The sequence below is a fragment of the Hordeum vulgare genome, chromosome 3H, assembly GCF_904849725.1.
Source record: "Hordeum vulgare subsp. vulgare chromosome 3H, MorexV3_pseudomolecules_assembly, whole genome shotgun sequence".
NCBI lineage: Eukaryota > Viridiplantae > Streptophyta > Magnoliopsida > Poales > Poaceae > Hordeum > Hordeum vulgare.
The window spans coordinates 426,352,436-426,424,524 of record NC_058520.1 but is presented as its reverse complement, the minus strand read 5'-3'; the positions used below and the strand labels follow the sequence as shown (position 1 = coordinate 426,424,524).

Sequence of the window (72,089 nt, the reverse complement as noted above, 5' to 3'; positions counted from 1 at the left end):
CGCTGTAAATTGGGGTAAAAGTACCTGCAAAAAGACATCAACAGACAGAAACTGGCACTGGGTGACTGAGTTAGTAGGTTAGTCCAAATATGTGTAAAAGGTATAAAAGTGTAGAAAAACATATAACAATGTCACCCAAAATATCATGGAACAAACATAAATTATAGATACGTTTGGGATGTATCAATGTAGTCAAACATCTTCGCTATCCAAATCGCAGTCCGTCCCACGATCTCATCATGATCCGTCCTGCAATCCCATCCCAATCTAGTGCTGAATGAACGGCACCTCTGCGTTCAGCACACGTACAGCTCCATGACAATCTCCGCCTTCTTGATCCAGCAAGAGGGGACGGAAAGGTAGTTGAGTTCTCCGACAACCTAACATTGTGGCGGCGATGGTGGTGGAGCTGATCCGGCAAGGCTACATCGTGCGCTACCAAACCTAATCTAGAGGAAGAACGAACTAGAGGGAGGGAATGAGCCTGCGCCTTAGATTGAGGTGTGGTTGCTCTCTCTCCCCTCCACTATATATAGGAGGGAGGGGGAAGGGGTGGCGCCCTAGGGTTTCCCCTAGGGTTGGTCAGCTGCGCCCAAGAGTAGGAGGAGTCCTCCTCCAAGTGGGTTTGGTGGAGGCGCTAGGACGACTCCTCCTCCTAGTCAAACTCCTACCCTTCTCCACTATTTCAGCTCCATAGGCCATGAGGCTGGATGCCCAACCCACTAGCGGCTGGTGCGCCACCTCTTAGGCCTATGTGCCCCTCGGGGTGGTTGGCCCCTCCCGGTGAACCCCCGGAACCCATTCGTCACTCCCGGTACAGTATCGGAAATGCGCGAAACTTTTCCGAAGCCCAAATACCATTTTCCTATATATATCAATCTTCGTCTCCAGACCATTTTGGAACTCCCCGTGACGTTCGGGATCTCATCCAGGACTCCGAACAACCTTCGGTCACTAACATACATAACTCAACAATATCGAAATGTCACCGGACCTTAAGTGTGCAGACCCTGTGGGTTCGAGAACCATCCAGGCATGACCAAGCAACTCTCTGGTCAGTAACCAATAGCGGGACATGGATGCCCATATTGGCTCCTACATATTCTACGAAGATCTTTATCGGTCAAACCTCTATGTCAAGGATTCAGTTAATCCCATACACTATTATCTTTGTCCATCGGTATGTTACTTGCTCGAGATTCGATCATCGGTATCTCTATACCTAGTTCATTCTCGTTATCGGCAAGTCTCTTGATACGTCTCCAACGTATCTATAATTTTTGATGGTTCCATGCTATTATCTTGTCAACTTTGGATGTTTTATATGCATGAATATGCTATTTTATATCTTTTTTGGGACTAACCTATTAACTCAGTTCCAAGTGCCAGTTTCTGTTTTTTCCGTGTTTTTGACCCTTTTTCAGACGGAGTCCAAATGGAATGAAACTTTACGATGATTTTTTTGGACCAAAACAGACCCCCGAAGCTTTTGAAGAAGGCCAGAAGAGCCATGAGGGAGTCACAAGCCCATGGGGCGCGGCCTACCCCCAGGTCGCACCGTGCAGGCTTGTGACCCCCTCGTGGGCCCAACTGATGCAATTCCACCTCCATAAATTCCTATAAATCCAGAAACCTCCAAAAAAACTAGATCGGGAGTTCCGCCGCCGCAAGCCTCTGTAGCCACCAAAAACCAATCTGGAGCCCGTTCTGGCACCCTGCCGGAGGGGGAATCCATCTCCGGTGGCCATCTTCATCATCCCGGCGATCTCCATGACGAGGAGGGAGTAGTTCTCCCTCGGGGCTGAGGGTATGTACCAGTAGCTATGTGTTTGATCTCTCTCTCTCGTGTTCTTGAGATGTCTTGATCTCGATGTACCGTGGGCTTTGCTACTATAGTTGGATCTTATGATGTTCTTACCCCTCTCCCTTCTTGTAAAGAATTGACTTTCCCCTTTGAAGTTATCTTATCGGATTGAGTCTTTGAGAACACTTGATGTATGTCTTGCACGTTTCTATCTATTGTGATCAACTTGCGGGTCTGTGAAAATTGGGAACCTATGCATATGGGTTGGCACACGTGGATTCATGTGAGTACTCGATGTATGTTTTGGTGATCAACTTGCGGGTTCGTGACATTGGGAACCTATGCATAGGGGTTGGCACACGTTTTGACTCTCCGGTAGAAACTTTGGGGCACTCTTTGAAGTTCTATGTGTTGGTTGAATAGATGATTCTGAGACTGTGTGATGCATATCGTATAATCATGGCCACGGATACTTGAGGTGACAATGGAGTATCTAGGTGACATTAGGGTCTTGGTTGATATGTATGTTAAGGTGTTATTCTACTACGAACTCTTGAATAGATTGATCAGAAAGAATAACTTTGTGGTGGTTTCTACCCGACAATAATCTCTTCATTTGTTCTCCGCTATTAGTGACTTTGGAGTGACTCTTTGTTGCATGTTGAGGGCTAGTTATATGATCCAATTATGTTATCATTGTTGAGAGAACTTCACTAGTGAAAGTATGAACCCTAGGCCTTGTTTCCACGCATTGCAATACCGTTCGTGCTCACTTTTGTTACTAGTTACCTTGCTATTTTTGTAATTTCAGATTACAAAAACCTATATCTACCATCCATATTGCACTTGTTTCACCATATCTTTGCCGAGCTAGTGCACCTATACAACTTACCATTGTATTGGGTGTGTTGGGGACACAAGAGACTCTTTGTTATTTGGTTGCAGGCTTGCTTGAGAGAGACCATCTTCATCCTACGCCTCCCGCGGATTGATAAACCTTAGGTCACCCACTTGAGGGAAAATTGCTACCGTCCTACAAACCTCTGCACTTGGAGGCCCAACAATGTCTAGAAGGAGAAGGTTGCGTAGTAGACATCAAGCATTTTTCTGGCGCAGTTGCCGGGGAGGCTAGGTAAGCGGCACTCACCTCCCGTCAACGAAGCATTTTTCTGGCGCCGTTGCCGGGGAGGTTAGCGCTTGAAGGTATATCTTTAGATCTTGCAATCGAATCTTTTTGTTTCTTGTTCTTTCGCTTGAAAACTACAAAAAAATGGAATTGAGGATGCCTCATATGCTCCATCTTTTCAATGTCTTTCGTGAAACTGATGGGAAGGAAAATTGTGCTCAAGTGCTGAAAGAAGAATTACATAGAATTCTTGGCATGGAATACGTGAATGACGAGCATGATTGCAATGTTCTTAGCATGAATTCTTTGAATACCCATGATGCTAATGATATGCAAAGCCACAAGCTTGGGGATGCTATATTTGATGAAGATGATCTTTTTAGTTCTTCCACTTTGAATGATCAAAATCATTTTGATGAAAGCATGCCCCCTATCTATGATGATTATTGTGAGAATACTTATGCTTTAAAGAAGAGGGATGATAAAACTTGTCATACTCTCGAGAACCCCTTTGTTAAACCTTGCTTTTTCATTGTGGACACAATTTGTAGTGCTCTAGTCTTTTACGATACTCCCACTACTATTCTTGAGAATAGATTTCCTTATGTGGAGAGTAGTAAAATTCCTATGCTTGTAGATCATGAAAAGAAAGCCTTAGGTGATGTTTATATTGTTGAATTCATTCATGTTGCTACTGAAAATTACTATGAGAGAGTATCATATGCTTCTACTTATTGCAATAGTATCAAGCTTCCTCTCCATGTGTTGAAATTTTTGAAGCTATGCTTGTTTTGCCTTCCTATGCTAGTTGATTCTTGCTCCAATAAATTGTTTGATCACAAAATACCTATGCATAGGAAGTGGGTTAGACTTAAAAATGCTAGCCATATGCTCCATGATGCTCTCGTTGTGCTTCAATCCTTACCTTTTATGTGAGCATCATTGAAATCAATGCCTAGCTAAGGGCGTTAAACAATAGTGCTTGTTGGGAGGCAACCCAATGAATTTATGTTTGCTTTTTTCTTTCTGTTTTGCTTTTTTCCACACCATCATAATTCTGTTATGATTGTGTTTTTTGTGTTTCTTTTTGCGTTTGTGCCAAGTAAAGCCTTTATGATAGCTTGGGTGATAGTTGTTTGATCATGCTGGAAAAAGATAGAAACTTTCTGCTCACGACATGATTTTTCATTTTTATTCAGAAAGAGATTTTGAGTTGATTCCTTTTGCTTCTGATTGATATGCTTTTTTCCCAGGTCTTAGTAACTTTTCAGATTTTTTGAGGTACCAGAAGTATACGAAGTATACAGATTTCTACAAACTGGTCTATTTTTGACAGATTCTGTTTTTGTTGAGTTGGTTCCTTGTTTTGATGAAACTATGGTTAGTATCTGGGGGTACTAGCCATGGAAAAGTGAGAATACAGTAGCCCAACATCAATATAGGTAGAATTCAAGTTTGCTACAGTACCAAGAGACGTGCTAGTTTGTTTTCTTGTGCTAATGTTATCACGAGTTTCTGTTTAAGTTTTGTGTTGTGAAGTTTTCAAGTTTTGGGTGATGTTCTCATGGACGATGGAATAAGGAGTGGCAAGAGCCTAAGCTTGGGTATTCCCAAGGCATCTCAAGCCATATTCAAGGATACCAAAAATCCTAAGCTTGGGGATGCCCCGGGAAGGCATCCCCTCTTTCGTCTTCAATCCATCGGTAACATTACTAGGAGCTATATTTTTATTCACCACATGATATGTGTTTTGCTTGGAGAGTCTTGTATCTTAGGAGTCTTTTATTTTTGTTTGGTCACAATAATCCATGCTGCACACCTTTTTGAGAGAGAGAGACATGCAATCATCGTGATTTTGCTAGAATGCTCATTGTGCTTCACTTATATCTTTTGAGCTAGATACGTTTGCTCTTGTGCTTCACTTATATCTTTAGAGCACGGCGGTGCGTGATTTGGTAGTTGGCTTATGCTATGAAAGTGGTCCCAAATGTGATAGGTACCCAAAGAGGATACAAAAACCTCCATCTTCATGTGCATTGAATAGAAAGAGAAGTTTCGATTCCTCTCAATTAGTTTTGAGACGTGGATTCGGTAATATTAAGAGTTATGTTAGTAGGGTGTTGTGAATCTAGAAATACTTGTGTTGAAGTTGGTGATTCCCGTAGCATGCACGTATGGTGAACCGCTATGTTAGGAAGTCGGAGCATAATTGATCTATTGATTGTCATCCTTTGTGTTGAGGTCGGGATCGCGCGATGGTTAACACCTACCAACCCTTCCCCTCGGAGTATGCGTTTAGCACTTTGTTTCGATTACTAATAAAAACTTTCGCAACAAGTATGTGAGTTCTTTATGACTAATGTTGAGTCCATGGATTATACACACTTTCACCCTTCCACCATTGCTAGCTTCTCTAGTACCGTGCAACTCTCGCCGGTGCACAAAACCACCATATGCCTCCCTCAAAACAGCCACCATACCTACCTATTATGGCATTTTCATAGCCAGTCCGAGATATATTGCCATGCAACCGTCACCGTTCCGTCTCATGACTTGTGCCATCATTTTCATATTGCTTTGCATGATCGTAAGATAGCTAGCATGATGTTTTCATGGCTTGTCCGTTTTTTGATGTCATTGCTACGCTAGATCATTGCGCGGGGCATTTCCTATAGAGTCATCATCGTTCTAATCTTTGAGATGTGAGTAAATAAAAGTGTGATGATCATCATTATTAGAGCATTGTCCCATGTGAGGGGAAAAAAGGAGACCAAAGAGCCCAAAAATAAAACAAAAAGGAGAAAAAAAAAAAGAGGCCTAAGAGCCCAAAAAAGAGAAAAGAGAGAAACACAGAGAAGGGACAATGCTACTATCTTTTTCCACACTTGTGCTTCATGATAGCACCATGTTCTTCATGATTGAGAGCTTCTTGCTTTGTCACTACCATATGCTAGTGGGAATCTTCATTATATAACTTGGCTTGTATATTCCAATGATGGGCTTCCTCAAAATTGCTCTAGGTCTTCGTGAGCAAGCAAGTTGGATGCACACCCACTAGTTTTCCTTTTGAGCTTTCACATACTTATAGCTCTAGTGCATCCTTTGTATGGCAATCCCTGCTCATTCACATTGATATCTATTAATGGGCATCTCCATAGCCTATTGATACGCTGAGTCAATGTGACCATCTCCTCCTTTTTGTCTCACAACCACCACCACACTCTATTCCACCTATAGTGCTATATCCATGGCTCGCGCTCATGTATTGCGTGATAGTTATAAAAAGTTTGAGAAAGTAAGAGTGCAAAAACAATTGCTTGGCCAATTCCGGGTTTGTGCATGATTTAAATTAGTTGTGTGGGGATGATGGAGCATAGCCAGACTATATGATTTTGTAGGGATAACTTTCTTTGGCCTTGTTATTTTGAAAGTTCATGATTACTTTGCTAGTTTGCTTGAAGTATTATTGTTTTCATTTTAATAGCAAACTATTTTTTTGAATCTTACGGATCTGAACATTCGTGTCACGTGAAAGAAGTTGCAAAGGACAACTATGCTAGGTAGCATTCCACATCAAAAATTCATTATTTATCACTTCCCTCCTCGAGGACGAGCAGGAGTTAAGCTTGGGGATGCTTGATACGTCTCCAACGTATCTGTAATTTTTGATGGTTCCATGTTATTATCTTGTCAACTTTGGATTTTTTATATGCATGAATATGCTATTTTATATCTTTTTTGGGACTAACCTAGTAACTCAGCACCAAGTGCCAGTTTCTGTTTTTTCCGTGTTTTTGACCCTTTTTCAGACGGAGTACAAATGGAATGAAACTTTACGATAATTTTTTTGGACCAAAAGAGACCCCCGAAGCTTTGGAAGAAGGCCAGAAGAGCCACGAGGGAGTCACAAGCCCATGGGGCGCGACCTACCCCTAGGTTGCACCGTGCAGGCTTGTGACCCCCTCGTGGGCCCAACTGATGCAATTCCACCGCCATAAATTCCTATAAATTGAGAAACCTCCAAAAAGAAACCAAGATCGGGAGTTCCACCGCCGCAAGCCTCTGTGGACACCAAAAACCAATATGGAGCCCGTTCTGGCACCCTGCCGGAGGGGGAATCCATCTCCGGTGGCCATCTTCATCATCCCGACGATCTCCATGACGAGGAGGGAGTAGTTCTCCCTCGGGGCTGAGGGTATGTACCAGTAGCTATGTGTTTGATCTCTCTCTCTCTCGTGTTCTTGAGATGTCTTGATCTCGATGTACCGTGGTCTTTGCTACTATAGTTGGATCTTATGATGTTCTTCCCCCTCTCCCTGCTTCTAACGAATTCAGTTTCCCCTTTGAAGTTATCTTATCGGATTGAGTCTTTGAGAACACTTGATGTATGTCTTGCATGTGTCTATCTGCTGTGATCAACTTGCGCGTTTCTGAAAATTGGGAACCTATGCATATGGGTTGGCACACGTGGATTCATGTCAGTACTCGATGTATGTTTTGGTGATCTACTTGCGGGTTCGTGACATTGGGAACCTATGCATAGGGGTTGGCACAAGTTTTGACTCTCCGATAGAAACTTTGGGGCACTCTTTGAAGTTCTATGTGTTGGTTGAATAGATGATTCTGAGATTGTGTGATGCATATCGTATAATCATGCCCACAGATACTTGAGGTGACAATGGAGTATCTAGGTGACATTAGGGTCTTGGTTGATATGTATCTTAAGGTGTTATTCTAGTACGAACTCTTGAATAGATCGATCAGAAAGAATAACTTTGTGGTGGTTTCGTACCCGACAATAATATCTTCGTTTGTTCTCCGCTATTAGTGACTTTGGAGTGACTCTTTGTTGCATGTTGAGGGCTAGTTATATGATCAATTATGTTATCACTGTTGAGAGAACTGCACTAGTGAAAGTATGAACCCTAGGCCTTGTTTCCATGCATTGCAATACCGTTCATGCTCACTTTTGTTACTAGTTACCTTGCTGTTTTTGTAATTTCAGATTACAAAAACCTATATCTACCATCCATATTGCACTTGTTTCACCATCTCTTCACCGAACTAGTGCACCTATACAACTTAGCATTGTATTGGGTGTGTTGGGGACACAAGAGACTCTTTATTATTTGGTTGCAGGGTTGCTTGAGAGAGACCATCTTCATCCTACGCCTCCTGCAGATTGATAAACCTTAGGTCACCCACTTGAGGGAAAATTGCTACTGTCCTACAAACCTCTGCACTTGGAGGCCCAACAACGTCTACAAGGAGAAGGTTGCGTAGTAGACATCATCTCTTTACTCGTTCCGTAATACAAAATCCCATGACTAACTCCTTAGTCACATTGCTTGCAAGGCTTTTTGTGATGTTGTATTACCGAGTGGGCCCTAGATATACCTCTCCGTCATACGGAGTGACAAATCCCATTCTCGATTCACGTCAACCCAACAGACACCCTCGAAGATACCTGTAGAGCACCTTTATAGTCATCCAGTTAAGTTGTGACGTTTGATACACACAAGGCATTCCTCCGGTGTCAAGGAGTTGCATGATCTCATGGTCATAGGAACAGATACTTGACATGCACAAAATAGTAGCAATAAACTACCACAATCAATGATACGTTCATAGTTTGGGTCTCTTCCATGACATCATTCTCCTAATGATGTGATCATGTTATCAAACGACATCTCATGTCTATGGTTAGGAAACCTTGACCATCTTTGATCAAAGAGCTAGTCCTTAGAGCTCACTAGGGACACTGTGATGTCTATGTACCCACACATGTGTTTGAGTTTCCAATCAATACAAGTCTAACATGGATAATAAACGATTATCACGAACAAAGAAATATAATAATAGCTAATTTATTATTGTCTCAAGGGCATATTTCCAATAGTCTCCCACTTGCACTAGAGTCAATAATCTAGTTCACATCATTATGTGATTCACACCCAATAAGTTCTGGGGTTTAATCATGTTTACTTGTGAGAGAGGTTTTAGTCAACGAGTTTGAACCTTTTAGATCCATGTGTGCTTTACAAATCTCTATGTCATCCTGTAGATGCTGCTACCATGCACCATTTGGAACTATTCCAAATGACTGCTCCACTATACGAATTTGGTTTACTGAGAGTCATCCGGATTAGTGTCAAAGCTTGCATCGTCATAACCCTTTATGACGAAGTCTTTTATCACCTCCATAATCGAGAAAAATTTCCTTAGTCCACTAGTTACTAAGGATAACTTTGACCGCTATTCAGTGATTCATTCCTAGAACTCTTTGTACCCCTAGACAGACTCATGGCAAGGCACACATCAGGTGCGGTACACCGCATGGAATACTATAGAGCCTATGGCTAAGGCATAGGGGACGACCCTCGTCCTTTCTCTTTCTTCTGTCGTGGTCGGGCTTTGAGTCTTACTCAAATTCACACCTTACAATACAGTCAAGAACTCCTTCTTTGACTGGTCCATTTTGAACTCCTTCAGAATTTTTGTCAAGGCATGTCTTTATTGAAAGTTTTATCAAGCATCTTGATCTATCTAAATAGATCTTGATGCTCAATGTTCAAGTAGCTTACTCCATGTTTTCCTCTGAAAAACACCTTTCAAACAACCCTTTATGCTTTCCAGAAATTCTACATCATTTCCGATTAATAACATGTCAACTACATATACTTATTAGAAATTCTGTAGTGCTCCCACTCACTTTCTTGGAAATACAAGTTTCTCATAAACTCTGTATAAACCCAAAAGCTTTGATCATCTCATCAAAGCGCATATTCCAACTCCGAGATGCTTGCTCCAGCCCATAGAAGGATCGTTGGAGCTTGCATATTTGTTAGTATCCTTAGGATCGAAAAAACCTTCTGGTTGTATCACATACAGCCTTTCCTCAAGGAAACCGTTGAGGAAACAATGTTTTGATATTCATCTGCAAGATTTCATAATAAAAAATGCAGCAACTCCTAACATAATTCCAACAGACTTTTAGCATCGCTACGAGTGAGAAAGTCTCATCATAGTCAACTCTTTGAATTTGTCGGAAACCTCTTTGCGACAAGTCGAGCTTTCTACATGGTGACATTCACCATCATCGTCTGTCTTCCTTTTAAAGATCCATTTGTACTTAATAGCCTTACAACCATCAAGTAGTTCTTCCAAAGTCCATACTTTGTTTTCATGCATGGATCCTATCTTGGATTTCATGGCCTCCAGCCATTTGTCGGAATCCGGGCCCACCATCGCTTCTCCGTAGATCTTTATTGTTTACAGTTCATTATTGTCCAACAACATGACCTCCAAGACAGGATTACCGTACCACTTTGGGGCAGTATGTGTTCTTGTAGACCTATGAGGTTTGGTAGTAACTTGATCCAAAGCTTCATGATCACCATCATTATCTTCTACTTCAACTTGTGTAGGCGCCGCACGAACTACTTCCTGCACCCTGCTACACTCTGTTTAAAGTGACCATTCAACAACGTCATCAAGTTCCACAATCCTCCCACTCAAATCTTTCGAGAGAAACTCTTTCCCGAGAAAGGACTCGTTTTCGAAAACAAACACTTTGCTTTTGGATCTGAGATAGGAGGTATACTCAACTTTTTGGGTATCCTTTGAAGATGCATTTATCCGATTTGGGTTCGAGCTTATCAGATTGAAGCCTTTTGACATAAGCATCATAGCCCCAAACTTATAAGAAACGACAGCTTAGGTTTCTTGCCAAACCATAGTTCATACGGTGTCATCTCAACAGAATTTAAATGGTGCCCTATTTAAAGTGAATGTGGTTGTCTCTAATGCATAACCCCAAAACAACAATGGTAATTCGATAAGAGACATCATAATATGCACCATATCTAATAGGGCGCGGCTACGATATTCGTACACACCATCACACTATGGTGTTCCAGGTGGCATGAGTTGTGAAACAATTTCCACATTGTCTTAAATGTGTACCAAACTCGCAACTCAGATATTCATCTCTACGATCACATCGTAGACATTTCATCCTTTTGTCACCACGATCTTCAACTTCACTTTGAAATTGCTTGAACTTTTCAATAATTCAGACTCGTGTTTCATCAAGTAAATACACCAGTATCTACTCGAATCATCTGCGAAGTAAGAACATAATGATATCTATTGCGTGCCTCACCACTCATTGGACTGCATATATCAAATTTTATTATTTCCAATAAGTTACTTTCTCGTTCCATCTCACTGGAAAATGAGACCTTCGGTTATCTTGTCCATGTGTCATGATTTACATGTCTTAAATGATTCAAAATCAAGTGAGTCCAAAAGATCCATCTGCATGGAGTTTCTTCATGCGTTTACACTAATAGGCATGGTTCACATGTCTCAAACGATTCAAAAACGAGGGAGTCCAAAGATCCATCCGCATGGAACTTCTTCATGTGTTTTATACTAGTATGACTCAAGCGGTAGTGCCACAAGTAAGTGGTACTATCATCACTACTTTGTATCTTTTGGCATTAATATTATGAACATGTGTATCACTACGATCGAGATTTAATAAACCATTCATATTAGGTGCATGACCATTGAAGATTTTATTCAAGTAAACAAAGTAACCATTATTCTCTTTAAATGAATAACCGTATTGCAATAAACATGATCCAATCATGTTCATTCTCAACGCAAACACCAATCAATATTTAGGTTGAACACTAATCCCGAAGGTAGAGAGAGCGTGCGATAGTGATCACATCAAACTTGGAAAGACTTCCAACACACATCGTCACCTCACCTTTAGCTAGTCTCTGTTTATTTCGTAGCTTTTATTTTGAGTTACTAACATTTAGAAATTGAACCGGTATCTAATACCCATGTGCTACTAGGAGTACTAGTAAAGAACACATCAATAACATGTATATCCAATATACTTTTGTTGACGTTGCCAGCCTTCTTATCTACCAAGTGTCTAGGGCAGTTCTGCCTTAGTGATCATTCCCCTAAAAATAGAAGCACTTAGTCTCGGGTTTGGGTTCAACCTTGGGGTTCTTCAATGAGTGACAACTGACTTGTCATTCTCGAAGTTCCCTTTATTCCCTTTGCCCTTCTTGAAACTAGTGGTTTTACTAACCATCAACACTTGACGCTCCTGCTTGATTTCTACCTTCGCGGTATCAAACATCGCGAATAGCTCAAGGATCATCATCTATATCCCTAATATGTTATAGTTCATCACGAAGCACGGTAGCTTGGTGACAGTGACTTTGGAGAACTATGTCAACCACTATCTTATCTGGAAGATCAAGTCCCACTCGATTCAAGCGATTGTAGCACCCAGACAATCTGAGCACATGCTCAACGATTGAGCTTTTCTCCCTTACTTTGCAGGCAAAGAATCTTGTTGGAGGTCTCATACCTCTCAACATGGGCACGAGCCTGAAATCCTAATTTCAGCTCTTGGAACATCTCATATGTTCCGTGATGTTCAAAATGTCTTGGGCGCCTCAATTCTAAGCCATAAAGCATGACGCACTGAATTATGACGTAGTCATCAAAAACGTGTATGTCACATGTTTGCAACATCCAAAGACGATGCTCACGGGGTAGCACATAGAGCGGTGCATTAAGGACATAAGCCTTCTGCGCAGCAATGAGGACAATCCTCAGTTTACGGACCCAGTCCGCATAATTGCTACTATCATCTTTCAACTTAGTTTTCTCTAGGAACATATAAAAATACATAGGAGCTATAACGCAAGTTAATCAACTACTACATAATTTGCAAAGACATTTTGACTATGTTCATGATAATGAGTTCAATTAATCATATTACTTAAGAACTCCCACTCAAATTGACATCCTCTGGTCATTCGAGACGTACATGATCCGAATCCACCAACCCAAGTCCAATCATCATGTGAGATGAGTTGGCTTCAATGGTTAATATCTCTATGTTGATCATATCTACTATATGACTCATGTTCGACCTTTCGGTCTCTTGTGTTCCGAGGCCATGTTTGTACATGCTAGGCTTGTCAAGTTTAACCCGAGTGTTCTGCATTTACAAAACTGTCTTACACCCGTTGTATGTGAATGTAGAGTCTATCACACCCGATCATCACGTGGTGTCTCAAAACTATGAACTTTCGCAATGGTGCTCACTCGTGGAGAACACAATTTTATCTTGAAATTTTAGTGAGGGGTCACCTTATAATTCTACCGTCGTCCTAAGCAAAACAAGGTGCATAAAAAGGATTAACATCACATGCAAATCATAAGTGACATGGTATGGTTATGATCTTGTGCTTTTGATCTCCATCTCCAAAGCACCAACATGATCTCCATCGTCATCGGCACAACACTATGATCTCCATCATTGTGCTACCATCGAGGTTGTCACGCCAACTATGTTGTTACTACTAAAGCTACTGAACTAGCGATAAAGTAAAGCATCACCAAATGCCAAAATAAATTAAAGACAACCCTATGGCTCCTGCCGTTGCCATAGCATCGACATGCAAGTCGATATTTAACTATTACAACATGATCATCCCATACATCAAATATATAAAATCGTGTTTTTGGCCATATCATATCACATCATACCCTGCAAAAACAAGTTACACTAGTAGAAAAAGGGCCTTTGGCCTGGACCCTTTAGTCCCGGTCTGCCTCTGGGCCGGGACTAAAGGCCCAGCCACGTCGCCCCAAATCGCACGAGGTTTTGGTCCCGGCCCGTAAGGAGCCTTTAATCCCGGTTTGTGTCTCGAACCGGGACTAAAGGGTTTGGAGGATTTAGTCCCGGTTCGTGTCTTGGACCTTTAGTCCCGGTTTGTGTCTCGAACCGGGACTAAAGGGTTTGGAGGAGTTAGTCCCAGTTGGTGTCTTGAACCGGGACTAAAGGGTAGACCTTTAGTCCCGGTTCGTGACACGAACCGGGACTAAAGGTGTTCAGATTTTTTTTTCTGTTTTTAAATTCTTGTTTGTAGTTTCTGTTTTAAATTGCTTATATCTTTTAGGATATTTGATGTTTTTGATTGATTCTTTTTTGCATTAGATTCAAAATTTTGTCTATTTTCTGTTTTTGCCATTAGTTTTCAAATTTGAATGGTTTAAATTTGAATTTGTTTAAATTTGCTTCAAACCCAGTTTTTGAATAACTTGAGTTTACAAATAGTTTTTAATTTAATTCTTTTTGCTCCCACTCATGTGTTAGATTGTTGTCACAGTAAGATTTATTTGGTTATTTTTAGAATAATTTAAATTAGGATTTTAATTATAGAAATATTGTTTTGCTTATATAGTTATTTTAGTCATTTAATTGTTGTTTTTTATTATTTTTAGTTAGTTCTTTCTGTAGATTTTAACATGTTGTAGTATGGTGCATATTTAATGCACAAAAAAAATCTACAGTTCAATTAATTTTAAAAAATGCCTTTATAGCAGATGGGTTTTCGTGTGAAACCTTGATACTTTGAGTTTTGTAGAAAATAAACAAAAATGATAAAATCTTCAAAAAATAAACAAAAATGATAAAATCTTCAAAAAATAAAATCCTTTGAGATGTTGTTAGGTTTTAGTGTCTAGTCGGTATAGAAATTTTGAGATATGAATTTTGACCGTTTTTGTGAAAAAAGGAATGAAAATAAACGTCCATAACTTTTGCATACGACGTCCAAAAAATTAATATATAAAAAAAACTAGAAAAAATTGGTACTCGATTTCACCCGGGCTTGCCCGGTGAAGTTTTCTCACATGCTCAAAATTCCAAATGGAAAAAAAGTTATTTCAAAAAGAAGTTTTTTCCAGAAAAAAGAAAAATAATTTTATTTAAAAATATTAGGTTTTTTCATTGAAATTCACTATTATTGTTACTTATTAAGTTTATTTTAATAATTGTTTGTAATTCAAAAAATTAAATCATGTGACATGACATCAAGACCCAAGTTGTTTAGGATTGATAGCTTACTATTGTCAGGAAAACAACAAGTGCACACTTGGCAACTAGGGGCGATAGAACCAGAAAGTTAAGCGTGCTCGGGCTGAAGTAGTGAAAGGATGGGTGATCGGCCGGGAAGTTAGACGATTTGAAATGAGTGATCCACACTAGAGCAGTGAGGATGGGTGATTAGAGATTAAATTGTCAATTAATTCAAAGATTAGAAAATTGGAATAAAACATTAAAAATATTCAAAAATAAAATTTGAAAAAAATTAAAAAAAAATCTACCTTTTCGGGTCAAACAAACAAAAAAACAGACGGATCCATTAGTCCCGGTTCGTAAGTAGAACCGGGACTAAAGGTACTCCCTCCGAGGCGGCCACGTGCACCTTTGGTCCCGGCTTGGAACGGGGCCGGGACTAAAGGTTAGGACTAAAGCCCCTTACGGGCCGGGACTAAAGGCCCTGTCCCCACTAGTGTTAGACGTCCTCTAATTTGTTGTTGCATGTTTTACGTGGTTGCTATGGTTATCTAGCAAGAACGATTCTTACATGGTTGCTAGGGTTGGTCGGCCGCGTCCAAGAGGAGGAGGAGGAGTCCTCCAAGTGGGTTTGGTGGAGACGCTGTGAGGACTCCTCCTAGTCAAAATCCTCCCCTTCTCCATTATTTTGGATGCATAGGCCCATGAGGCTGGCCGCCCAGCCCACTAGGGGCTGGTGCGCCACCTCTTAGGCCTATGTGCCCCCCGGGGTGGTTGGCCCCTCCCGATGACCCCCCCCCCCCCCCCCCCCGTACACTACCGGAAATGCGTGAAACTTTTCCGAAGCACAAATACCCTTTTCCTATATATATCAATCTCCGTCTCCAGACCATTCGGGAACTCCTCGTGACGTCCGGGATCTCATCCAGGACTCCAAACAACCTTCGGTCACCAACATACATAACTCAACTATACCGAAGCGTCACCGAACATTAAGTGTGCAGACCCAGCGGGTTCGAGAACTATGCAGACATGACTGAGACACTCTCCGGTCAATAACCAATAGCGGAACCTGAATGCCCATATTGGTCCTACATATTCTACGAAGATCTTTATCGGTCGAACCTCTATGTCAAAGATTCAGTTAATCCGAGATACGTCTCCAACGTATCTATAATTTTTGATGGTTCCATGTTATTATCTTGTCAACTTTGGATGTTTTGTATGCATGATTATGCTATTTTATATCTTTTTTGGGACTAACCTATTCACTCAGTGCCAAGTGCCAGTTCCTGTTTTTTCCGTGTTTTTGACCCTTTTAAGAGAAGAATATTAAACGGAGTCCAAACGGAATAAAACCTTCAGAATGATTTTTTCCGTAACAGAAGATACGCAGGGAATTTGAGAACCAAGCAAAGGACCCCAGGGGAGGTCACAAGCCCCCTAGCCGCGGCCTGGGGGCTCCTACCGGGCTTGTGGGCCCCACGTGGCTCCTTTGCCCTACTTCTTCCACCTATAAATTCCCTAAAAATCCAAAACTACCACAGAGAGCCATGAAAATACTTTTCTGTCGCCGCAAGCTTCTCTCTTTGCACGATCCCATTTGGGGCACGTTCTGGTGCCCTACCGGAGGGGGGATTCAGACACGGAGGGCTTCTTCATCAACACCATTCCCTCTCCGATGATGCGTGAGTAGTTCACCACAGACCTTCGGGTCCATAGCTAGTAGCTAGATGGCTTCTTCTCTCTCTTGGATCTCCAATACAAAGTTCTCCATGATCTTCATGGAGATCTATCCGATGTAATCTTCTTTTGCGGTGTGTTTGTCGAGATCCGATGAATTGTGGATTTATGATCAGATTATCTATGAATATTATTTGAGTCTCCTCTGATCTCTAAATGCATGATTTCGTATCCTTGTAATTCTCTTCGAGTTGTGGGTTTCGTTTGGACAACTTGATCTATAATTCTTGCAATGGGAGAAGTGCTTAGTTTTGGGTTCATGCCGTGCGGTGTCCTCCCCAGTGACAGAAGGGGTAGCGAGGCACGCATCATGTTATTACCATCAAGGGTAAAAAGATGGGGTTTATATCTATTGCATGAATTTATCCCTCTACGTCATGTCATTTTGCTTAAGGTGTTACTCTGTTTGTTATGAACTCAATACATTAGATGCATGCTGGATAGTCGTCGATGTGTGGAGTAATAGTAGTATATGCAGACTGTATCGGTCTACTTGTCTCGGACGTGATGCCTATATGTATGATCATTGCCTTAGATATCATCATGACTTTGCGCGGTTCTATCAATTGCTCGACAGTAATTCGTTCACCCACCGTAATACTTGCTATCATGAGAGAAGCCTCTAGTGAACACTATGGCCCCCGGGTCTACTTCACATCATATTTTCAGCTCTACACATTTACTTTGTTGCACTTTTCACCTTCAGATGTCACCTTGCAATTAATCGTGAAGGGATTGACAACCCCTTTATAGCGTTGGGTGCAAGTTTGTTTGTTTTTGCGCAGGTACATTGGTGACTTGTCTTGATACTCCTACTGGATTGATACCTTGGTTCTCAAACTGAGGGAAATACTTACTGCTACTGTGATGCCTCACCCTTTCCTCTTCAAGGGAAAAATCAACGCAAGCTCAAGAGGTAGCAATCTCGTACACTATTATCTTTGTCCATCGGTATGTTACTTACCCGAGATTCGATCGTCTGCATCTTTATACCTAGTTCAATCTCGTTACCGGCAAGTCTCTCTACTCGTTTTGTAATACAAAATCCCGTGACTAACTCCTTAGTCACATTGCTTGCAAGGCTTGTTGTGATTTTGTATTACCGAGTGGGCCATAGAGATACCTCTCCGCCATACGGAGTGGCAAATCGCATTCTTGATTCACGCCAACCCAACACACACCCTCGGAGATACCTGTAGAGCACCTTTATAGTCACCCTAGTTTTGTTGTGACATTTGATACACACAAGGCATTCTTCCGATGTCCGGGAGTTGCATGATCTCATGGTCATAAGAACAAATACTTGACATGCAGAAAACAGTAGCAATAACTGACACGATCTTGTGTCGTGTCCATCACATCATTCTCATAATGATGTGATCCCGTTATCAAACGACATCTCATGTCTATGGTTAGGAAACCTTGAGCATCTTTGATCAACGAGCTAGTCCTTAGAGGCTCACTAGGGACAGTGTGTTGTCTATGTACCCACACATGTATTTGAGTTTCCAATCAATACAATTATAGCATGGATAATAAACGATTATCATGAACAAGTAATTATAATAATAGCTAATTTAATATTGCCTCTAGGGCATATTTCCAATATAAATTGCTCTTAGCCTCTCTCAAATCTTGTTTTGACATCGTTTCCTTTTGCGTCTTGTCGTGAGTCTCCTGAGAGATACGTAACTCCGATTGCAATGTTCTTCATATGCATTTGCATTGTTTTCATGTGTAGCATACATTTTTACCATGTCCATGCATGTCCAAATAATTAATCCTTAGGTTCTGTCCAGAATGTAAATAACCAAATAACTTGCATGAAAAGGTGACTAGTGTAGGGCTATGTGTTCATTAGTTGTTGTTATTTCTTTTGGGTAGTATTGGGTGACGGGAACGAATACGAAGAACCCGTCGAGAATGTTTGCAAAGAGAAAGAGTACTATCCTACCGAAGAAGCACAAGGCAAGATGATCATCGCCTTTGATATCGTTTCTAATTTTGTTATGCCTAGTTGTCTCATTTCTATCGTTATGTCTCGCTGCCAACCACTTGTATGTCAAGCCTCCCAAAGTGACATGATAAGCCTCGAACCCCCTCCACATCCTAACAAAACGTTGTTTGGCTACATTACCGCTTTCTCGACCCTTCTTATAGCGTTGCTAGTTGCAGGTGCAGGTTGATCCATGTGATAATATGGATATCTTGGGGTATAACCATATTGTTTCTATTTAATTTAATGCACCTATATACTTGGTAAAAGCCAGAAGGCTTTCCCTTTTGCTCGGTGTTTTGTTCCGCCTTTGCCGCCCTAGTTTCCGTTTACTGGTGTTATGTTCCATATTGAGTGCTCGTAACATGCTTGGGTTGTTATGGGGACCCCCTTGACAATTCATTTTGGGATAAAACTATTCTGGCAACATTGGTATTATATTTGCTTATCAACCTAATAAAAATGCATAGGGCTTAGCTACCCCATGGATAATTAATCAGCAACCCGGGCCAGTGCTCCTCATGAGTGTTGGTCCAAGGCAACCTCAGGGATTTCCAGCAGGCCACGGTACATAGTGTTCATCACGTATTGCCTTGAGAACAAGATATGCGGATCCTATCGAGATTTGGCCTACCGGACGATCTTGTTGGATTTGTTTTACCTTTAACGAATGTCTTGTGCAACGGGATTCCATGGATAATTCGAGTTATCTCGAGGTTGGGGTTTTCCACCACATCTTGTGGTTAGTTTGTGATGGATCAGTTGGAGCATCCGTGCAAGGTTATATCTTTCGAAAAGTCGTGCCCATGGTTATGTGGCAACTTGGAAATTGTTTAACACCCGGTTATAGCAAACTTGAAGTAAACTCAATTAAAATACACCAACCGTGTGCGTAATCGTGATCATCTCTTTTCGAGGGAGTTCGGGAAAAGAGCACGGTGGGGTTATGTATGAACTTTAAGGAGGTGTTGATGATCACTTCTTGATCATATTCTAGTTCTATGCGTACATTCTCATCTTATTCTTATACTCGTAAGTTAGCTACCCAATTATATGCTTTGGATGCTTGTAACGCCCAAGATGCGATCCTATCCTTAATTTGGCGTGAGGGCCTCGTCAGGGATAGAAGCGCATCTCGTCGTTTCGCAAGAATGGATATCGTTACAAGTACATGTACTGAAAAGATGAGATATATGGAATTGGCTTACACTCGCTACAAGCTACATCAGAGTATCATCAGTACATTATATAAACATCACGACGAAGAGCAGGGTCCGATTACATACGAAAACAAACGAGAAAAGAACGACGTCCATCCTTGCTATCCCAGGCTGTCGGCCTGGAACCCATCCTAGATCGATGAAGAAGAAGAACTCCAAATGAACAATCAACGCCCTCGCGTCAAGTAACCTTTTACCTATACCTGCAACTGGTGTTGTAGTAATCTGTGAGCCACAGGGGACTCAGCAATCTCATTTCCAAAGGTATCAAGACTAGCAAAGCTTAATAGGTGAGGTATGGTTAAGTGGTGAGGCTGCAACAAGCGACTAAGCATTTATTTAGTGGCTAACTTACGAGTACAAGAATAAAGAGAGGGAAGATCTACGCATAGCGGACGTGAATTATTAATGATCAAATGAATGATTCTGAACACCTACTTACGTCAGACATAACCCCACCGTGTCCTCGATCGGAGAAGGAACTCACGAAAGAGACAGTCACGGTTACGCACTCAGTTGGCATATTTTAGTTAAGTTAACTTCAAGTTATCTACAACCAGTGTTAAACAAAGTTTCCACATTGCCACATAACCGTGGGCACGGCTTTCCGAAAGATTTAACCCTGCACGGGTGCTCCAACTAGTCCATCACAAATTATCACAAGCCGCATAGAAATCCTCGATCACGAAACTAGCGACCTCGCCGAACTCCTTAGTGGAAAAACTCAACTCTGAGATTACCCAAAGCATCACCGGAATCCCGATGCACAAGACATTCATCAAAGGCAAAACTAACCCAGCAAGGCCGCCCAGCCTGTCGACGATCCCGATAGGATCCGCGTATCTCATTCTCAGGACACGACGAATGAGTGATGGTTATCACGCCAAACGTCGAGTTGCGCTGGGTAGCATTAATAAGTTGTTCTGTTTTGGACCAGCACCATCAGCACTGGACCTCCCTGTATTATGTAGAATTACTCCTCGGGTTCATGACACCCTATGCTTTTCAGTATTAACAGAATTATTATGTTGGGCAAATATAGGTTGGACCTTGCCAGACCAGCTTTAATCTAAAACGAATTATCAAGGGGGTCTCCATAACAACCCCGATCATGTTAGGAGCGCTCAATTATGGAACATAACACTGGTAGCCAAAACTAAGGGGGAAAGGTGGAACAAAACACCAGGCTAGAAAGGCCGAGCCTTCCACCTTTTACCAAGTATATAGGTGCATTAAATTAAATAGCATTAATAGGGTGATATAACAAGGAACCCATGTCATCACATGGAAGCAACTGCACCTCCAACTAGCAACGCTAACACATGGTTAAGCAAGCGGTAACATAGCCAATCAGTGGTTTGCTAGGTTGTGAACAGGTTGAAGGTTTCATGGCAATGTTGGGAGGCTGTTATTTAATAGGTGGTAGGCAGCAAGACATAACAATAGAAACGGTAAAACTAGCATGGCAATAATAGAAATGGTATCTGGGGAAATGGTCATCTTGTCTGAGTTCCCGCTTGGAAGAAGAATGACTTCGTGAAGCAGACGAACCGATGTAATCGAACAGATCCTCACTTTCTGACACGCTTGCGGAACTCTATCGAGACGAAGCAAACCGGAAACAAGCATCAACACAAATATTCACCACGGCACATGCATGACAAGATGCAATCCACATATGATGCATGATCAGTTGTATATATGCAAGACATGGCATGGCAATTCACATCAACTAAACACTACACATTAAGTGAAGTTCAATATGCAACGAGTTGCATATTGACGAAACTCCACATACGGATTATTTAGTTCTATCCCGATTAGGTATACAACAATATTAAATGTGGTTAAACATGGCAAGAGGTGAAGCGTAACTAAACTACCTATCTAGGCATTTTAAATGAGGTCGGAAATGACATATAGCATCTCCGAGATGACCTCATACGTTAATTTATAAATCTGTCCAGATCTGAACTAACACTTTTAAATATTAGTTAAACAGCAAAATTAATAGTTTCACGTGATTCTACGCGTCGTTTCAATCAATTTACACATAGAGAACATCTCCAACGGAGCTACGGTTCAAAAGATACAAACACCGCAAGATATGATGGCATGAATGCAATATGTGTGCAACGACAGTCACAAGTATCCCAAAACATACAAACAGCAACATAATATGAAACTACACGAGATTCTAAGCAAGTTTCATATAGAACACGATCAAAACGGAGCAACGGTTCAACAACTACGAGTTAAACAAGAAATAGACATAATCTGCCAAAATCAGCCACATAGCATTTTCTACGCCCTCGAACAACTAGCTACACAAATCCAAAATGCTCAAACAAGGCATGAGGCAATAGAGGTCAAGATGCACTACAACATACAACTAATAACACCTAGCATGGAAGCATGGATCACTAGGAAAAGAACTCACAAAATAGCATCTCACACACAGTTTCAGACTTAGTGAAAATATCAGTTTATCACAGTGCAGTTTTCAATCTGAAGGCATTCAGCAGCAAAACTATATGCTACAGGACTCCAAATGGCATGAAAACTCACAGCATGCTAGAGAATCTTAAGGTCTACAACTAACTCCATTGCACCAACCTCAAAAGAGCTACAGATCACCAAATAAACTCATCGAAAGACAGCAAAAAAATAAAACAGATTTCAGACTTAGAAATATTTCAGCATCTCTAAATCAGCATTATTTTCTAGCAAGTTGAGGACAAGCAAACAACACCTAAACATGGATTTCTATTGCAACAAAAATTACCAGGGGCTAGCATGCATATCCAAGGACAATTCTCTAGTTGACAACTCATTCATATCATGCACGGATTAAATCCCACAAAATAAACAAAATGACAACATGGCAAAATATCACGCACACTAACTTGCTCAAAAGCTAAAACTAAATGTACAGCTAAATTCTATGGATTTTTCTACCCCGAAAACACATATAACACGTTGGGTTGCAAACTTAAAATATCACCACACGTATATGCGAAATTATGTCCTAAACATGATATAGCAAACTAGCGACAAAATCCTACATGCAAAAATACAAACAACTACTCTAAAATACAAGGCAAAGGGTCCCTAAAATCATGAGCATTTAATCTACGGGACTTGAACAATCCGGACACGCACGAATATAACTACGGAATAAATCCCTATTAGGACAGCACGCAAAACTATACATATGGCAAGTCAAATCACTTCAAACATACATGCAAGTTGTAAATTATGAATCTACGCAAAAAACTACACAAGTTTCATATTTAAATCATCTCGGTCTGACGCTCGGTTTAAAATCTACGGGTGTTTTAAAATACGGCATATTTCTGAAATATTAATAAATTTGGAAAAATCCTAAAATATGCTAACGGGCCTAATCTGTTCTACCGGGCCGAAACTGGGCATTGGCGCAATATAGTAAAACACCCGCGGGCGTTAGATAGGGCAGCAGGGGGAGGCTCACCTTGGCAGCGCTTGCGCCGGCTTGGTCTGGAGAGGGAGCTCGGGGCGGTCGGTAGCTGGGCCAGGGAGAAGGCTGGGCCGGGGCGCGCGTCTGGGCCACGCGGCGGTTGGCGCGGTCAACGCACGTGTCGTCCTCCTCCCGTGCCTGAGGGCACGAGGGCCTGGCGGCGCCGGCGGCGCAAGGCGGCGAGGTCGCAGATCCGGCGGGGCTCGTTCCCGGCGGCGGGGATCCGGTCCTCGGGGGCTCGTTCCCGGCGGCGGAGGAGGTAGGGCCGGCTGGCGCTCAGAGATCGGGCAGAGGCGGCGAGCTCCTGGCGGCGACTCATTCCCTGCGCAGAGAGAGAGAGAAACGATGAGGGAGAGGGAAAGAGAAGGGGAGGGAGAAGGAGGTCCGGCAGAGCTGCTGCCTGGAGGTCGCCGGCGGCGGGATCCGGCGGGGTCGAGGGAGGCTGTGCGTAGCAGCGCAGGCGACGCGGCCTGGAGCGGGAGGTGCGGCTGCAGGGAGCGGGGATCGTGGGCGGCGGCGCGCTTGGGCCCGGGCGGGTTGGCGATGGGCTCGGGCGGGCCCTGCGTGGGAGGAGAGAGGAGGCAGGTGATACGTCTCCATCGTATCTACTTTTCCGAACTCTTCTACCCTTGTTTTGGACTCTAATTTGCATGATCTGAATGGAACTAACCCGGACTAACGCTGTTTTCAGCAGAATTGCCATGGTGTTGTTTTTGTGCAGAAATGAAAGTTCTCGGAATGTCCTGAAAATTTACGGAGATTTTTTCTGGAATAAAAGAAAAATACCTGCGCAAAGATCCACGTGAGGGGTGTGCCAGTGGGCCACAAGCCCAAACGGCGCGACCACCCCCCTAGGCCGCGCCATGTAGGCTTGTGGGGCCCACGTGGCACCACCGCCCCCAACCTCAGTCCTATATCTTCCGTTTCTCCTGGAAAAAAATAAGAGAGAAGGTTTCATCGCGTTTTGCGATACGGAGGCGCCGCCACATCCTGTTCTTCATTTGGAGGGCAGATCTAGAGTCCGTTTCGGGCTCCGGAGAGGGGAAATCGTCGCCATCGTCATCATCAACCTTTCTCCATCGACAATTCCATGATGCTCTTCATCGTTCGTGAGTAATCTCACCGTAGGCTTGCTGGACGGTGATGAGTTGGATGAGATCTATCATGTAATCGAGTTAGTTCTTGACGGGAATTGATCCCTAGTATCCACTATGTTCTAGATTGATGTTGCTACTACTTGGCTATGCTTAATGCTTGTCACTAGGGCCCGAGTGCCATGATTTCAGATCTGAACCTATTATGTTGTGCCAATATATGTGTGTTTTAGATCCTATCTTGCAAGTTGTAGTCACCTACTATGTGTTATGACCCGGCAACCCCAGAGTGACAATAGCCGGAACCACTCCCGGAGATGACCATAGTATGAGGAGTTCATGTATTCACCGCGTGTTAATGCATTGGTCTGGTTCTTTATTAAAAGGAGAACCTTAATATCCCGTAGTTTCCATTAGGACCCCGCTGCCACGGGAGGGATGGACAATAGATGGCATGCAAGTTCTTTTCCCAAAGCACGTATGACTACATACGGAATACATGCCTACATTAGATCGATGAACGGGAGCTAGCCACATATCTCTCGGTGTTATAGCTGTTACATGATGAATCACATCCGTCACACTCATCCATCACCGATCCACTGCCTACGAGTCTTTTACTACTGGTCCTCGCTATGTTACTTTGCCTAGGCTTGTCCCTTGCTACAAGAGGGATTGGGCCACTTTGCTGCTGCTATCGCTACTGTTGTTACTTGTTACTTTGTTGTTGCTACTACTGTTCCTTGATACTCCGCTGTTACTTGTTGCAAGACTTTGTTGGCGTTAACATCCCGTCAACAAGGCTCTTCCTGGCGCCGTTGCCACGGAAGTATAGCAATAGTCTCAAGAATTGTCTCCCGTCAACGTGCCTTTTCTGGCGCTATTGCTGGGGATTGTCAAAGCTTTTACTGGCTGTCGTGGGTATAAGTCTGACAGTAGATGTATGGGGTACGAAAGGATGGGCAGATCCTTAGCTACGGCGAGGTTGTATGAGTTCAGGCCCCTCTACGGTGGAGGTAAAAGCCCTATGTCTCAGTGCTCTTGGGAGCTTGATGTCGAGTGGAATATGGATTACAGTGAATTGCTAACCCGTGCACCAGTGGGGAAGGGCGACTTATATAGAGTGCGTTGCCCTTCACAACGGTTCGGTGCACACGGGTGGAGTAGTGGTGATTAAATGTCTACGTTACAGGTAACGTATGCCTTAAATGTTAATAAAGGTACATGAAAGCGTATGACCGTTGCCCTCCAGGGGGGTTACGATGTACAGAGTGGAATCCAATTGGTAAGTTTGATACGCTCCGAATGCTCATTTCCGACTGGATGATGGAGGAATCGTCACCGACTGGATGAAGGGAAGTCCTTAATTCAGTCGGAACTGACTAAGGGCCTTGTCCCTTATGAAGGGTAGTCCTTGGGTAGGACCTATAGGGCAGGCCTATGACCCTACCCTAGGACTATAACCCCATCATTAGTCCCCGAATGGATCGGGGTTGGAACGACGAAGCGACGCTTGGAGTACGGATCCGACTGGTATGGATGCGACTTTGGCGTTGTTTGCCTCGATCCATTTTATCCTCTTGACCAGTGATCCGAGTGGATATATCTGTGAAACGAACCGTCAGAAACCGAGTGCTTCCGTGGAATCTTTTGACGTGACCGATCAACTGACAGCGGCGGATTTTCTAGGATCCTCAAATTTCAGTTGCCGCGCGCTCAGCGGGGATGACTACATCGTCATCGAGTAGTATCTGCCGCCTCGGTTTCTGCGCCTTCATCTCCTCCACTAATATCGCAGCAACTGGTGGGGGGATAAGATTTTGGGGCCACGTGTTGGTGACCCGGACGGAACCTTATTTAAACCTCCTCAGCGAGGGTTTCTCGTTGCACTCGCCTGATAACTCGCACTCGCCCCGCCTCTCCCGTGGCTTCCTACGCACCCCAAGCTCCCTCCTTCTCCTCCTCCTCCGCGGATCTGCAGCCTCCACCATGACGAAGGGGCAGACAAGCAAGCTCGAGGCGCGGAAGAAGAAGAAGACGGCGGCTCCCGCTCAACGGCAACAGCGGGCACTGCCGGCGGGGTGGATCCAGGGGGATTTCCACCCCTCCACGGTGACGAAGAGCGACATGCTGGAGCTGGTGGAGCAAGGCCTGATCGAGAACGAGTCGTGGAGGCTGTCGGCGGAGGGCGAGACAAAGCCGGCGCCTCGGGGGGATGAGCGCGTCTTGCTGCTCAGCCACGTGTACCGAGGCTTCTCTCTGCCTCCTCATCCCTTCTTCACACGTATAATGACCCACTTCGGGGCACAGCTCCACCATTTTCCTCCCAACGCAATAGCTCATCTCTCTGCCTTCGTCGTGCTTTGCGAGTGTTTTATCGGTTGCCCTCCTCATTGGGGGCTCTTTAAGCACATCTTGTCCGCTAGATCCCAAACCATCAAAAGACTTAGCAAGTCGGACGACAAAACTCATCTCCTCCAGCTCTGCGGAGGCTTAGGCTTCCAGAAGAAAAGCAAAAGTAGCTATCCCGCTCTTCAGTTGTCTGAATCCGTTAGGAACTGGCAGTCGACTTGGTTCTACTGCCAGGACGTCGCTTGTCCGAATGCCGCAACTGGACTGCCACCTTTTAGCCTAGACCGACCGGCTCCGCCTAGGCAACTTGCGCTTACGAAGATGGAAAAAATCCAGATTCAGCCCCTGGTCGACGCGCTGGTAGACGTTGTCCGCAAGGGAGTCACCGGCATAGATTTGCTGGAGGTTTTTCTGGGTCGGCATATTCAGCCTTTGCAAGCTCGACATCACGCCATGTGGCACTACACGGGGCCTGAGGACTCCACTCGGACTCACCCCGAGTGCGTGACCGGGGAGGTTGTGACGGTGTGGGTCCGCGACATCACACGCGCCTGCGATAACCCCAGAGGAGCCCGGCGAGTGAAGCCCTTCCGCGCGGACAACCCTCCTTCGAATGAGGTGAGAATACCTTGCCGAGTGCTTACAATTCCCTTAGATTTGCCACTTTTTCTTGCATCACTGTTTGACGTCTGATGTTGTCGACTGTATCTTGTGCAGGCGTGGACCAACTGGTATTCCCCCGTCTCGAACGGGAATCCGGCTGAGGAAGAGGAAGGCAGCCAGGAAGGCAGCGTGGAGAGCGCCGAGTATGTCTCAGACAGCGGGGAGACGGAGGAGGAGTCCGAAGAAGAGGAGGGGGAGGATGAGGAGCAGAGCTCGCCACCCCCACCACCAGAGCCTCGAACTAAGCGTCGTCACGAACCCGTGACTTCGTCGGCTCCTCCAGCGGCCCCGAGTGCCCCGTCAGCTCTCGTGACTCCGTCGGCTCCTCCAGCGGCCCCGAGTGCCCCTTCAGCTCCTCCCGTGGTTCCGAGCGCCTTGCCAGCTACTCCCATGGCTCCGAGTGCTCGGAGCACAAAGAGGACCAGGGACGATGCTGCTGAACCTGCGGGCCAACCTTCCAAGGTGGCCAAACCGAGTGGATCCAAACCTCGGAAGGCTTTGCCGCGGATGAGGATCGCCGTTCCCGTTGCTTCAACGTGAGTGTATTGTTCTCCTATCTTCTTCTAGTATTTGATTGAACTCATGCTTATTGGTCGAGTGAATTTTACTCGGCAGAGCTGCCACCTCCGCCACTTCTCTGCTACGCCAGGAAGACGATCCCATGGATACGGACAACGTTGCCACATCCCAGCAAGGTACATCGTGGCGACTCTGAGAGCTTACATTATTGTTTCACGAATTCTGTCTTTGATCTTGCTCTTGTTCCTGTGGTCTCACGTCGTTCGGTCGGGCTTCCTTCAGAGGTGATTCATGTGGAGGAGGACGACCAGAAGAGGTCCGAGCAAGCTGCAGTGCCTGTCCTTCAGGCTGTTCCATCTGCTACTACTCCCGCCATGGACGCGCCGCCAGCCGAGACGATGTCGTCGACTGAAACGGCACTCATCGCTGCTGAACCGACTGGAGCAGGACTTGGGATGCCCAAGGAGTCTCTTGTGGTGCCAGGTCCGTCGACCGTCCAGTACAACGCCCAACGCCTCCCGGAAGATCAGGTGGGAGCTGCCAAGGGGTCCATGGTGCAGGCGGAGTTGATGGCGGGTGATGCGAAGAGAGCGTACGACTCCATCGCGTCTGTGTACAAGCGAAGCTTGGAACTCCAGGACGATATCCGAGTAAGTGGGCTAGTAAGTATTTACTTTCCTCTTGTAACCCAGTGGGTGTTTAAGCAATATACTCGGATGCAGTATGATTATTTTGCAGTGGGTTCACTCTTAGTGAACCCAGTGGGTGTAGTCCCCAAGACTTCTGTCGAGTGCTTGCACCGGTAGTTGTCTTTATATACATTTTCTTTAACTTGATCAGATCAAAACTAATTTGTTCGAATGTTACTGGTGGGGGCACTCCGAGTGCACCTACTGGAAGTAGTCCCCGAGAGTAATTTTACTCAGGTCGGGTAGTAGTAGCCTCATAGGCTTGTTTTTGTTATTTAACTCAATAGGGCGGACCTGTTTGAGCTTCATGGCAGTTGGGTCACTCTTAGTGAACCCACTGGGTGTAATCCCCGAGGCCGCTGTCGACTGCTTGCGTCGGCAGGGGTCTGAAGAACTTCGAGCTTTTATTGTTTTCCTTGTTGAATTTGTCTGATCTTCTCTTCGCGCTGATTTGCAGAAGACTTGCGAGATGGGATCAGCGTACAACGCTCTGAAGGCTGAAAAGATTCAGCTTGCTGCGGAACTGGAGGCAGCTGTTCATGACTTGGCTGGTGTGAAGGGCGCTCTGGCTGAACGAGAGAAGTCCTTGGAGGAGTCCCGTGAGGCAAACAAGGCATTGGTGGCCGAAATGGAGAAAATGGGGAAACAAAGAACCGAGCTGATGGGGCAGATGAAGGTGATGAAGAGGCGGTGCATATCCCAGGAGAAGTACGTCAGTGACTGGGCAAGGAAGATGATTGCGCTTCTCGGTGGTAAGTTCTGTTTTTCCGAGTGCTTGTTGACTGTGTATTTCATTCTGCGCTTACTTTCTGCTCGTCTTGTCTTTGCAGATTTTTGTATGGACCCTGAGGCTGAAGCAACTGACGTTGAGCGGTCGGTTATTCCGAACGTTCCACTCGGCGAGGACGCCAATCGAGATATGCTCCGAGCGCACATTCGCCTGGGCAAAGTGGGACCTTTCATCGGTCGACTGAGAGAGGTCGTCGGCCGAATCGACAAGGAGTTGTGGCCCGAAGACGAGCCCTGGCAAGAGATGGAAGGGTTGATGACTCGGCTTGAGGACGTCCCGAACCGAGTGCAGGCGTGGAAGAAGTCTGTTGCGCGCTGTGGTGCGGACGTGGCGCTGTCGCTGGTCCGAGTGCACTGCAAGGAGGCTCGCAAAGAGAAGCTGAAGGCGCTGTAGGTCGCCAACACCAAGAAGCCTCGATTCGAAGATTTCATGGAGACCTTCCTTGAGAGCGCCACTCGCATCGCAGACGGGATCGACCTCGACACTTTCGTGGAGCCTGCCAGTCCCAGTGCCAGTCCTGACGACGCTTGAGAAAACTTTTACCTCCGTATGCCGAGTGTTACTTGTATCAAACTTTGGCCACTGCTGTTGGCCGTCACATTCGTGGTTCGGTGTGGATAAGCTAGATCTACACCGAACCGACTATCTTTAAACCAACTTTGAATTGGAACCGAATATTTTGCTCTTCCTTTACCAAAGAATTGTTGACGCGATTTTGGCTCGTGGTTTTTGTTTGGCGTTTCTTGGTGAAGCCAATGGCAAACATGCGGAGCATGTAATTGTCAGTTGTCTTGACATCTGCACTTACGCGAATGGCAAACACTCGGAGAAAATTAGTACTTAGGCGATTCTGGATCGCAGCTAAGTCCCCGAGTGCGACGTTTAGTGCACACTTGGAGAAAGTTTGTACTTAGGCGATTCTGGATCGCAGCTAAGTCCCCGAGTGCGACGTTTAGTGCACACTCGGAGAAAGTTAGTACTTAGGCGATTCTGGATCGCAGCTAAGTTTTTTTTTTTTGAGACCGGAGTCTGCGAACGCGGAAGAATTTTGAATCTGCAAAATCTCAATTTGCTTTGTATTACTTCAACGATACTTGTTCTTTACATTGCTTCAGTCGACGGTCACGTGTAGAAGCGCTTTAGGAGATCTCCGTTCCATGCTCGCGGCTCGTCCGTTTCCCTGTCGAGATTGTAGAGTCAATATGCTATGTTGTTCAGCACCTTGGAGATGATGAAGGGTCCTTCCCAGGCGGGAGCTAACTTGTGAGGTCTCTGCTGATCCACTCGGAGCACCAGGTCGCCTGCTTGGAATGTACGACTCCTGACGTGTCGCGCATGAAAACGCCGCAGATCCTGTTGATAAATGGTTGAGCGAGTCAATGCCATCTCGCGCTCCTCCTCTAGAAGATCCACTCTGTATTGCCTTGCTTGCTCTGCTTCGGCTTCGGAGAATAGTTCAACTCGTGGAGCGTTGTGAAGGAAATCACTCGGAAGGACCGCCTCTGCTCCATAAACGAGGAAGAACGGGGATCGCCCTGTAGATCTATTTGGGGTTGTGCGGAGACCCCACAGCACCGAAGACAGTTCGGTGACCCATGCGCCGGCAGCATGTCCCACTTCTCGTAGGAGTCGAGGCTTCAAACCTTGCAGAATAAGTCCATTCGCCCGCTCTGCCTGCCCGTTTGTTTGGGGATGCGCCACAGATGCAAAATCCACTCGGATACCTTGGCCTGTACAGAAACCTTTGAATCTGTCGGAGTCAAAGTTTGTGCCATTGTCAGTGATTATGCTATGCGGTACCCCGAATCTAGAGATGATGTCCCTGACAAACTTGATGGCTGTAAGGGCGTCGAGCTTCTTGATAGGCTTGGCTTCAATCCACTTTGTGAAATTGTCGACTGCTACCAACAGATGTGTGAATCCCCCTTGGCCTGTCCTGAATGGACCGACTGTATCCAATCCCCACACTGCAAATGGCCAAACAAGAGGGATTGTCTTCAACGCAGATGTTGGCTTGTGGGACTTGTTAGAGTAGAACTGACAGCCTTCGCATCGGTCGACCATATCCTTTGCCATTTCATTCGCCTGCAACCAGAAGAAACCGGCTCTGAATGCTTTGGCGACGATTGCCCTTGAGGAGGCGTGATGACCGCAGGTTCCCGAGTGAATTTCTTCCAGGATTAACTGTCCCTCCTCAGGGGAGATTCATCGTTGAAGGACGCCTGAAACGCTTTCCTTGTACAACTGGCCATCAATGACGGTGAACGACTTTGACCTTCGGACGATCTGTCTGGCTTGGACTTCGTCTTCTGGTAATTCTTGCCTCAGGATGTATGCAATGAACGGCACAGTCCAATCGGGGATGATAGCAAGAATCTCCATGATCAAATCAACCACAGCAGGGACTTCGACTTCAGTCGGATCTGTCGAGCTCTTTGGTTGTACTGGTTCCTCTGTGAAAGGATCTTCTTTAACTGAGGGAAGGTGAAGGTGCTCGAGGCAGACGTCACTCGGGACTGGTCTCCGAGTGGATCCAAGTTTCGCCAATTCATCAGCTGCTTGTTTTTTCAGTCGCGAACATGGCGGAGTTCGAGACCTTCAAACTTTTTCTCGAGCTTCCTCACTGCATTGCAGTATGTGGTCATGGTGGGATTCCTTACGTCCCATGCCTTCATCACTTGATTAACTACCAAATCTGAATCGCCGTAGACCATCAGGGGATGGACGCCGAGTGCGATGTCCATGCGCAATCCATAAAGGAGAGCCTCATACTCTGCCTCATTGTTGGAGGAATCGAAGTGTATATGCAACACATACTTGAGTTTGTCACCCTTTGGCGATATGATCACAACGCCAGCGTCGGAGCCATTCAACATCTTCGACCCATCGAAGAACATTGTCCAATGAGCCGAGTAGATGTGGGTCGGTTGCTGTTGTTCTACCCATTCTGCTATGAAGTCAGCCAGAGCTTGAGACTTTATAGCTTTCTTGGCCTCGAACTTGATATCGCAGTATAAGATCTCCATCGCCCACTTCGCCACTCGGCCCGATGCGTCCCGATTGTGGAGGATTTCTGACAACGGAGCATCAGAAACGACAGACACCGAGTGTCTTGGAAATAATGAGCCACCTTCTTCGCAGTCATGTAAATCCCGTAGATAAGTTTTTGATAGTGGGGATACCTCTGCTTGGAAGGAGTCAGGACTTCGGAGACATAATACACTGGCCGCTGAACCTTGTATGCTTTGCCTACTTCTTCGCGTTCGACTGTGAGAACAGTGCTGACGACTTGATTTGTAGCCGCGATGTACAGAAGAAGGGGTTCTTTACTGAGCGGAACAGTAAGAACCGGCTGGATGGAAAGTAGGACTTTGAGGTCGTCGAATGCAATTTGGGCTTCGTCTGTCCACTCGAAAGTATCTGATTTCTTCATGAGTCGGTACACAGGAAGTGCCTTCTCGCCGAGTCGACTGATAAACCTGCTCAAAGCCGCTAGGCAACCTGTGAGCCTTTGAACATCGTGTATTCTGACCGGCCGCTCCATTCGGACGATGGTCCCGATCTTTTTGGGGTTGACGTTGATCCCTCGTTCGGAAACGAAGAAACCGAGTAACTTTCCGCTGGGAACACCGAATGAACACTTAGCTGGGTTGAGCTTGATATCGTACCTACGAATGTTGGCGGATGTTTCTACCAAGTCAGTCAGCAGGTCGGAACCTTTGCGTGACTTGACTACGATATCATCCATATACGCCTCCACATTTCGACCGATCTGGTCAAGGAGACATTTTTGGATCATGCGCATAAAGGTTGCTCCTGCATTCTTCAAACCAAATGGCATAGTGATGTAGCAGAAGCACCCGAATGGGGTGATGAAGGCTGTTTTTAATTCATCGGGGCCATAGAGACGGATCTTATGATAGCCCGAGTAGGCATGAAGGAAAGACAAGCGCTCGCAACCCGCAGTCGAATCGACAATTTGATCGATGCGAGGGAGCGGGAAATGGTCTTTCGGGTAGACCTTATTGAGATGCTTGAAGTCGATGCACATCCGGAGAGACTTGTCCTTCTTGGGCACCATGACAACATTGGCGAGCCACTCGGAGTGGTGTACCTCGCAAATGAAGTTGGCTGCCAAAAGCTTAGCCACCTCTTCTCCGATTGCCTTCCTCTTGTGCACGGTGGACCGACGCAGGCGTTCTCAAACGGGCCGAGCAGCAGGATCCACATGCAGTCGGTGCTCAGCCAACTCCATGGGTACACCTGGCATGTCAGTGGGCTTCCATGCGAAAATGTCCCAGTTCTCACGGAGGAATTGGATGAGCTCGGCTTCCTATTTAGGATCGAGGGTGGTGGAGATGTTCGTCGAGGCAGCGGCGTCGTCTGTCGGGTGGATGCTGACCTTCTTCGTTTCTCCCGCCGACTGGAATGCGGATTCCGAAGCTGGCTTCTTCGAACGCATCAGGTCAGCGGGGTCGACTGTCTTCTTGTACTCGTCAAGCTCGAGGACAGCCATCTGCTGATCGGCGATCCTCGATCCCTGCTGCAAACACCCTTGGGCCCGCTGCCGATTGCCTGTGATAGTGATCACACCTTTTGGGCCTGGCATCTTCAGCTTCAGGTACACGTAACATGGACGGGCCATGAAACGCGCATACGCCGGGCGGCCCAGAATCGCATGGTACGCACTCTGGAAGTCCACCACCTCGAACGTCAGTTTTTCCTTGCGGAAGTTCTTGTCGGAGCCGAAGACGACGTCCAACGCGATCTGGCCGAGTGACTTGGCCTTTCGTCCAGGGACAACTCCATGGAACTGCATGCTGCTCTCACTAAGTTTGTACATCGGAATGCCCATCCCCTTGAGAGTGTCAGCGTACATGATGTTCAAGCCATTGTCGCCGTCCATGAAGACTTTGCGTAGTCGGACTCCTTCCACCACCGGGTCGACGACCAGGGCCTGCCTCCCTGGGGTGGGTACGTGTGCTGGATGATCCGACTGGTCAAAGGTGATCGCAGTCTGAGACCATTTGAGGAACATGGGGTTGGTCGGGGTGGCCATGTTCACCTCCCTGTTCGCCAGCTTCAGTCGACTCTTGCTTTCAACGTCAGCAAAAATCATCAGTGTTGCATGGACTTGGGGGAACGGATCCTCCTTGTCCTCCTCATCCTGTTCATTGTCCTTTTCACTCGGCTGCCCTTCGCCGAACCCTTGGATCGGGAGGCGACATTGCCGAGTGGTATGCTTCGGAAATATGGCGTTGCCCTCTTCATCCATCTTCGTGTGGATTGGACATGGCTGGTCCAGGATGTGGTTTCCGAACTACTTCTTATTGGGGGTGAACTGAGCCTTCCCCTTGCCCTTGAAGTTGGCATTGGTGACGGCTACGGCCTCTGCCTGCGGGGTGGACGAAGCTTTCTGCTTCTGCTTCCGAGTGCTGTTCCCATCTCCATCGGCGGCTTCCTTGTGCTTGCCGCTACGAATGCGGTCCTCTTCTTCGCCATTTGCATAGCGTGCCGCTATCTCCATCATCTTGCTCATGGAGATGTCGCCTGTTCGACCGAACTTCACATACATATCTCTGTACCGCACGCCTGCCTTGAAGGCGCAGACTGCTTGGTGCTCTGTGACGTTCTCCACCGTGTGGTAGAGGGTTGTCCAACGCTGGATAAAATCGCGCAGGGGCTCATTCTGCTTCTCGACACAGTGCTGGAGCTCCACGAGACCAACAGGGCGTTTGCACGTCCCCTCAAAGGTCCTGATGAAGACTCGGGCCAGATCTGCCCAGCTGTAGATGCTTGAAGGAGCCAACTGGTTTAGCCACGCTCGTGCCGAGCTGTCGAGCATCAGGGGGAGATGTTTCATGGCGACCTGGTCGTCTCCACCACCGATCTGGACTGCCACTCGGTAGTCGTCCAGCCACGTTTCTGGCTTGGATTCTCCTGCAAACTTGCTGATCCCCGTCGCCAGTCGGAAGTTGGGAGGGATGTCAGCCGAACGGATGGCTCGACTGAAACACTCGGGGCCAGAGACGATGGTCCTGCTTCCACTCGAACGGTCTATATCGTGACCATCGCGGTGGGCCCGGCCCCTGTCGACCCTCCTGTGGGCGATATATCCTCTTGCGTCAGGCCTTGGATCATAAGTGTCACCGACCGAACGCCGATCATCATGATGTCGGGGCCCGTAGGGCCCACCCCGCGGAGGGGTGCGTGAACGGCGACGATCTTCGGGATTCATGGAACGGCTGCCTCCCCTGTGTCGCTGATGAGAACCGGGGCTGTGAACTGACCGATGCGTGTTCGCGTGAACAGAACTATTGTGGATCCTGTTGTGCGACTCGGAGACCGCCGAATTTTGCTGCTGCACCGTGTGCAGCAGGGCACGGATCTGCTCGATCCCTCTGCCAGCCTCTGAATCAGTCGGCTGGAGGGAATCGGCTATCTTAGCGGCAGTGGCCAGGTTGAGGACGGGTGTGCGGAACACCTCCACGTTGCTCTGACGAGTGCGCCGACTGGCAGAACGGCGGGGCTGACGACGAGCACCGGATGTTTCGCCGACCTCGTGCTCGTTCCGGCCGGTTTGGCGGGGACTTTCATGGGAGTTGGCCATGTGCACTTCGGCTGCAGGCCCGCGACCCAAGTACTCGGAAGGAAACTCAGACGGAACTCAGTCCGAGCGCTGGGACGGCGGCGCAACTACAACCGACTCGAGGACCGCCACTTGTGAAGACGCGTTCTGGCGCGCCTGGGCGTGTTGCACCCAACGCTGGAGCCGCGGAAGGCAAGACCGCTTGTTGCGGCGCGCGATAGGAGCGTAGATCGACACCGGAGCCGACTCTGGAGAAGAAGGATGCCGCGGGCACCGGCACGGAAGTGCGTAGCCCCGCGACTGGGGAGCACCTCGACGTCGAGAGGGGCATCCCGAAGCCATGCCTAATCATCAACGATGAAGGAGAGAGCGCCGAAGAGGATCTCATGACCCATGCACAAATCTCCACCGGATGACATGATGAAAAGATGTAGTCGCAAACTCGCCGGAAGTTGCTTAGACGCCTGCCCCACGGTGGGCGCCAACTGTCGTGGGTATAAGTCTGACAGTAGATGTATGGGGTACGAAAGGATGGGCAGAGCCTTAGCTACGGCGAGGTTGTATGAGTTCAGGCCCCTCTATGGTGGAGGTAAAAGCCCTACGTCTCAGTGCTCTTGGGAGCTTGATGTCGAGTGGAATATGGATTACAGTGAATTGCTAACCCCTGCACCAGTGGGGAAGGGCGACTTATATAGAGTGCGCTACCCTTCACAACGGTTCAGTGCACAGGGGTGGAGTAGTGGTGATTAAATGTCTACGTTACAGGTAACGTATGCCTTAAATGCTAATAAAGGTACATGAAAGCGTATGACCGTTGCCCTCCAGGGGGGTTACGATGTACAGAGTGGAATCCAGTCGGTAAGTTTGATACGCTCCGAATGCTCATTTCCGACTGGATGATGGAGGAATCGTCACCGACTGGATGAAGGGAAGTCCTTAATTCAGTCGGAACTGACTAAGGGCCTTGTCCCTTATGAAGGGTAGTCCTTGGGTAGGACCTATAGGGCAGGCCTATGACCCTACCCTAGGACTATAACCCCATCACTGGCGCCATTGATACAACAGTTAGGAATAGTCTGCCTTGTCACCACATCATTTCTGGCTCCGTTGTTATCGTACTACTTTGCTACTGATACTTTGCTTACAGACACTAATCTTTCAGGTGTGGTTGAATCTGACACGTTCAGCTGCTAATACTCAAGAATATCCTTTAGCTTCCCCTTGTGAGCGAATCAATAAATTTGGGTTGAATACTCTACCCTCGAAACTGCTACGATCCCATACGCTTGTGGGACATCAAGGCTTTTTCTGGGGCCGTTGCCGGGGAGGCACAACTATATTCTCTCAATCACTTGGGATTGACGTTTGCTGATCACTATGAGGAATCCAAAAGATCCAAGGACTAAAATCTTGCCTTCCACTACGAGGAAAGGTAAGGAATTGCCATCTAGCTCTGCACTTGATTCACCTTCAGTCTTGAGTAAGTTTGCGACATCGCCTCCTGCTAGAAATCTTGATATGTCGCATGTGCTTGATGATGCTACTTTTGCTGTCCATGATGCTTATGATGCTATGCTTGATACTATGACTGATGATGCTATGCTAGATACTATGCCTGATGATGCTATGCTTGATACTATGCCTGTTACTGCTTTGCCACTTGGTGCCCTTGATGCACATATTGCTAGAGTTGCTGCTAGACGTGATGATACTTCTGAAACTGCTGATACTATTGAAGTAGAACCTGTTACTATGCCTGCTATGCCTGCTATGCCTGATACATGCTATGTTATGGAGGGAGAGATAGCTGAGGATTTTCTTGCGTGTAAGGATAGCTATGATGTTGAGAAACTTCTGCGCAAGTCGAAAGAAAAAACTCTGAACGCTAGGATGAAATACGACCCGAAGTTTGCCACTTCGCCTATCTTTGTGACCGATAAGGGTTATGAATTCTTTGTTGACCCTGAGTTAATCACTCTAGTCGAATCTGATCCTTTTCACGATTATGAGTCTGAAACGGTTGTAGCCCATCTTACCAAATGATACGTCGCAAACGTATCTATAATTTTTTATGGTTTCACGATGTTATCTTGACAACTTTGGATGTTTTATTTACCTTTTATATCTTTTTTGGGACTAACTTATTAATTCAATGCCAAGCACCAGTTCCTGTTTTTTCTGTGTTTTTTACTCTTTTCAGATCTGATTTTGGAACGGAGTCCAAACGGAATAAAATCCCCGAAATAAATTTTACTAGAATGGAAGAAGATCGGGAGGCTTGAGGGCCAAGCAAGTGGGCCCACAGGGGGCCCGCAAGCCATGTTGCCGCGGCGAGGGGAGAGGTCGCGGCAACCAAGCTTGTGGCCCCCCTGGCGCTCCCCTACCCTAGGTCTTTGGCCTATAAATTCCCTAAAAATCCAGAAAAAATCAGGGCACCCACGAAAACACTTTTCCGCCGCCGCAAGCTTCCGTTTCCGCGAGATCTCATCTGGAGACCCTTCCCGGTGCCCTGCCGGAGGGGACTTTGGAGTTGGAGGGCTTCTGCATCAACATCATCGCCCCTCCAATGACTCGTGAGTAGTTCACTTCAGACCTACGGGTCCATAGTTAGTAGCTAGATGGCTTCTTCTCTCTCTTGGATCTTCAATACAAAGTTCTCCATGATCTTCATGGAGATCTATCCGATGTAATCCTCTTTGGCGGTGTGTTTGTCGAGATCTGATGAATTGTGGATTTGTGATCAGATTATCTATGATATATATTTGAGCCTTTGCTGATTTCTTATATGCATGATTTGATATCCTTGTAAGTCTCTCCGAGTCTTGGGTTTTGTTTGCCCAACTAGATCTATGATTCTTGCAATGGGAGAAGTGCTTGGTTTTGGGTTCATACCGTGTGGTGACCTTGTTGGGTAACATAGCATAAATTCAAAAAAAATCCTACGCCATATTCAGATCTTCCTATGGAGAGACCAGCAACGAGAGAGGGGTGAGTGCATCTTCATACCTTTGAAGATCGCTAAGCAGAAGAGTTGCTAGAACGTGGTTGATGGAGTCGTACTCGCGGCGATTCCGATCGCGGTGTGATTCCGATCTAGTGCCGAACCACGGCACCTCCGCATTCAACACACGTGCAGCCCGGTGACGTCTCCCACACCTTGATCCAGGAAGGAGGAGGGAGAGGTTGGGGAAGATCTCTGGCAACACGACAGCGTGGTGTCGATGGAGAGACAAGGTCTCCCGGCAGGGCTTCACAAAGCACCAGAAGAGAGGAGGAGAAAGAAGAGCAGGGTTGCGCCGAGGGAGATGGAAAACTGTGTGCAAAACAGCCCCAAAACCCCCACTATATATAGGAGGTGGGGAGGGCGGTGCCACCCCTAGAGTTTCCACCCTAGGTGGTGCAGCAGCCCCCCCAGATGGGAGGTGCGGCGGCCAGAGCAGGGGGAGGGGTGGCGCACCCCTAGGTGGGCCTTAGGCCCACCAGCGCCTAGGGTTTCCCCCCCTCTCCACCTCCTGCGCCTTGGGCTGAGTGTGGGGGCGCACCAGCCCACCTAGGGGCTGGTTCCCTCCCGCACTTGGCCCATCTAGCCTCCCGGGGTCGTGGCCCCCTTCCGGTGGACCCCCGGGGCCACTCCCGGTGGTCCCGTTACGTTACCGGCGACGCCCAAAACACTTCCGGTGTCCGAAACAATCCGTCCTATATATTAATCTTTACCTCTGGACCATTCCGGAGCTCCTCGTGACGTCCGGGATCTCATCCGGGACTCCGAACAACTTTCGATAACCTCGTATAACAATTCCCTATAACCCTAGCGTCATCGAACCTTAAGTGTGTAGACCCTACGGGTTCGGGAGGCAGGCAGACATGACCGAGACACCTCTCCGGCCAATAACCATCAGCGGGGTTTGGATACCCATGGTGGCTGCCACTTGCTCCACGATGATCTCATCGGATGAACCACGATGTCAAGGATTCAATCAATCGCGTATACAATTCCCTTTGTCTGTCGGTATAGAACTTGCCCGAGATTCGATTGTCGGTATACCTATACCTTGTTCAATCTCGTTACCGGTAAGTCTCTTTACTCGTTCCATATCACGTCGTCGTGTGACTAACTCCTTAGTCACATTGAGCTCATGATTATGTTCTACCGAGTGGGCCAAGAGATACCTCTCCGTCACACGAAGTGACAAATCCCGATCTCGATTCGTACCAACCCAACAGACACTTTCGGAGGTACCTGCAGTGCACCTTTATAGTCACCCAGTTACGTTGTGACGTTTGATACACCCAAAGCACTCCTACGGTATCCGGGAGTTGCACAATCTCACGGACGAAGGAAAAGACACTTGACATTAGAAAAGCTTTAGCATACGAACAATACGATCTAGTGATATGCTTAGGATTGGGTCTTGTCCATCACATCATTCTCCCAATGATGTGATCCCGTTATCAATGACATCTAATGCCCATGATCAGGAAACCATGATCATCTATTGACTAACGAGCTAGCCAACTAGAGGCTTGCTAGGGACACATTGTGATCTATTTATTCACACATGTATTACTGTTTCCTGTTAATACAATTATAGCATGAACAATAGACGATTATCATGAACAAGGAAATATGATAATAACCATTTTATTATTGCCTCTAGGGCATATTTCCAATAGACCTTTCCCAGTGACAGAAGGGGAATCAAGGCACGCATCATGTTGTTGCCATCAAGGGTAACAAGATGGGCTTTTATCGTAGATATGAGATTGTCCATCTACATCATGTCGTCTTGCTTAAGGCGTTACTCTATTCTTTTGGACTTAATACACTAGATGCATGATGGATAGCGGTCGACGTGTGGAGTAATAGTAGTAGATGCAGAAAGTATCGGTCTACTTGTTTTGGACGTGATGCCTATAGATATAATCATTGCCATAGATAACGTCACGACTTTGCGCGGTTCTATCAATTGCTCGACAGTAATTCGTTCACCCACCGTCTACTTGCTTTCATGAGAGAAGCCACTAGTGAACACTATGGCCCCCGGGTCTATTCACACCTATCGTTTCCACTTTCGCTTTTACTTTGCTTTGTTTCTTTTTGGTTTCAGTTCTCACTTGGCAAACAATCTATAAGGGATTGACAACCCCTTCATAGCGTTGGGAGCAAGCCCTTTGTGTTTGTGCAGGTACTTGTGATAATCCTTCACTGGATCGATACCTTGGTTCTCAAAACTTAGGGAAATACTTACCTCCGATGTGCTACATCACCCTTTCCGCTTCGAGGGAACACCAACACAAGGCTCCAAGGCCACGAGGGAATCCTTTGCATATTTGCCAAGGAAGTCCCTAAGGGCGTAGCCATAGCAGAAGGATTCCTGGTGCCGTTGTTGAGGGGTATCAAGACAAGAATAGTCTCCCGTCAGCACGCTTGTTTCTGGCGCCGTTGGAAGGTCTTTTGTTGCAGTAGCAGAAGTATTTCTGGCGCCGTTGCCGGGGAAGGAGAGATCTATCCAAGTAGGTCTCACAAACTCATCTCTTGCATTTACTTTTTTGCTAGTTGCCTCTCATTTTCCTCTCCCCCACTTCACATTTGCCGTTTTCATTTGCCTTTCTCCTTCGCCGTTTTCTTTTGCCTTTTGCCTTTTTGCTGTCTTCCTTTGTCGTTCTCTTTTGCCCGCTTCACTCGCTTTCTTCCTGCTCGTTCTTGTGTGGGATAGTCCATCAATGGCTAGACCCACTACTCCAAACGATACCCCTGAGAACGAAGTTCTCAATTTCAGGCAGAATGAGGAAGAAAATTTAAAGGACGCTTGGTACAGGATTTGCAATGCTCAAAGTAGATCCACTCGTAAGCAATCCACTACCGTCCTTCTTCGCAATTTTTATGTTGGAATCTCTCCTTGGAATAGGTATATTCTTGATACCATCGTAGGCGGGAATTTTCTGGGGAGCCATACTATTGACTCCTATGGAGCTATCATTAATTTAGTACGCTCACCCCCGCTCATGGTTAATGGAACTACCTTAACCTTGGAACACGTGATGCAAAGGCTTGACGCTATTGAAAACAAAATTGCCACAGTTGAACTTATTGAGGGTTTGGATAGAAAGATCCACAATCAAATTACTCAGTACGGATCCAAAGTGGGAAATGTTTTGAAAATTTGAAGGGAGAAGGAACTTATAGTTAAGGATTCTTCTAGAATTGGCAAACTAGAAGATGTCATAACCAACTTTGGTTCCGCTTTTGCCGCTTTGCAAAATACTCCAAATCTCACTCTCAAAAAGACCGTCAAGTCTATTTTTGTTCCTAAAGCTAGTGGTGAGTCATCCAATAAAGATGAAGATCTTAAGATGATAAATGATCACACTACTTATAGTTTGAGCACCAAAGATGACTATACGCGATTCCATCACCTTTTGCCTAGCTAAGGGTGTTAAACAATAGCGCTTGTTGGGAGGCAACCCAACGAATCTATCCTTTTTTCTGTCTGTTTTGTGTTTTCCACACTTTCATAATTCTGTTATGATTGTGTTTTTTGTGTTTCTTTTTGCGTTTGTTCCAAGCAAAACCGTTATGATTAGTCTTGGGGATGATCGTTTGGTCATGCTGGAAAAGACAGAAATTTTCCGCTCACGAAAAGAATTTTCATTTTTTTTATGTAAGAGATTTTGAGTTGATTCTTTTTGCTGCTGATTTCTAAGCAAATTCTTCAGACTTTCGTAATTTTTCAGAAGTTTTGATGTACCAGAAGTATACGAAGTATACAGATTGCTACATACTGGTCTGCTGTTAACAGATTCTATTTTTGTTGTGTTGGTTGCTTATTTTGATGAAACTATGGATAGTATCGGGGGGTATTAGCCATGGAAGATTTAAAATACAGTAACCCAACATCAACATAAGTAGAATTTAAGTTTGCTACAGTACCTAAGGAAGTGGTGGTTTGCTTTCTTATACTAATGTTATCACGAGTTTCTGTTTAAGTTTCGTGTTGTGAAGTTTTCAAGTTTTGGGTGAAGTTCTTATGGACAAAAAGATAAAGAGTGGCAAGAGCTCAAGCTTGGGGATGCCCAAGGCACCCCAAGTTGATTCAAGGATGTCGTAAAAGCCTAAGCTTGGGGATGCCCCGGGAAGGCATCCCCTCTTTCGTCTTCAATCCATCGATAACGTTACTTGGGGCTATATTTTTATTCACCACATGTTATGTGTTTTGCTTGGAGCGTATTGTATCGTAGGTGTCTTTTATTTTTGTTGTGTAACAATCATCCTTGCTGCACACCTAGAGATATACATGCACTCACCGTGATTTTGTCGAGCTTCACTTATATCCTTTGGTTAGACAATTCAGCTCACATGTGCTTCACTTATATCTTTTGAGCTAGTTGATTTTGCTCTATGTGCTTCACTTATATATTTTAGATCACGGCGGTGCGTAGCTTGGTAGTTGATCTATTCTATGAAAGTAGTCTCAACAGGGGTAGTTATCCAAAGGGATATGAAAACTTCCACCTTCATGTGCATTGAATAGTTAGAAGTTTGATTTATCTCAACTAGTTTTGAGTTGTGGTTATGGTAATATTGAAGTTATGTTAGTAAGGTGTTGTGGATCTAGAAATACTTGTGTTGAAGTTAGTGATTCCCGTAGCATGCACGTATGGTGAACCGCTATGTGATGAAGTTTGAGCATGATTAGTCTATTGATTGTCATCCTTTGTGTGGCGGTCGGGATCGCGCGATGCTTTATACCTACCAACCCTTCCCCTAGGAGTACAATTACTAATAAAACTTTTGCAACAAGTATATGAGTTCTTCATGACTAATGTTGAGTCCATGGTTTAGATGCACTTTCACCTTCCACCATCACTATCTTCTTTAGTGCCGTGCAACTATCGCCGGTGCACAAAATCCACCATTAGCCTCCCTCAAAACAGCCACCATACCTACCTACTATGGCTTTTTCAAAGCTATTCCGAGATATATTGCCATGCAACTACCACCATGACATGCGTCACCACGTGTACATTGCCATTGCATGATCGTAAGATAGCTAGCATGATGTTTCCATTAATGTCCATGCCATGCTAGATCATTGTCACGGTACACTACCGAAGGCATTCCATATAGAGTCATCATTGCTCTAAGTTTTGAGTTGTAAGTGTGATGATCATCATTGATGGAGCATTGTCCCATGTGAGGAAATAAAAGAGGCCAAAGATGCCCACCAAAAAAAAAGAGAGGCCAAAGAGCCCATCCAAAAAAATGAGAGAAAAAGAGAGAAGGGACAATGCTACCACCTTTCCACACTTGTGCATATTAAGCACCATGATCTTCATGATTGAGAGTCTCTCGTTTTGTCACCACCATATAGCTAGTGGGAAATTTTCATTATATAACTTGGCTTGTATATTCCAATGATAGGCTTTCTCAAATTTGCCTTAGGTCTTCGTGAGCAAGCAAGTTGGATGCACACCCACTAGTTTTCTTTAAGAGCTTTCACATACTCTTAGCTCTAGTGCATCATTTGTATGGCAATCCCTACTCATTCACGTTGATATCTATTGATAAGCATCTCCATAGCTCATTGATATGCCTAGTCAATGTGACCATCTTCTCCTTGTTTGTCTTACAACCTCCACCACACTCCACACCACTTATAGTGCTAAAACCATGGCTCACGCTCATGTATTGCGTGAGAGTTGAAAAAGTTTGAGAAAGTAAAGGTGTGAAAACAATTACTTGTACAATACCGGGGTTGTGCATGATTTAAATTCGTTGTGCAATGATGATAGAGCATAGCCAGACCATATGATTTTGTAGGGATAACTTTCTTTTGGCCTTGTTATTTTGAAAGTTCATGATTACCTTGCTAGTTTGATTGAATTATTATTGTCTCCATGTCAATAGCAAACAATTGTTTTGAATCTAATGGATCTGAACATTCACGTCACATAAGAGGAGTTACAAAGGACATCTATGTTAGGTAGCATGAAAGCATCAAAAATTCATTCTTTATCACTTCCCTACTCGAGGACGATCAGGAGTTAAGCTTGGGGATGCTTGATACGTCTCAAACGTATCTATAATTTTTGATGGTTTCATGTTGTTATCTTGTCAACTTTGGATGTTTTGTTTACCTTTTATATCTTTTTTGGGACTAACTTATTAATTCAGTGCCAAGCGCCAGTTCCTGTTTTTCTGTGTTTTTGACTCTTTTCAGATCTGATTTTGGAACGGAGTCCAAACGGAATAAAATCCCCGAAATAATTTTTTCCAGAACGGAAAAAGATCGGGAGGCTTGAGGGCCAAGCAAGTGGGCCCACAGGGGGCCCACAAGCCCTGTTGTCGCGGCCAGGGGGGAGGCCGCGGCAACCAAGCTTGTGGCCCCCCTGGCGCTCCCCTGCCCTAGGTCTTTGGCCTATAAATTCCCTAAAAATCCAGAAAAAATCAGGGCATCCACGAAAACACTTTTCTGCCGCCGCAAGCTTCCATTTCTACGAGATCTCATGTGGAGACCCTTCCCGGTGCCCTGCCGGAGGGGACTTTGGAGTTGGAGGGCTTCTTCATCAACATCATCGCCCCTCCAATGACTCGTGAGTAGTTCACTTCACACCTACGGGTCCGTAGTTAGTAGCTAGATGATTTCTTCTCTCTCTTGGATCTTCAATACAAAGTTCTCCATGATCTTCATGGAGATCTATCCGATGTAATCCCCTTTGGCGGTGTGTTTGTCGAGATCCGATGAATTGTGGATTTGTGATCAGATTATCTATGATATATATTTGAGTCTTTGCTGATTTCTTATATGCATGATTTGATATCCTTGTAAGTCTCTCCGAGTCATGGGTTTTGTTTGGCCAACTAGATCTATGATTCTTGCAATGGGAGAAGTGCTTGGTTTTGGGTTCATACCGTGTGGTGACCTTTCCGAGTGACAGAAGGGGTAGCAAGGCACGCATCATGTTGTTGCCATCAAGGGTAACAAGATGGGCTTTTATCGTAGATATGAGATTGTCCATCTACATCATGTCATCTTGTTTAAGGTGTTACTCTGTTCTTTTGGACTTAATACACTAGATGCATGCTGGAAAGTATCGGTCTACTTGTTTTGGACGTGATGCCTATAGATATAATCATTGCCATAGATAACGTCACGACTTTGCGCGGTTCTATCAATTGCTCGACGGTAATTCGTTCAACCACCGTCTACTTGCTTTCATGAGAGAAGCCACTAGTGAACACTACGGCCCCCGGGTCTATTCACACCTATCGTTTCCACTTTCGCTTTTACTTTGCTTTGTTTCTTTTTGCTTTCTGTTCTCACTTGGCAAACAATCTATAAGGGATTGGCAACCCCTTCATAGCGTTGGGAGCAAGCTCTTTGTGTTTTTGCAGGTACTTGTGATAATCCTTCATTGGATCGATACCTTGGTTCTCAAAACTGAGGTAAATACTTACCGCCGTTGTGCTACATCACCCTTTCCGCTTCGAGGGAACACCAACGCAAGGCTCCAAGGCCACGGGGGAATCCTTTGCATATTTGCCAAGGAAGTCCCTAAAGGCGTAGCCGTAGCAGAAGGATTCCTGGTGCCGTTGCTGAGGAGTATCAAGACAAGAATAGTCTCCCGTCAGCACGCTTGTTTCTGGCGCCGTTGGAAGGTCTTTTGTTGCAGTAGCACCAAACTGCACAATATAGCCACCCTACACTAGTGAGGAAAAGATCCGCCACTACTACATGCTCAAGTTGTTTCCTTTCTCGCTAAAGGATGATGCTAAGACTTGGTTCACTTCTCTTCCTCCTGGATGTGTGCGTAGCCCCCAGGATATGGTCTACTACTTCTCTGAAAAATATTTCCCTACCCATAAGAAGCAAGCTTCCTTGCAGGAAATATACAACTTTGCTCAAGCTGAAGAAGAGAGTCTCCCACAAGCTTGGGGCAGGCTCATCCAGCTACTGAATGCTTTGCCTGATCACCCTCTTGAGAAGAACGAAATACTTGATATTTTCTATAATGGACTTACCGATGCTTCCAAAGACCACTTAGATAGTTGTGTCGGTAGTGTTTTTAGGGAACAAACCGTAGAACAAGCTGAGATTCTGTTGAATAACATCTTGTGCAATGAGAATGCTTGGACTATTCCCGAACCACCTCCTAAGCCAACTCCGAAGAAAAGAGGTATTCTATTCCTCAGTCCCGAAGATATGCAAGAAGCCAAGAAATGTATGCGAGAGAAAGGCATTAAATCTGAAGATGTCAAAAATCTACCAGCTATCGAAGAGATCCATGGTCTCGATAACCCGATACAGGTAGTCGAAGTAAATTCTCTGCGTAGGTTTGATGAGAGTGATATTCCTTTTGATAAACCTGCTAGCTTATGCATGGATGAATTTGATAACTTCGTTGCCAAACAACAGAGTTTCAATGATTATGTTAGCAGACAATTGGAAAAGAATGCTCGTATGCTTAGTCATCTAAGTGCTTGTGTGGACAGAAATGTCAATGATCTTAAGCTTCTGAGTAAACATGCCTCTATGGTTACTACTCAAGTAGAACAAGTACTTAAAGCTCAGAATGACTTGCTCAACGAGTTGAATGACAATGTCGTCAGAGTCGTCACTAGAGGCGGTAGAATGACCTAGGAACCTTTGTATCCCGAGGGTCATCTGAAGAGAGTTGAACAAGAATCTCAAGGAGTTAGCACTCATGCACCTAGTCATCCTAGAAAGAAGAAGAAAGATGATAGGAACCTGGACGCTAGCAACCCTGTTGCTGCTACCCTTGAGAGTCCAAACGATGCCTCTGTCTCTGATGCTGAAACACAATCTGGTGATGAACATGAGCCTAATGATAATATCAATAGTGATGTTCATGAAGATGCTCAACCTAGCAATGAAAAGGATGTGGAGATTGAACCTAGTATTGATCTTGATAACCCACAGCCTAAGACTAAGAGATACGACAAGAATGACTTCACTGCTAGGAAGCATGGTAAAGAAAGGGAGCCATGGGTTCAGAAATCTATGCCCTTTCCTCCCAAACCATCCAAGAAAAAGGATGATGAGGATTTTGAGCGCTTCATTGAAATGATCAGACATGTCTTTCTGCAGATGTGTTTGACTGATATGCTCAAGATATCTCTGTATGCTAAGTAAATGAAAGATATTGTGACTAATAAGAGGAGGACACCTGGTCTTGAGATCTCCGACATGCTTGCCAATTACACTTTCAAGGGTGGAACTCCGAAGAAACTAGGTGATCCCGGTGTGCCCACTATACCTTGCTCCATTAAAGGCAACTACGTTAGAACTGCGTTGTGCGACCATGGAGCCGGTGTTAGTGTTATGCCTCCCTCTCTTTATCGTAGACTTGAGCTGGATAAGTTGACACCCACTGAAATCTCTCTGCAAATGGCCAACAAATCAACTACTTTCCCTATCAGCATTTGCAAGGATGTGCCTGTTGTGGTTGCTAACACCACTATCTTAACAAACTTTGTTATCTTGGATATTCACGAGGACGATGCCATGGCTGTCATCCTCGAAAGACCCTTTTTAAACATTGCGGGGGCTGTTATAGATTGCAACAAAGGCAATGTCACTTTCCATGTCAACGGTAATGAGCATACGGTGCACTTTCCTAAGAAACAATATCGAGTACATTGCATCAATGCTATCGAAAAAACTTCATCGATTCTTATTGGGAGCTTTGAATGCCCTATTCCTCGTGTCAAGATGAAGTATGATTTGCTTGTTGGGGAGATACACATTCCCATTGAGGTGACCTAGTGATTATTCGAAAATTCTCCGTTCTCTTTTGCGATTCAAAAAGTTTTGTCGAGGGGATTTGATCAACCCCATTGACGGATTTCTTTCGATGACCATGAGATGGATGAATCGAGGAGTCACAAACCTCTGTTCCAAGCTTTCACTTTAGGTTGCTTAGAAGAAAAATGATAGATTTAGTTTAGTTTTCCCTATTTTCTGTTTTAGCGTCTGGTGGAAAAGTACCCCGAAAATAAAAGTTCTCCGAACGCTGTGAAAATCTAGTATGATTTTTTCTGGAATATTTGAAAAATACTGGGACAAAGAGTCTATCTGGGGGCCACACTAGTGGGCCACAAGCCCTAGGGGCGCGGGCACCCCTTGGCCGCGCCACCCAGGCTTATGGGGCCCACAAGCACCCCCTCCACTCATTCTTGCTCCCATCCACTTCTCCTACCTCCAGAAAAAATCGTTTCGCAGCTCAAACCCGTGTTCTTGCTCCTCTTGCTGGGATTTTCGATCACTTTGCTCAAATCACCGTTCTCCCAACTGTTTTGGGCAAATTTCTCCTTGGTAAGTGACTCCTCCATTGGTCCAATTAGTTTTTCTCTAGTGCCTTATACTCCGCGTATTTTTGCTGCCTTGTTGACCATGTTCTTGAGCTTTGTATGCTGATTCTAGCTGGTCCCAAGTAGTTTTGATGCGTAATATGGTCTCTAGGCACTTGTGGGAGTAGTTGCTATGAGTTTCGTTGAGCCTTATTCACTTTTCCTTAGAATCACTAAAAATTTCAGAAATTTTCAGAGATAGAAAAGGGAAAAGATGAGGAGGTTCTTGAGAGGCTCGTCAAGCCGTGACCCCAAGGATGATGGGAGTGAGAAGAAGCCCAAGTATCCGGTCCCTCGAGTCGCGGAAGTTCGAGCGTGCGAGTGGCCAAGCGACGTGTTCTTACGCGCCGCTGGAATTTATGAGGACTTTTATCACTTGGTGGAGAACGCAAGCCTTACCGCCTTCATTGAAGATAAGTGTTCGCAATACCTCCTCCTCACTAATATCTTCGTACAAAGCTTTAACTTCTATCCGAGGAAGAATCCTCCTATGGTTGAGTTTAAACTTTATGATGTCCCCGAGCGCATGTCACTCCAGGATTTTTTCAATGTTTGCAAACTACCTTATGTAGGGGATATTCATGAACCTCGTCCATGGGACTTGGAAGCTTTTATCGGTACAATTGTTGTAGGAGAGGAGAGAGGAGTGTCTTGCACTAGAGCTGCTAGCATTCATTTTCCCGTGCTTCGGTACTTCTCACTATTCGTGGGAAAATGTTTGATTGGCCGTGGGAAAGCTGGGTCACTTAGTTCCCCAGATCTTGCGGTCTTGCGTGAAGCCCTTTATAACGATAAAACTTATAGCTTGGACGCTATAGTGGCTCAACGGTTGAACCTTAACCGTTCTAAAGGTGTTGTCTATGGAGGTATCTATGCTACCCGTCTCGCCAGACACTTTGAGATACCCATTAGACTGGAGGAGGAAGAAGAGATGCTTCTTCCCGAGAGATATCTAGATTACGATAGCATGGTTCGCCATGACTTTCTTGATAGAGATATAGGTGGAAGGATGATTTATAACCTAGTATTTAGTCACGGTACTCGTGGGACTATTACTTTGCCTGCTCCTTCTTTGTTCAATCTTCATGCAGGCAGGTACATTATTATGCCCTCGGACATCTACGCATATTCGGGCTTGGCCCAACCACAGGTGCCCGTGCCCGAGTCGCCAGTCGAGTACCACACGCCGGTTTATCAGTGGGAGCCAGAGGAGCTCACACAGCAGTGGCATCCACAGTCCACTCCGGAGTACCCAGGAGCTGGTTATTTCCCTCCTTGGGAGTAGACCAAGTTACGCCAAAAGCCTAAGCTTGGGAGAGTACGTGTTCTCACAGACTTTACATTGTTGCTTATGCTTTCACTTTGTTAGCCGGTGTTCACACTTTGCCACTGTATCATTCATGCTAGTTTATTTTCTTTTTCTCGTTTTCGTTTCGTGTGTCTGTCTAGTTTGAGAAAAACCAAAAATATTTTCTTTTCTTCTTTTGCTTGTTGGGAGCTTTCCCGTGTAGATAGTTTTCTTTTTCTTTGGGTCAAGGTAGAAGATATTGGTTACAATGTTCAGTGGCTCTTGCATGCATACCTGTTTAGTTTTCAAGAACCATATTACTTTGTCTTCTCCTTTGTGTTTGCCTGCAGATTCCAGCTTTAGTCCAATGCACGAGCACGCTTATTATTGTTCACGTCATTCGGTCGTGCAAGTGAAAGGCAATAATGACGATATATGATGAAGTGACTGAGCCTGGAAAAGCTGGTATGAACTCGATCTATTTTGTTTTTGTAAATATGACTAGCTCTTCATGCCTGATTTAGCTTTGTTGTGAGAGAAACATGTTTGCAATGACAACTTAGAGATCATAGTTGCTTATGCCATGCTTACTTAGCTAGGAGCTTATAATGGTCTGTCTTGGTTGCCAACATGAATGTTGAGATGACTATGATGTAGTATGATAGGATGGTATCCTCCTTTGAATGTTTCAAGTGGCTTGACTTGGCGCATGTTCACGCATGTAGTTGAAACAAATCAACATAGCCTCTATGATGTTCATGTTCATGGTGATTTATGTCCTACTCATGCTTGCACTCAATGTTAGTTAATCTCAATGCATTTTGATGACTGTTGTCGCTCTCTAGTTGGTCGCTTCCCAGTCTTTTGCTAGCCTTCACTTGTACTAAGCGGGAATACTGCTTGTGCATCCACCTCCCATAAACCCAAAGTTGTGCCATATGAGTCCACCATACCTACCTATGTGCGGTATCTACCTGCCGTTCCAAGTTAATTTGCATGTGCCACTCTCTAAATCTTCAAGAAATAATCTGTTTTGCATGCCAAACCGCTCATGTGGTGACAGGGGGCTATTGGTATCTTCCATGCTAGGCGTATTATCCTCGATATGTATTTATTCACTATCATTCACGAGAAAGGGGCCGGTAATTGGAATTCCCAGTTCCATGCTCAAATCAAAAAGATAATTGCAAACAAAACTCCCCCAGGATTGATGTTGGTTTGGACTGTACCCGAGGATTCGGCTAGCCGTGGAGTGTGATTGATTGGTGGTGGGGGAGTCAAAACTTTACTTTTCTGTTTGGGAACCGCCTATAGCATGTGTAGCGTGGAAGATGTTGAGAACTCTTAGTCATTGCGTTGACAATGAAAGCATGCCACCCAAAATTATTATCTCTGTTTTCAAAGCTTGAGCTCTGGCACCTCTGCAAATCAATGCTTCCCTCTGCGAAGGGCCTGTCTATTTATGTTCCTATTGAGTCATCCTCCTTTTACAAAAGCACCAATTAGAGAGCACCTCTGTCATTTTTATGCTTTGATTTTAACCGTGTTGAGTGTGACTATGACTGGATCTTCATTGCCTTGAATTACAATGTTTAGTCAGCCCTTGGTCTTTTAAGGTGCTCTGCATTTATGTTTTACGGTCTCAGAAAGAGCTAGCGAGATACCATATATTCGTACTGCTTCATGTTGTTTTGATTGAAGTGTTGACACTTGAGGCTTATTATTATTTGCTCGCTAGTTGATTATGCCATTGATATGAGTTTACCGTGAGACCTAGATGCCATTTGCTTATGTGGTTTGATTGTGATGTTGCTGAAATTCTGGTTGTGAGTTAGACATAGTTGCAACAATAAGATCAAACAGAGTTTGTCAAAGATTTTCTTTTGTGTCTCTCAGTTTATCAACAGAGTTGCTTGAGGACAAGCAAGGTTTAAGCTTGGGGGAGTTGATACGTCTCCGTTGTATCTACTTTTCCGAACTCTTTTTCCCTTGTTTTGGACTCTAATTTGCATGATTTGAATGGAACTAACCCGGACCGACGCTGTTTTCAGCAGAATTGCCATGGTGTTGTTTTTGTGCAGAAATGAAAGTTCTCGGAACGTCCTGAAAATTTACGGAGATTTTTTCTGGAATAAAAGAAAAATACCTGCGCAAAGATCCACGTGAGGGGGTGTGCTAGTGGGCCACAAGCCCACACGACGCGGCCACCCCCCTAGGCCGCGCCATGCAGGCTTGTGGGGCCCATGTGGCACCACCGCCCCCAATCTCAGTCCTATATCTTCCGTTTCGCCTGGAAAAAATCAGAGAGAAGGTTTCATCGCGTTTTGCGATACGGAGGCGCCACCACATCCTGTTCTTCATTTGGAGGGCAGATCTAGAGTCCGTTTCGGGCTCCGGAGAGGGGAAATCGTCGCCATCGTCATCATCAACCTTTCTCCATCGACAATTCCATGATGCTCTTCATCGTTCGTGAGTAATCTCATCGTAGGCTTGCTGGACGGTGATGAGTTGGATGAGATCTATCATGTAATCGAGTTACTTCTTGACGGGGATTGATCCCTAGTATCCACTATGTTCTAGATTGATGTTGCTACTGCTTGGCTATGCTTAATGCTTGTCACTAGGGCCCGAGTGCCATGATTTCAGATCTGAACCTATTATGTTGTGCCAATATATGTGTGTTTTTGATCCTATCTTGCAAGTTGTAGTCACCTACTATGTGTTATGACCCGGCAACCCCGGAGTGACAATAGCCGGAACCACTCCCGGAGATGAGCATAGTATGAGGAGTTCATGTATTCACCGCGTGTTAATGCGTTGGTCCGGTTCTTTATTAAAAGGAGAACCTTAATATCCCGTAGTTTCCATTAGGACCCCGCTACCACGGGAGGGATGGACAATAGATGTCATGGAAGTTCTTTTTCCTAAGCACGTATGACTACATACGGAATACATGCCTACATTAGATCGATGAACGGGAGCTAGCCACATATATCTCCGTCTTATAGCTGTTACATGATGAATCACATCCGTCACACTCATCCATCACCGGTCCACTGCCTACGAGTCTTTTACTACTGGTCCTCGCTACGTTACTTTGCCTAGGCTTGTCCCTTGCTACAAGAGGGATTGGGCCACTTTGCTGCTGCTGTCGCTACTGTTGTTACTTGTTGCTTTGCTGCTGCTACTACTGTTCCTTGCTACTCCACTGTTACTTGTTGCAAGACTTTGTTGGCGTTAACATCCCGTCAACAAGGCTCTTCCTGGCGCCGTTGCCAGGGAAGTATAGCAATAGTCTCAAGAAATGTCTCCCGTCAATGTGCCTTTTTTGGCGCTATTGCTGGGGATTGTCAAAGCTTTTACTGGCGCCATTGATACAGCAGTTAGGAATAGTCTGCCTTGTCACCAGATCGTTTCTGGCTCCGTTGTTATCATACTACTTTGCTATTGATACTTTGCTTGCAGACACTAATCTTTCAGGTGTGGTTGAATCTCACACGTTCAACTGCTAATACTCGAGAATATCCTTTAGCTTCCCCTTGTGAGCGAATCAATAAATTTGGGTTGAATACTCTACCCTCGAAACTGCTACGATCCCATACGCTTGTGGGACATCAGCAGGGCGCAAGGTGGCCGCGGGAGAGAGGTGGGAGGCGGCTGGCGGCGGCACATATCCCTAGGCAGCTAGGGTTTGCCTAAAAATGGTAGGGAGGGCAACTATTTATAGGAAAGGGCTAGGTTAGAGGGTTTTGGGGGGGGGGGGGGTTCGACCCTCCGACCGCGGTCGGACGGTCCGATCGGAGAGGCGGGTTAGGGTTAGCCGTGTAGAGAGGTGTTGGCTATGACGAGAGGGAAACGGTGCGACCTGGCAACGCGATTTAAAACACCGAAAAGCGTCTGATAAATAACCGACAACAGTGCCGCTACGGACGACCGTTCGGGTACTAGACGGACTCCGATTGCGAGGAAAATTGGCAGGTGGCCTACCTATATCTAAATAAGGCCGCACACCAAGTTTCAACCCAATCAGAGAAAGTTTTAAACACATTTTAAAAAACAGGATTTAAACGATGCCGCGGGTGCGTGCGTGTGTGGTCGGGCTTAGAACGGACAACGACTAGAACGGAGAGACCCGGCAACTAATAACGGATGCAACTTTTGGCGGCAACGGGATGCCAATGCAATGCAGATGATGCGCATGATGCGATGATGTTGCGACAAATAAAAATAATCACACGATGAAAACAGAATAAAAGGGGAATCTTCTCGAACGTCGGTCTCGGGCTGTCACAATGTTGCAACCTCATCACTTAACCATGTCTCACCTAATAACTTAATTAGACTCGATACCTTGGGCGATGAGATTGTTTAGTCCCCGTGGCTCATAGATTACTATAACACAACATGTACAAGTACAAATGAGGTTGATCCAGATGATACATTCAGGCTCTAGTGGGAGTATGACGAGGAGCGTGGGCGTATCTACGTCACCTATCTGGACGAGTATCGGGACCCTTGGTCGGCTTCCCGGGATTAGTGGGATATATGTCATCTACATTTTATCGTTTGATTTCGTATGTATCGCCTCGCCTTGTCTCGCCTCGCCTTGCATCTCCTCGCGAGTGCCCAGAGCCGAGCCAGCCTCGGACTCGAGCTCCGCTCCACCCCCGCTGCATTGCTGCACCACCTCCGGGAACCGATCCCCTGCGCTTTCTGCACCCCCGCTGGCCCTTCTCACCCGCGGCAGCCGTCGTTGTGCTCGCTGGCATCGTCGCCAGTTTCCCTGATGCAAGGTAGAAGAAGGTTAGCCTCACTTAGGTTAGTTGAACCTGACTCGTGCCCCATATTGAGCGCATCCCCACAGCTAGCATTGTTGGTCGTCGCGCTGCGCCTCCACCCATAAGACCAGGGTTTGAATCCTGCTTGTCCCGCTTTTTTAACTTGCCTCACATTCAAAGTGTCGCCGATAGTTAGGCCCCAATGGTTAGTCCCTGCAACGTGGCACTCGGGCCACTTGTCACAATCAGCGGCTAGGACAACCCCTGGTGACCCTGTCCTTTTACTTTTTTTAATATATATATATATATATATATATATATATATATATTGATTTGTATTTTCTATTTTCTCTGGATTTTGGTATATGTGTTAATCTTGCATAAATAATTGAGACATTTTCCCCTACAGTAAAAAAAAATCCAAGGAATTTAACTGTGGGGTTATGTATGAAAATGGTGTGAAAAAATACGGTGGGGTTGTGTATAAATTTTAAGTAGGTGCTCAGTATCACCTTTTGATCATATTTTAGTTCAATGTGTAGATTCTTATCTTATTCTTGTACTCGTAAATTAGCCACCCAAATATATAGCGTTGCTGCAACCTCATCACTTAACCATGCCTCACCTAGAAACTTAATTAGACTTGATACCTTGGGCGATGAGATTGATACCTTTGGCGATGAGATTGGTGAATCCCCATGGCTCACAAATTACTACAACACAACAGGTACATATACATACGAGGTTGATCGAGATGATGCCTCCAGGCTCTAGTAAGAGTATGACGAGGAGCGTGGGCGTATCTACGTCACCTATCCAAACGAGTAGCGGGACCCTTTGGTCGGCTTCCTAAGATTAGCGAGATAGGTGTCATCTCCATTTTATGGTTTGATTTTGTCCGTAGTCGGACCTTGTTCTTCTGGATGATTGTATTTGCATGATATTGACTTAGCTTGTGACGAGTGTAAGCTAACTTCATATACCCATCTCTTTTTAAAATGCATACGCGATGATATTTGTTCTTGTGAAACAACGAGATGTGATTCTATTCGTATCGAGGCCTTGAGCCATGATTAGGATAGTACCACATCTTGAGTGTTATAGAAGGCATTATCGACTACTGTAAGGTCTCCCTGAGCGGGTGTTTGTAGAAGCGACGTTGTATGATGATGATGTCGCCATGTTGTGTTAACAACGATATTGGTGCTGCAAGGACGATGATCATGTGTCGCCACCACTGTAACAATGATCATATTGCAGGACGATGAGCCCAACATCGACCATATTGTGAACGACTGAGAAGGGACACGTGACCACTGCAACGGTGACCATGTTGCAGGGTGACGAGTGCAACATCAATGATATTGCAACACATGGCAGGTGAAAGAGACATACGCTCCATGTGAGTCTTAGTCTTGATCTACCTCTACTCCTTACATACAATAGAGCAAGCGTGTGAAAAGAGACATGTGATAGCTGCAACGTCGACCATGTTGAAGGGCGTTGAGGACAACATTGACGATTTTCCGATCGGCTAAGAGGGGACGAGGCCGCTGCATTCACATGTGAAAGTGAATTCGACGACTCACACATGATGTATGAGGTGGACATCAAGTTTACCAACTTTCCATAAAATCAGCCAGTCGACACGTAGCACGCATCCACTTTTGGATTTTGTTTGCATATGTTTATCCCGTGGCCTTGAAGGAAAAGAAAGGAAAGAGTAACTTGCACAGCGAAGAAAATTCATGTGTGTGTGTGTGATCGTTTCACCACTGTGATAATACGGAAAAGGAAAGAAATTAAAGAAAGGCCACGCACCACAGTGATGAGTGGTCACAGTACCTGTCCGCTAGATCCACTTTTCCAGACAAGTACTCCATCTTCTTCTCTCCATCGCCGAACGCGGTTTTGGTTACAGTTGGAAGAAAGAAAAGCAAAAAACCAAGGCCGACGAAAGAGGCCCGCAACCTAGTGGGGAGGCAGTACAGTGGTGGGCGGAAGATATGCCTTGCGAGGAGCCGGCGGCCGAGGGCGAGGTCTCCGAGGTGGCGGAGATGGGGGAGGAGAAGGAGGACGGGCAGCCGGAGGAGCAGGAGGAGAGGTGGGCGCGCCTGCTGCCGGAGCTCCTCTCGGAGGTGGTGCGGCGCGTCGAGGCGTCCGGCGGCGAGAGGTGGCCGGCTCGCAAGGATGTCGTCTCCTGCGCCTGCGTCTGCCGCCGGTGGCGCGAAGCCGCCGTCGCCGTCGTGCGGCCGCCCGCGGTGTCCGGAAAGATCACCTTCCCGTCCTCGCTCAAGCAGGTGAGAACGGGAGCTGCGCCTGGTGGGTTTGTGCTCTCATACCCGTCGATTGGTAGGGGTCTCTGCTTCCGGTTCCGTGTGTGGTGGTGTAGGGCTGTGGAAATCCCCATCCCAAACTTAAGTTTTTATTAAGGAGGAAACTGATGATGATTTGCTCCCTTTCGATCCGTAATTTTTCCAAAGGTTCCTCTCCGTTGAGACAGGTAGGGCATCGGATTAAGCCTGAGCGGCAAATTTCGCGCCTGCCTATACATTAGGTCCATTAGTTTTCCATTTCCATAGATGCTAAGGTTGTTTGTTGTGCGATTTGGAAGGTTGGACCTGTAAATGTAGCTGTGATGTTATTTCTCATGGCCTATTAGATTCACATGAATTCACAGGGAACAATTCAATTATTGCCGGAAATGGGATAATCTCCCGCCAATCAATGAGGCCCTTAATCGGTTCTTGTACCCTTTTTTTATTTATAAAAATGCCTTAAACCAAGTTCTCCCTGATCTTATGGCACGCCGGGCACCACACCGTCTGATCAGCCTTTTTTTTGAGAATCCACCGTCTGATCAGCCATGCAACGGTTTGTGTGCTGGGGCCATGGTGTACATCAATGACGTCAGGTGAAAGTGGGGTGCTGCTCCATGCGTCGTGCCACTGCCCGGTCGCGCTGTATGCCATCCCATAAAAGTGCACTCACGCTCTCATTCTTGGTTTGGGCGATACTAAATTTGGTGTATTTCGATGGGTGGTTTCGATTGGCGTGTCGACGATCAGAAATTTTGGCTTGTGTATTTTTGTCATCCCCCTGCAAACAGGAACTCAATTAATTGGATTTTAATGGCAAGGCTTCCGCAATGAGAAATTCCGTCTTGCCTATTTTGAGTAGCATAGGATTTGTTTGGATGGTGGCCAAAACCCACCCTACCAATAATTTGGTCATGGCTAAAAATTTGGTCTATGTTTGGATGGCTACCAATATTTTGTCATGCCAATGCTTCTCTCTCCATTTCAGTTCACTTTCTAGTCAGTGTTGGCCAATTAGGCAAGCAAAGGCTCCACCAAAAATCTGGCTAGCCAATTATTTGATACAGCCAAGCTAGGCTAAAACCAAATGTACCCATAGTTTTCTTACGTTTCTGTTGAAGCTATTTATGCGAGGGATTCCTTTGTAGTTACTTGGGGACTTGCACAGAAGTTTCTTATGCAGCATCTGTATGCCTAATCTTACAACATAATGTCAAACAGCCAGGGCCAAAGGAGTTTCCAATGCAGTGTTTTATCAAGCGGAATAAGAAGAACTCTACGTTCTACCTCTACCTTGGCTTGACAACTGGTAAGCCTATCTGATGGGTGTACTGCCTTGATTTTCTCATTCTATTTTATGTTGCGTATGCATTTGGGCCAACTCGTTATCAGTGGACCAAGGACACATTTAGCAAGAAATATATTTAAGAGTTAGCAATGGTCTAGTAAAAAAACTTCGTATTTGTATGCACGATGACACTTGATAAGCAGCAATATGCTGCATATATAGCTTTTGGATCTCAGTCAGTAAGGCTTTAATTGGAAGCGTATCACTTGTTTCTCCTAGTCGATAATGACTTTTCAATTATTATTATTTTGCATCTGCATTGTGTTTGCATGTGTTGTCTGTTCTTATACATATTCCCTTCCTGGCACTACAACTAGTAATCAACCAGCACAAATGCACCTATGTTGGGGTTTCAGGGCCATTCGCTAATTTGTATCTGTAATTCTGTATGCATTAAACTGGGGTCCTGGGGCGACAGTTGTGGACCGGATAATGGAATTGAACATGCAGAAATCCACCAAATTCTGGACTAGAATCGTTAATGTGTGTTGTGATAATGCTATATTTCAAATATAAAATAATGGATAGTGCTGCTCATTATTTGGATTGGTTAGCTCAGAAGTTCAATTCCAAGGGTTTAGTTCTGTCATGCCTATAGGACTTGAGCATCTTTTGGAGCATGAATCTGAAGGGACTCAAAGTTTTCCCCAGATCTTTGGGAGCTTGAATAGTTTTACAAGATACTAAGTTTTTTTTAGAGAAAACGCAAAAGACTTTACGTTTCATTTCATTGAACAGATAATAGTACTTGAGATCTTCCACTTGATCTTTGTAATGAAACAGATAATAGTACTTGAGATCTTCCACTTGATCTTTGTTACTATCTGTAACACTCAGGTGCATAGGCAGTAGATTGACCTGTTCATGTATTTATAGAGCACCAATTTTCTCAACCAAATCCTTACCCTCATCTGCTAAAGGATAAAGTTTGTTGTGTGGCTATGTACTATTGTTATTTTGCCCTAAATGAATAATCTTTGGTTCTACTAGTTACCATGGTCGTCCCTTACAATGCATTATACCATTCATAATATCATTTGATCATTTTCAGCATCAAATGTGCCTGATGATAATAGTTTAATACACATATTGTCCTTGTCTTGCAGCTACTGTAGATAAAGGGAAGTTTCTCATGGCCGCAAGAAGGTTTAGGCGTGGTCCTCATACTGAGTACATTATATCCCTTGATGCTGACGACTTGTCACAAGGGAGCAATGCATATATGGGGAAACTGAGGTGAGATTCTACATGGCTGCAGTCGTCTCAACCTGCCATGCTATTTTTTATGTATCCTACTAAGTGTTCAAATTGGTTGAAGCAATATATGTGGTGCAAATATGGGACCAAAAAATGGGTATTTATTTATGAAACACACCTAGGTCCACAGCGGTATAAAAGCCATTAGACAATATAGGACTTCAGAGTTCCAAACTTCCAGTTAGTACCACTTCTCCACTTTGTATTGTTCTTCATTGAATTTGAATGCTAGTAATACGATTCCGAGGTCAAAGGATGCATCATTTGCAATATTGCAAAACAAACCCTTTGACCTGGTGGCATGCCTAAGATGCCTTACTCATCCCTTTCTCACATGGAAACTAACACATCGTTGAAATTCTGTGATGGCCTGCTGAAGTATTTACATTATGTCTTAAGACCCTAAGCTCTTTATCATTGCTCTTGGGAGTGTGCAAGCTCTTACATTTCATGATTGCTTCACATTTGCTGTTTTTTATGGTCCTTATTTATTTATTTATTTATTTTTAGGTCCTGAGGATCCCTTTTTGATTTTATCTTTTTTATATTATCATTAAGGGAAAAGTCCATTTTGCTCATCCCAAGTGTCATGTTTGTCCTAAGCCCCTCAAGTTTGTGGCTTACTTAGCCCCTTGAATGTTGAATACTGAATCACTTTAACCCCCTGAAGCTGGTTTTGAAGGTGCCATTGTTCATGTTGCGGCAATGTCACTGTTTTGAGGGTATGTTTGGTTTCATGGTTTGTGTCCAAAACATAAGGGCATCTACAACTGGACTGGGCAAATTTGACCCCCTAAACGTCCGCAGGCGCGTCCAGATGCCTCCACGGACAGTGCCGGCCAGCCCTTCATTTGTCCTGTGGAACAGCCACACTCCTCATTTGTCCTCCGGTAGAACTACACCCCTCATATTCATGCAAAGCCATGCACACCCATCATATAGAACCAATTCATCACCAATTGAACAATTTGACAAAGCAAAATAAACCACAATTCAACAATTCAACCCATGGCAAAATAAAATGCAACAATTCATAAATAGATAGGCGATACATAAATGAATCAAACGCCTCCATTGTTGCGCTCGTTGATCCTCTTCTTCATGTTGATCAAACACTTCTTGCTTTCCTCATCCAAGAGGCTAGTGTCCTGCAACATGATCCTCGACTCCTTCGTTTCCCTCACAAGCCTCAACTTCTCTCTCTCTCTTGCTCAATTCCTTGCATTGTCACAGCCTTTTCAAGCTCCCATCTTGCATATTTCTCTTGCTTCTCTAAGTCTATCTTCTCTCCCTCAATGCTCAACTTCTCTTTCACCCTGTCCCAGTTGAACAACATCCTCTCCCTTTGCACATCCAAGAAGTGCTTGTACTTCTCCTCCTTGGCCGAAAAAATGCCCGTACATTTTGCTTGCTGCGCTGTCATGCACGACCCTTTGCCTCTCCCACTTGTTTCCCATCACTTGCCGGTTTCTCCTGGCATGGTTGCTTGTCCGTCTGCAAACCCCAACTAGCAAAGAAGAATCACCGAAGACAATGCAACAAAAGAAGCTAGCAATACAAATGATGACAATGTGAAGCAAATCAAATTTATATGGCCATTGGCTCAAATGTCACTTTGGTTTTGGCCAACCACTTGTGAATAGAAACCGCAAAACTTGGTGACGCTCTCTTGGATGGTGGACCATCTATGTTGAAGAGAGCCCTCATTGGCGGTTGTATGGATAGGGTGTGGCACCACATAGTTCTTGTGTCCATGGTAATGTTTGTGGATTTTTTGCCAATACTTACGCCTTTTGCTCGGTTCCACAAATTGGATCAATGCTTGTGGCCAACCAAGCTTTACACAACACATCTTCATGGCTTGGAATGCCGAACCTCTTACCTTTGCTACCTTCTTCTTTTGAGTGTGCGATGTTTGCCCAACGTTGAAAATAGGGGAATTGGTATCACAAGTCATAATGCGTAGGCTCTTGACCATCATTTATCATGTTCATCATGTATGTATCCTACAATATGCATCACAATGAAACTACCATCCCTAAATTGATCCAATGGTGTGTGCAACAAACAAAGCAAGCGATACAATGGCGTATGGGGTAAAAACATACCGTGTCTTGGTTGGCCATTTCGTCGAAGAACACGTGGGCATGCCCAGCAACGGCGTTTCCCGACGTTGTCCGTTGCCTTTGGAGTTGCGGTGAGTTGTACACCGTGTCCGCAGCGGCATCCTCTTGCGTGCAGCCATCCGGGATGTCTGGCCCATTCGGGTGCCGGAATGGAGTCGGGCACGGTCGACTGTCTGTTCCTTCGTGTGAGCATGGCGGATGGCGCAGAGGCGGTCGCTAGACCTGCCCTGCCCAAGTCCATGTTGCCGCCTCCTCCACAGCTTCCTGGGCACGCTGCTCTCTCCGGGCGACGTTCTCTGCCTTGCAAGCAACGACGGTCAGGACCACCACAGACTCCGCTAAGGCATCGTCCATGACAACAGAGAGGGACGGAGTACTCGATGTTGACATCTAGGACGGTGGAATCGGGCGGCGGCGCAGACGGGGAGCAAGGGTAGAGGAGGGCGACGGCTCGGACGCCAGAAGGGGACGACAGACATGGGAGCATGGCAGTTGATTTGGTGCACTTGGTAAATTTGGAGCGGATTTGGAGTAGGTCCGACCTGTCGGATCTGACATGGGGTTTGAGGGTTGTTGGACAGCCCGGAGCGTTTGGGCTGGCTTTGGGGCGTTCGCTGGGTGGCAATTTTGTGACTGGGCACTAACCAACCAATTTTTTTGGCTATGACTAACATTGCTCCTTGATTGGATGGTTTCCGCACCTTCAGTTTATTTTTCTTGCCAACATCGGCCCAACCACGGGTAAGCAAAACCTTTGGCTAGTCAAACGTTTGGTGTCAGCGGACTTGGGCTTAAGCCAAACACGCCCCGAAGGAAGTTTCATCTTCCTCACGTGCTTCACCAAAATTTATTTTCCTCTTTCTCTCTTCTGCATGCTGCTGCCTACTCTGTTTGATGTGTCTACTTCCTCTTGGTGAAGACCCAATTAAGACCAAGACTTCCAGCCGTGCCTCGTATGCCTAGAGGTAGTCATCAGAGGCACGGACATGAGTCAGCCTTGCGAATCGGTGATTTGCTGTCCTAAAATACGTTTGATTACTGGTGTTTAGCCTTTACTTTACCAACTTCTTGGAATTTGATTTAACCATTTCAGTGTCCTAGTTTTGGTTACATAACTTCCCTATGTTTGGTTTATGTTTGAATTACTGAAAAACTGATTATTAATTATATGTATTTGATTCTTTTACTCATATAATTGTGCTTCTTCTGTAACCTGTCTAGATCTGATTTTTGGGGAACAAACTTCAAAGTATATGATAGCAAGCCACCACATGATGGTGCTAAAGCATCAAGTAGTCGATCTAGTAGGCGTTTCGGAAGCAGAAGAATAAGCCCCCAAGTATCGGCAGGCAACTATGAAGTCGGGCAGCTTTCGTACAAATACAACCTGCTCAAATCCAGAGGCCCCAGGAGAATGTATTGTGCACTCGAGTTCCCTTCAACTCAAGAGAGCTGGGAAAACTCCCTCAAGACGAAGTCTCGGAAGCCCATGGGCACCAAGGTTTTAAGAAACAAAGCTCCCCGCTGGCACGAGCACTTGCAGTGCTGGTGCCTAAACTTCCATGGGCGGGTAACGGTCGCATCCGTCAAGAACTTCCAGCTGGCTGCTGCCACGGACCCCAATGACCCTAGTAGCTCCAGGGATGAGGGGACGGTGCTGCTGCAATTTGGTAAGGTCGACGACGATATCTTCACGATGGATTATCGGCAGCCACTGTCAGCATTTCAAGCCTTCGCCATCAGCCTCAGCAGCTTTGGTACCAAGCTAGCTTGTGAATAGCAATATGGTGGCTCGAAGTATCACCGTTTGGCTGTCACAGTCGCTGTCGCAGTTGCAGTGGATGCATCCGCAAGTCTTGTTGCGTCTCAGTAATTCGGCGTTTTCTTGTTCTTTTTGTTTGGCGCCGATGGCTATATGTATGTATCATGGGCATGTACAAGAAAAATGTAAGGTTTGTTGAATGTATTTAGTTCCAATGAGGGAATTGTGCTGTATAAAATTTTACCCATAAAGTAAGCGAAAACCCAGGGTTCTAATGTATATAGTGGCTTGGTGAAGTCACACTTTCTCCTACCTGCACTGCATGTCAGCTGAGGAGAAAGATGAAGCAAAAATCTGCTATGGACTTTAAAAGCAAGGTGTCTTTTTAAGCTGCTTTAAGTAAGGTGTTGGGGGTAGCTTTACGGATGATCTGATACAGTCCGTCCTAAACTGGGAATTTTAATCATGTCTCCATCGATACGAACTTTGCTACAGGAAGATCCTAGAACAAGCGACAATTCAGAGATCCATAACGGCATCCGTTTTCCACCGGAGACGAAAGCGACAGGATGTACTCATCACCATACTTTTCCTTAACGCACAAGCAGGATCTAATATCTCAATCCCACGCTCAAGAAAAGGAAGGCTTCTATTTACTTCTAGCTAGCCATCGTCTCTCCGACGGCGTGCGTCGATGCTCGTGCTCATCCTAGCCGTCTGCGGTGCTGCTGGCCCTCCCGACCTCCGCCTCCAGCATCTCCATCTGCTGCTCCAGCAGCCTCAGCCTCCGGTTCATGCGCTCCAGCCTCTCCCGAGCGGCCTCATCTGCACCGGGATTTTATGTACTGTATACATAATCGACGATTTCGTGCACCTATGCAGTGCTATAGAAATGTTAGATCGAGGAGGGTAACTGGTGTTCACCTAGCTGCACGACGAACTGCGACGCGGCCGCCTCCTGCCGGCCACCGGTCAGGACGGTGTTGGCGCCGGCGCCGGCGAGGCCCGCCCCGTTCGCTCCGGGCTTCGACGTCGACGACCCATTGTTTCTCCTCCCGAGCATGGCTATAGCATGTGGCTATACAGTATACTCCTCTTTGATCGCACGGACCGGCCGGCTGGCCTTTTATTGGCGCGGGGAGACTTGGGGGAGGGGCTGCCTGCCTTGGCGGAGAGGTCACCGCGACGATGATATGATACATGGAGCTGGGGCTGGGTTCCTCGTTCTTGGTCAAATATGCTGCTGTGCTGGGTCAAGAGTCCCACCCGGCGACTTGGACGCTCGGACCCGCCCCGGCCGACCCCCGTGCACATGAATCTGGCTGACCGGCGGGAAAGATCAAAGATCTCCTTCAGCGGCGTAGTACATACCCACATCGATCTCCGGCCTGGTTCTCTGTACACCACCGCACGGAACGGCAGCAGCAATCGAGCCTGGAGCTCCGTTTCTGCAATCTGAGATTGATCAGCCGGGTTAATTGTTATGTCCTGTGGCGTCGATCGTGCCGGATCAATCAGCTGGACGGGCGTTATTCGGGGATCTGGGAACCGGACTGGATGGCGATGTGATTTTTTCTTTAGTTGCCAAGGTGCTAGTACCCGCCCGGAGTCTCGTTGCGTCACTGCATGCGCACGGGGCATGGGTAAGGATGACAATGGATAGGGTATGGGTAGGATAAATTTACAAATAAATTACATTCGGAATACAAATATTACATTTATATTGAATCACTACATAAAATTTTACAAAAGAAAAACAAAAATATAGGTCACAAGACTAGTAAAAATTGAATTTATTGTACTTTTTGCACTATTTTTGTATGTTCGTAATTTTACGTGACATAAAATATTTTTACATTGATTATATTTTTTTACGGTTTATTTTTACGTATAAAATAAGACAAAATTTATGAAACATAAAATTACGGTGAATTGATGTTAAAATAGAGGGGGTGAAGAATAACTATTCCTCATCCAGGGTGACGAATAGCGCGACTATATATATATATATACTCCCTCCGTTCCTAAATATAAGTCTTTGTAGCGATTTCACTAGTGGACTACATACGGATGTATATAGACATACTTTAGAGTGTACATTCAATCATTTTGCTCCGTATGTAGACATCCAGTGAAATCGTTTAAAAGACTTATATTTAGGAACGGATGGAGTATATATATATATATATATATATATATATATATATATATATATATATATATATATATATATATATACTTAATAATAATAAAGCGGCTACCGCTTCTGTCGGAAAACCCGCCGTGGCTTTTTTGCAGAAAGGCCCCTGCCTTTTTATGTATTCAACCCGCAGTCCCGATGTCCGTGGTCATCCCCTTCCTCTTATCCACTCCCAAGCGACCCGATGCGCCGCTGGCAGCTCTCCTTCACCTCCAGCGCGTCGTCCCGGGCCGCCCCGCCCCGCAGCACGCCGCCACCCCATCATCACCTCTAGCACGCCGTCCCGGGCCGCCCCGCCTCGCCGCACGCCTCCACCCCATCTCCACCTCTAATGCGTCAGCGCGCTGTCCCGGGCCACCCCGGCACGCCGCATGCCTCCACCCCATCTCCACCTCCAGCACGTCGTCCTACCCCGCCACATGCTGCCACCCCATCTCCCCATCTCCACCTGAAGCAGTAAGGGAGGCCGACAAGATCGACCATGCTCGGGGCTGCAGGTGCTCGCGACGCTGCCACCGGCGGCGCGACGCTCCGGCGAGGCATGGGGCAGGCGAATCCGAGGCGAGGCGGATGGTCGCCGGCAACATGATGCTCACCCGAGTGGCGACAGGGACGGCTTCTGCCGCATGGCTCCTCCCCCTCTGCGTCCCCTCACACGGTGCAGGAGCGACGTGAGTACGAGGCTCAGGTCAGATCGCTTCTCATGTCTTGCTCGATCCAATGCCCCTTGCTCGTTCATGGCTGTGGATTGTGTTATGGAGTTACAAAGATTTGCGGTAGTTCCACTGATTAGGTTTTGGGGCGGTGCCGAGTCAAATTTGGACTTTATCAGCTACTCATTTTCTTGTCTTCGATTGATAGGGAAGGAGTGTTTGGAGTTTAGCAGTTCTATATGCAAGATTTGTTCATACCGGCCCATTTTTGTATGCTTTTGTGTTGTGCATTACTGCGAGTCATCTTGATATCTGTGTAGAGTCGTGTTAGTTTTGTATAAATCCTTCATATTCGGTTTGTTCTGATGTAGTTCGACATATGTGCTACTACCACATAGCTCTAATCTAGCCCGATTGATCATTGACATGTTGGTGTTTCTATCTGATGGAATAATTGATAAACATGCTCTCAGTAATGAATGAATGCTGTCAACAACTCAATATGCTAATCTGGGTATTGGGAGCAGGACAAGGAGTTGGTGCAACTTAGGCGTGAGGCCTGGATGAAGGGTGGGTTCTATGTCAGTCCCGAGGCAAAGCTGTTGTTTGTCGTCCGTATCTGTGGAAAAGGGATCACTGTCATTTGCTCCTTGCCATCTGCATTCATTTGGGTTTGTGTGGACATGTGTTTAAGCTAATTTTCTGTAACGTTTCACCTCAGTATCAATGCTATGCACCCGAAGACCAAGAAGATCTTGCAGCTTTTGCGTTTGAGGCAGGTGGGTTGATCAATTATTTGGTTATGTGAATGAACATGTTGCTTGATACATCTACTTCTGTAAATGATTACATATGCTCACTTCTAAAATTTACTTCTACAGATATTTAATGGTGTGTTCCTTAAGGTCAACAAGGCCACCATTAACATGCTACGTTGGGTTGACCCATATGTTGCTTACGGATCTGTTATCTGTCTACCTTTTGAGTCTTAATTGAATGCATTCATGTTGCCTTCCTCATCTCCTAATGTAAAATAAATTATAATTGGTCTTTGGTTAGATAAATTTACCTCTGTTGTCTACTGTCTACTATGCCATTTTACTGCTTCAGGCTATGTTGTCTAGCCACTTGCAAGTTATTGTGAAAAGTTTAGTCTGAAACCCGAACCATCCTTGCTTCATTTAGTCCCAAGCAATTATGTTAGTTTAGCTGATGATGTTAAATGTTGGTAAAAACTATAGGCAATCATTTTTCTCATATGTAGTGCCATCAACCAAGATTCCAAGTGATCAAGTCAGGCCAACTACAAACTTGATATGATGTTGCATTGTTGTTGTCTATACTTTCAAAGATGGCAATAGGCAGCGTCGACCCAACCATGAGTTGGACAAAACTTGATTAGATTACGATCCGAATATATTGTGATATACAATGATGAAAATAAGTTTACCAATAACAGGTTCATTGTAGCAGTGAATTTTCCTAATGTATTGTAACTCATTTGCATCTGCCTAACCTTTCATCTTGAATTTTTTCATCTACGAGCAAAATAGAAGCATTGCACAATCCTTAACCTTGATAATATTATCTTGGATTTGAAATGACGGTGCACATTTATTATTCTTATTTCTTTATAGTTGTGAAGACCAAATTAAGAAAATTGTACTGGTTGTGATTTCAATCGGGTCTGAGGCTTCTGTCAAATATAATTATGTCCTTGCTGATTATATTTTTGTTCACATAGATGCATGATGCTTGTTATTCATTTTATTTTGAAATAATCTTGATCTATTCTACCATCTTGATTGGATATTGACATTGTTCTCCTCACGTTGTTCCCTGCTCACTATGGTGAATCGAACAACAAATAGAGGACTTCAGAGCCCGGCTGCAGACCACCAGAGCACCAACGACGGCCTCAAGCAGATTCAGTAGAGCAAGGTGATGAGTACCCAGTGGGCTGATCAACCTCAATGATCTTATCGATCGACAAAGTAGAGACGGACCACCATGGTCCATGCCTTACCAGCACGCGGTGAGTCTTCTCCCTTTGAAACCTGATCATGGATGCCGACCTAAGTCCGTTGAAACCTTTTTCCCTTTGTCTCCATGGATATGATACAGTAAATGGGGTCAAGGGAAGTTGGTCAGGCTCCAGCATCACATGCATATCATTGATGGCTATCCCTGGGAGATGTATGTTGGTTTGATTTTTTCAAGACCTCGAACTGAAACAATTCACTTGTGACATTTGAATGATGCAATGGTTTGTTGTCTCTGCCAAGGAAATTGTATGCAGATAAGCTGCCCTGATTTTACACGTTGAACCTATTTTTGCAGAACCAAACACTGATGATAAGAGAGATGAATGTGCAGTATGCTAAATTTGGGTATCCAATTCCAAAAGAATTGGATTTTTATTTATATTAGAAGTGAGGTTATCACTAGCTCATGGACAAGGACATCTCAAATTGGCAATAAACACATACTAATTCGATCCCTCCAACGATGATGTTGTTGGATGTGCATGGGCCGAGGAGGGAGCAATTAAAATAAATAACATTGGCTGCGTGCGTGCACTTGCACATGCTCTAATTGAGTGGCCCTTCTATTCTCACAAAAAGGTTGGCTCGCAATGACCATTCATATTTTTATTTTGAATCTGTGGGGTACATATAAATTATGCTTGGTTATTTTTATATTACATATGATATTATGTGTACTCATTTTATCTAGGTTATTTTTAATAACTTGGTTTTTTTGTCACAAATAAATCGATGAACTGATCCAACCGATGACACCCACAACTGTTCTGTTGCCCATTCGGTGCCCATTTGGTTTAAAAAATATATAGTTTGATGGTCATGGTGGAAGAACACGACATGAGGTGCTTTATATCCCAAGAACGGCGAGCATACACGAGCAGGTGACGGCAGTGCTAGGCACTTCGAGCAGCAGGGAGACTTAAACATGGGGAAAGAGAGGGGAGATAAGTTCATGCGTGCATGTTTTTCGGGGAAAGAGCATGTGCATTGTATTTTTGTGTGCATCAAGTGTTTTTTGGGCCAAGCCCAAATAATGAAAATAGAACGTTATGTTTCAAAATATTCAACGTCCTATAAATCCTTTTACATTTATTATCTTCTCACAATTCTAAATAAAATATTGGATTATTTATTAAACTTTAAATTGTATACAACAATTTCACCATTTGTATATCCCAATGAGAACACATCCACCACTTCTCTTTCACCCGGTTATAGTGATAAGTCGAAGGAGGCGCCATCCAAGGACATGATGTAATGCCCCAAGTGTGTAACCTTCCACTTTTGGAAACTTCTTATGTGGGTCCACCTTGTCAATGACATGGAAGCTCTATGCATGTATGATTTCATGTGATGTCACTTGTTATTTCTTCCTTGCATGCATGCATGCCATATCATATCATTCCATGTGTCATGTGTTGTTGCTTTGTGGTCATATGATTTCATGTGGTGCTTGTGATCTTATGTGGTATGTGAGATGTGGCCCTTGTGTGGAGTATGCATTGTGATATAGGAATAGTGCCGTGTGATTGCATAGGTTTCAAACCATCTTTCCCCCCTCTCTATTTCATCTCAAGGTCAAGTTTCACTTGAACCTTTTCTGTTTTAAAAATGCCCCTGATTTAGCTCTTGGTTGTGGTGTATTTGTGATGTGAATTGCTATTTTTGAAAACATGTTTTGAAGGTGCAAATAATTACAAAACAGATCAAGCAAATGCTGTTTTGTAAATATTTATTTGCCCCAAACATTTCTTTTCCACTTTATTCAAATAGGTCATATTTTTCCATGACCAGGGGGTATTTTTGTTTGATTTTATCCCCAGCATGTTTTCCTGTACTTTATTTCTTCTCTGGTACTTCTTGTAAATAGAAAGGGCCAGGTAATTGCTTTTCTCTTATGTTGTGCCACCTGGTGGGCTTCCTCCCTCTGGCGGCCCACTCCATCCCTTCCTCGCGCGGTGGCCCAGCTCCACGACCGCCTTCGCCTACCTGACGCCGTCCACCCCCTCTGCTCCTTTTCGTGAGTAGCCGAGAGAGAGAGAGAGAGAGAGATGCCGCCCTGAGCACAAACGTCGAGGTCCCCCCCCCCCTTATATGTGGACGTCCGTGCCTCCCTCGTCCTAGGGTTCCCCTCTCCCCCATCCACCGCCGCCACTCCATTCCCCATCCCCCTCCTCTTCTTCTTTCCCCGATGGTAAGACTCTGCAGCTAGGTTAGCAAAGAGAGGAGAGAAGACCCCGCTGGCGTCTACCCCCGCATCCACCGTCCAGCGACGCAGCCACCATGTCCAGGAGCTCGGGAAGGATCCCCACGCCCCATTCCCGACCTCATTGAGGCCGGCGAACGCCCACGTCGACGGCTAGGAGCCCGCCATCGCCTCGGCCCCAGAGTTCCTCTACGTCTTCCTCGGTTCTACGTCGACCTGCAGCAGGGGCTTCCTCCGATCGTCTTCTTCCCCTCCGATCCGTCTTCCTCCACCGTGCGGCTTGCCTCTTCCTTCCCCAAGGTGAGCCGGCCTTCTCCTCCCATCTCCCTCGAGTAGATCCGGCGAGTAGACTTGCAGGGTGTCCCTGTCCCGAGCTGAAGAGGTCTTGGTGCATGTGTGTGTGTATGCTCGTGTGGGTGCTCGGTCTGAGCAGATCACAACACGGGCTCCCTCCCCCTCGTAGCAGCAGTGAGTAGCCGTAGTGGTAGACCCCTCGTAGGATCAGCAACAGTTGCAGTGCCGCACGATGTCCCTCCTATCGCCGGTGACTCTGCGTGCCAAGCAGAGCACCAGACGCTCATCTTAGCTTACCTAGTTTTAGTCCTTCCGTCTGTCAGACGTCGTTTCATAGCGCAGTGGTAACAACTTGTGGTTGTTCTCGCGAGGTTGTGGGTTCGAGTCCCAGGGGATGTTCCCCCCTTTTTGATTTTATTCCTGGCAGTGGAGTGCGCAGCAGAACAAGTTACC

General features: G+C 45.5%; 3 protein-coding genes across 3 annotated transcripts; 2 read left to right on the top strand and 1 right to left on the bottom strand.

Annotated features, from left to right (window-relative positions):
• The first annotated feature begins 57,304 nt into the window (after positions 1–57,304).
• On the top strand, positions 57,305–64,517 carry LOC123444087 (tubby-like F-box protein 1). Its single transcript, XM_045120701.1, has 4 exons — positions 57,305–57,727; positions 58,967–59,054; positions 60,200–60,329; positions 63,698–64,517. The coding sequence occupies exons 1-4, from the start codon at positions 57,434–57,436 to the stop codon at positions 64,254–64,256; spliced, it is 1,071 nt and encodes a 356-aa protein (XP_044976636.1). The 5' UTR covers positions 57,305–57,433; the 3' UTR covers positions 64,257–64,517.
• Positions 64,518–64,616: 99 nt separating this feature from the next.
• Positions 64,617–65,676, bottom strand: LOC123444088. Its single transcript, XM_045120702.1, has 2 exons — positions 65,163–65,676; positions 64,617–65,063 (listed from the first exon to the last, which is right to left on the bottom strand). Exons 1-2 carry the CDS (start codon positions 65,299–65,301, stop codon positions 64,948–64,950), a joined length of 255 nt encoding a protein of 84 aa, XP_044976637.1. The 5' UTR covers positions 65,302–65,676; the 3' UTR covers positions 64,617–64,947.
• A 1,499-nt stretch (positions 65,677–67,175) lies between these two features.
• Positions 67,176–68,173, top strand: LOC123441822 (60S ribosomal protein L7-4-like). Its single transcript, XM_045118038.1, has 4 exons — positions 67,176–67,214; positions 67,619–67,715; positions 67,812–67,870; positions 67,973–68,173. The coding sequence occupies exons 1-4, from the start codon at positions 67,176–67,178 to the stop codon at positions 68,081–68,083; spliced, it is 306 nt and encodes a 101-aa protein (XP_044973973.1). The 3' UTR covers positions 68,084–68,173.
• The last annotated feature ends 3,916 nt before the right edge of the window (positions 68,174–72,089 follow it).

Coding starts and splice junctions, on each gene's coding strand:
- LOC123444087 (XM_045120701.1), top strand. CDS start 57,434: ATGCCTTGCGAGGAGCCGGCGGCCGAGGGCGAGGTCTCCGAGGTGGCG. Junction 57,728..58,966: donor TCCCGTCCTCGCTCAAGCAG/GTGAGAACGGGA, acceptor AATGTCAAACAG/CCAGGGCCAAAGGAGTTTCC. Junction 59,055..60,199: donor CTACCTTGGCTTGACAACTG/GTAAGCCTATCT, acceptor CTTGTCTTGCAG/CTACTGTAGATAAAGGGAAG.
- LOC123444088 (XM_045120702.1), bottom strand. CDS start 65,301: ATGCTCGGGAGGAGAAACAATGGGTCGTCGACGTCGAAGCCCGGAGCG. Junction 65,064..65,162: donor GCAGTTCGTCGTGCAGCTAG/GTGAACACCAGT, acceptor ATCCCGGTGCAG/ATGAGGCCGCTCGGGAGAGG.
- LOC123441822 (XM_045118038.1), top strand. CDS start 67,176: ATGGCTGTGGATTGTGTTATGGAGTTACAAAGATTTGCG. Junction 67,215..67,618: donor TGGAGTTACAAAGATTTGCG/GTAGTTCCACTG, acceptor TATTGGGAGCAG/GACAAGGAGTTGGTGCAACT. Junction 67,716..67,811: donor GTTTGTCGTCCGTATCTGTG/GAAAAGGGATCA, acceptor CGTTTCACCTCA/GTATCAATGCTATGCACCCG.